Raw genomic sequence first — 71,804 nt, forward strand, 5'->3', positions numbered from 1 at the left:
TCCTGAGCCACGGCTGTCCCACACTTCTGCAAGCACTGAAAACAGCCTTTAAGTCCATCTGTGTAAAACTGAGGGTCATGTGATTTAAACCATGTCAAACCTGTGTTCTTTTTCCACAAACTTTTTAAGATAATGACAGAGACGGATGAGGATGTTCAGAAGTGGGCTAATTTATTATGTTACATACTGTTGATTATTTAGAAAGATTATAATTCCTTGTCTTCTTTTCTTTCAGATCAAGTCCAGGAAGCGTCTAGCCAAGACTGTGTTGGTGTTCGTTGGGTTGTTTGCCATCTGTTGGCTGCCCAGTCATGTGATCTACCTGTACCGCTCATACCACTATGATCAGGTGGACACGTCGCTGGGCCACTTCATCACCAGTGTGTTTGCTCGCATCTTGGCTTTCACCAACTCCTGTGTGAACCCGTTTGCCCTCTACCTGATGAGCAAAAGCTTCAGCAAACACTTCAACCAGCAGCTCCTGTGCTGCCCTTCTCAACCACGGCTGTACAGTCAGAATAGTAATACTACAAACATGACCTCAGTCTGAAAGATTGTCGGTCCTGTAAGAGGGTAACGTCATGTTGATCCTTCTTCATCTTTTCCTGAACTGTCAACTGTAGTGAGAAACAGGGTACTCATTCTCACTGAAGAATAAATCTAATGACAAAACTATAATCACTTAGAATTTAGCTTCAAGTCTTGTGAATATCATTTGTTATTATTGTTATCGCAAATAATTCAAAGAAAATCCAAAAAAAGTTCAATAACAGGTGATGTAAAAAGTTAATTGTTCCCAGTGAAAAATGTTTTTGTGCAAGTTTCAGATGCAAAATAAAAATGGGCCTTTATTAATCATTAAAACTGCTCCAACAAGTACTGCTATCATTTGCCATCAAACTCATTTACAAAGGAAACACATCATGCCTGTTGTATGTTTGTATACATATACAGATTTTCCCTAGGGGGGAATCAGCTCAGCAAAATAAAATAAATAAATAAAAAAACCACTCCCAACAATATGACAATGAACTTGCCTAGTAAAGATTAGATGCAGAGAAAAAATAGTGATCTGAAAGTTGAAAACAGTGACTTTCATTAGTGGTCACAGTAAAAACGCAATTTTCAGTTATAATTTCAGGAAAATAATTAATTCTCAGACCAAGGAAAACTTCGGTTTCTCTAAATCAAACACAACTGACAAAAAAAAATGAAAAACAGAATAGATACAGGAGACACAGAGGTCTGAAACACTGTTCTGGGTCTTTGGGGGTTAAATATTTAAGAATAAGAGACTCAGGGTTAGGTGACTGTGACGCCAAAAAAAAAATGACTGAAAAGGTTTTATTGGCTTGATGAGGATGTGTGTCAAATCTAACGTTGTATAAATTGATGTTCTTATTAAATATTGTGAATTAGTTGATGTGTTTATTGGATGTCTTTTTATACAGTATTGTTCTGGTAACCACAGCTGCCAGTTTTTTTCCTTAAAAACAACAGGATTTTTTTCAGTGAAGTATTATGTTACAAAGTCTCTATAAATTTTCTGTCTGATTTATATCTGTAAACTTCATGTGGTCTAATAGAATATCTATCAGAATATCTTAATCTTGAAAAGGTTTGTCATTTGAGATACCAGTTGATTCCATATCAAACTGACAAATTCATGCATCAAAACCCAATTAACATTCTTCATTTTACAGTAAGGCTTCCTTATGCATGTCATAAATTGTAGTAATAGTTTGGTAAATGGTTCAACATAGTAACTGACAAGATAAATAAAAGCAACTATCAAGATCTGAGTTTTATCAGAACAAATACAGACATATGTGGTGCAGCAGTAACTTGATCTTGTCAACCTAAAGTGATTCATACAAACTTCTTAATGTGTTTAAGTGGTTTTTTTTTTTGTTTGTTTGTTTTAAATTATTTTTTAACAATTAATAACCTAGACTATGCCCACACTTTGGACAAAAAATTGCCATATAGACCATAAACTATATAAACCAGTCAGAAAGCTCCTAGAAGTCTTTTGGTAAAGTGGTACCAAATTAAAGTGTTAATTGTGTTTTGGGATTATAGATTATGGACAGCAATTAAAAACATAAAACTTGCGAAAGTTGTTTTTTTTTTTTATCAGTTATCCTCAAGTGGTTGTTTAGTTCTTGTTGGTCACATTGTATGACTTTTACTTAGATTTCAGTTACAGCACAGTGTTGTAAATTTGTTGCTTGTATCTTTGTGTCATTACCACAACTGAATGAACAAAATCTGATCACAAAACTGTTCAAATTCAATAAATAAAAATAATATGTGTATTTTTTAACAATTTTGATTTCTGTCACAGAGGAAAAGAACAAACCATCTTTGCCGAGTTTCATTCACTCAGGTGATATTTCTTACTTTTTCCCATAATGTAATACACTGGTTAAAGAACAAAGGTGTGCTATACTTTGCTCTCTAACCCACAGTACATGAACAGAAAATACCAACATTTAAATTGCTAAATGTATATCCTGTGGAGATCATTTTGTAAAATGTTGATCAGTTTTGAAACACTTTGTACATTTTGTTGGTGAGTGGTTTTTGTTTCTCTGTGTGTAAAGACTGAATGTAGGCATTCAGAATGACTGCTGGAGGCTGAGGTTCTTTGTTGTCTGAGTAAAGAATAATCACATTAAATCAGTTTTAGGTCTCTGTGGTGTTGACTTTTCATAGTGACATTTCAGAGTAATTCTGCTTGAGCAACCACCAGATACAAACCCAGTCCATTCTTCAGGTCCTCAAACCCTCTTCTCTTATCATTTTTCCCATCTGCAACTTATATTTTAGAACCTATCAAACATACTTTTCATCAACTAATTTCTTTGCTAAATTAGTAGCATATCTTTATTGATCATTATACAGCCTTATATATTCTGCAGGACCTTTAACTAAGAGGTCTTAGACATCACTTTAGAACCAATGACATATTCTTCAGCTCAGAGTACATTTACAGTATTTTTAGATGGTATTGAAATTTGTAGCCATGAACAGATCATATTTATCATGTGCTGTTAATGCAAAAGGTCCATATATAAGGTCCATGCAGAGCAAATAATCTTAAGATCATAAGTCATGTACATCACATATCAGTTAACATTAATTAGGAATTTACTGAAGAAAAACAGTTGGAAATGGAAGGTCAGAGAAAATCATACACTTTTTAGGGGTTTATATGGCATCTCCAAAAATGTAACTCTCTGTTACTAATCTCAAGACTTCATAGTAAGAATTATGACAATATGGATGGTAAAAAAAAAAAAAGCATATATTTTTCAGGTGTTTCTGGTAATAAATAAATAAATAAACTGACCTTATATATTGACCGTGGTATCAAAACCGTCCTCCATTTTGTGGCAGCATGAGGCTGGTGATATCCAACTATTATGAAATTTGTCTTGAATATGTTTTTAATTTATTGTACTATTATTGTACTGTAATAATATACCAACAGTGGTCAGGCATACCAAAGTTCAACTTGAACATTCCTATTTTACTGGGCGGCTCAGACCTGATTCTTCACCCCACTTCAATCAACCCTGATTTAATTTTGCTTGATTGGTCCCTTTCAACAGAGCTGAAGCCCACTTCCTGCACTGATTCACCTAGACCCCTTCTAAATAATGTCTGTGAGAGCTGAGAGCTCTTTTTTTTTTTTAACCTCATTTTAAAAAATAAAAGGTGATACTATGAGGCGATAGCGTTATATTATGTGTTCCTCATCAGCACGTGACAAAAAAAAAGGCATTTTTTAACTTAAATAAACCAGAAAATGATGTGATATTATAAATAGAGTAGAAAATGGCAATTGTGTCTTATGGTTTTCTTGCTATTTGACCACATACATTTGATATTTGTTTTTTGAGACATCCTGTGTAATGATATATATATATATATGTGCCCTTTATATGTCTGTAGAATATGGACTTTAATATGAAGAGCCTTTTCGTTTTTCCAACAGTTTTTACTTATTCTCCATGTTTCTTCTGCAGTACAACCTGCTTTATTTTACATTTACAGAAGTATTATTTTCATCAGAAAACAGAGAATAAAACAGAGTACAGTATAAAACTATACATGTTATATATATGTATTAATGCTATTGTGTGATATGAGAGAGATGTGTGTCATTTATAAAACATTTGGAAATGTTCTGCAAAGTAGTGAATGTAAAGGTAATGGAAATGAACATAAAGTGACCAGTGGACAGCCACACAGATGAGGAACAGACGTCTCACTGGTACAAAATGAAGGCTGTGATACTGTGAGGGAGGAAGAGGCTGGAAGCTCTGTGGAGACGATTCCTCCCCAGACTCCGACGAATACAGAGGCGACACAGCTGAGACAGTGAACAAGGACCTGCACAGATGGGAAAGATCAACAACTGAAGCTTTTTATCTTCCTCAAATAAACCAAAAAAATTTGCACGTCATGTCTATATTTGCTGCAATACCTTTTTTCTGGAGTGTGGTTCTCACCACACTGTTTGGCAATGCAAGGTCTAGAGGAGTCTTTCCCTCTGCATTTCTACAACTCCCATCAGCCCCAAAGTCCAGCAGAAGGTCCACTATGGCGGATCCTCCACCTCGAACAGCAGCGTGTAGAGGAGTGTCCTGCTCACATCCTAGGCCAACATCTGCTCCTACATGTCAAGACAAAATGAAATACTTAGATACTATATTTCAATGAAACAGGCTACTTAAATACTCACTTTACACCTAGGAGAATACAAATTTCTCAATTTTTCATGAAAAAATTATCTAGACTGAAAACAGCATGACACTGATGCATTTTTTCCAGATACATTTTCTTTTTTTCTCTGAATCTCCTTTGCAATGGTGTTTTTTTTTTTTTTTACTTTTTGTTTTGCTCTGTTTTTTTAAGACAAAGCTGTGGAACTCTTATCCACAAATATGGACAAAAAACATAGCTGGGTCTCAGGAGGTTAATGAAACACTTCAATACTGATTCATACACAAATAAGCATGCTTCAATAATTGTAGCAGTAATATGGATCCAAAAAAACATCATATATAATTGTAAAACATTGATAGCACCATCTTTCTACACAATGACTACTCTTACTTTCAGTGTAGGTACACTTTTCTGATAATACTTACATAATATTGCTTACACAGGGTTTTGAATGGAGAACTTTTACCACTGATAGAGCATTGCCACATTGTGCTATTTGTACTTTGACTCAAATAAAGAGTCTGAATACTTTTTCGACCATTCTATATTACCTGAATGCAGCAGCAGCTCTACACAGGATGCAGCCTGGGCCGTGCAGGCAGAATACAGGGGCGTTCCCAAAAGAGGCAACTCCATGTCAATATGAGCCCCATTTAACAGAAGCAACTGTAGACAGTCTTTGTGATCTGAGAAAGAAACAGTATCACACCAGAATCAGTGTTCAGGGTTATGGTGATGTAATGTTTCGAAGCATACCATCATAGAAACATTGAACTGAAGGTTATTTCAACTTTTGATTAACCTACTGATTATTTTGTCAGTTAATTGATCTGATGTTTCATTAACAAAATATCATAAAATTCTAAAAAAAACAAAAAAAAAAACAAAAAAAAAAAAACAAAGTCAGTCAGTGTTTCAGATATTCTGTTTACTGTCATACAGGACGAAAGAAACCAGATTAAATTTAACAGGGTGGAATCAGAGAATTTTGTTAAGGTTCAGGGTCAAACATAAGATTAAATGTTGATATTTATTTAAAGTTACAACCAAATACCCCGTTCCTTCACCTGTAGCAGCTGGCAAGAATGTGCAAGTCCCTCATTAGAGCCAGTGTTTGTTTTGTCTGCTCCAGGCTTTTTATTTAAGAGGGCGCTAACTCTGGTCCACCCACACATAGAGGTGACAATAAAACAGTTGGAGCAGGATTCAACCCTCTGTAAAATGGAAAAAAGCAGTGGAAGTTCATCCAAAGCAGCTGTGGAAACACAAATCAAGAGCGGACATATTCTAGTTATGAACATTATATTCCTCTTTTATTTATTTATTTATTTATTTAGTTAGTTAGTTAGTTAGTTAGTTAGTTATTATTTAGTTTGAATATGGACATGGTACAAGCTTCCTGATTGCTGCTAAACGACTTCTTTGCACAACATAACATAGAAATGAAAATTCAAGGAATTCATTAAAAATTTGTATTTAGAAAAATTCATTTTAAGAATTGTTGTAATTATTTAATGGCTGCAGCTCTTTTTCCCACACACTGCCAAGGCTGTGCAATATGTTGAATTAATTCAATCAACTGAGATTTTGTTTTCTGAGAATCAAGACTAATGTCAACATTGTAAGATTGAGATCATTCCTCTGGAACCTTTTCTTGATCAATAAAAATGGCAAAAAACAAAAACAAAAACAAAAAAAACCCCCAATCTGTTCACTTCTGGTACTACTTTACGATATTTATGGTGAATGTGTTTCACCAGTTTGTTCAATCATTGCGCATGCAGCTTTGGTATTTATTTTCAAAATAGAGACTTTTTCCACATATTTCACCCCAAATGCTTTGATTCTGATAAAAGTGGTATTTTCTCAGATGGTTATCACAGGGTTGCAGCTCCTGTCAGATTACTTCTATACTCATGTACACACCTTTCTTTGAAGCCTCATGAATGGCTGATGCAAGCTGGCATGTGGTGTGGATGGAGGAACTGTACTGCAAGACCAACTCCACACAAGCCACACTCCCACTGCTGCAGGAGTTAAACAGAGGTGTGGCGCCATCTGTTGACATCATGTCCACCTAAGGAGAAAAGCATGAAACATTTAATAAAGTAAAAACTCCTGTGAAGAAAATTCCTGCTTTTAAAAATGATGACTTACAATCAAGTTTTACATCAGAATAAAGGGAAAACAATCCCATGAATGAAGCACTATTTTAATTAATTAATAGATTCACTGCTCCAAAATGTAATGCAATTTATTTCACTGCAACATTTGACTTTGAAATCCACTTCTCTGAATGTATGTTATCTGAATTATATGAAAACTTTACTGCAGACATTCTGTATTGGAGCTTATCCACACACCTGTTGAGTCTTACCATTTGTACTTCATCTTATGCTCTATCTACATACATACCGGGTGTCTTCAGATCCTTAAAAAAGTCTCATAAATCAAGGTCTTAATTATCCTTAAAATTGATCATTAATCCTTAAATCTGTCACTCAAAGGTCTTTAAACTTCCAGAAACACAACAAATGACATTGTTATATTTGTTTTGGACATCTTTGTAAAGAATTTGTAATTATGAGTAATTAGTGTTTTGTGTTTTATCATAACAGAGATCCGAATGAGTGGGGTCTCCATTATTCATTCATGGGTGGAGGGGTTCAGGAGCATTAGCAGGAGAAATGAAATGTACTGTTAGCTGGACCGGAACAGGGTTAAGACTCATTCAAGGAAATAACTATGAGGCCTTTTACTGTACTGTTATTATTGTGAATGTAAGGTCTTAAACTTGTCCAAAAACACTTTGAAAAATGTCTTTAAATAATCATAAATCTGACTTTTTCAACCTGCAGATACCCTGTAATATTGCTGATACTTCATGTTTGTCAGTTGTAAAGTGACAGTGCCTGAAACCAGCCTTAAAAAACATTTTCCCATAGATTTCTACCATCTACCAGGTGACTCATTTTGATCCCGAATAATTTCACCAAAAGGTTATCACAAAGTACGATGCATGACTTTTCCAAAGGTTTTGGTGATATACTTGCTTTCATTTCTTTTGTAGGTATTTCATGAAGATAGAAGGTATAATGATACAAATTAATTGTAACTTTAGTATGTAATTTTTTTGCCCGGATCACATTAATCTCAGAACCAAAAATAGTTCTGTGATTAATGGATTTAATACACTGCAAAAAAAAAAATATAAAAAAAAAAGGAAAAAAAAAACAAAAAAAACAAACAGTAATATTCCGGCAGCAGGGGTGCTGAAAAAATATTGTAAAATAACGGAAAATAAACATCTCACAAAAATATGGTAATTTTCCATAATCAAAATACAGTTTTTTGCCCTAATTTTACATGAGATTTTGCTTTTTTTTTTTTTTTTAACTTTTTAATGTTTAATAAAGAATATTTACATATATCAAAACAATCAAATTATCTATAAATATATACATATAAATAATTTTCAATGAGACTAAGTTGTACAATCCATTGATTAAAAACTGTATTTTGACAGTTTATCAGTGCTTATACATGTTATACATTCACAAAAATAAATTTATTCAACATTTTTGTTGTAATTACACAGGATATTTGTCAATTAACAAACAAGTCTTTTTAAACTTACAGAACAAATACTTCTTTTGTGGTTAACTGTCAGTAATTTTATCTTGTTTTATTATTTTTTTACAGTATTAAACTTTAAATTAACAGTTTAATCTCATGAACAGAAAAGAAATATTTGTGAAATTACGATACATTTGCAAATATATTTTAACTGTATTTTTCTGTGAAAGAAGAAAAAAATTCTTTTAAACAATGGAAATTTTATGGTTATTCAGTTACAGTTTTTTCATATTATTTTATATTTGACATGTAAAATCAAAGTCTATTTTTGTCATTTCAATGATATTTTCCTGTATCTTAAAAATAAAGGAAAAATCTGTAAAATAAAAAGTGAAAATTTAGTTAAATTACAGATTTTTTTTTACAGTGTAGTGGAATGAATAATAGGACAAAATAAATCAACAATTTGCTGATTGTCGCTTCTTAATGTATTTATTCATGGGGTCTTCATATTTTCAGATCAAGTGGTGTTCTTACATTTGCTCCTTTCTCCAGCAGGAACTTGGCACAAGCATAGTGACCCCCCAGGCAGGCCTCATGGAGAGGGGAGACGCTATCCAGGGTGAGGATGTCTACATGGAAACCCTGCAGGTTGAATTGCAGATATTACTATCAGGCTCATATAAACATCATCAGGTTTTTGTACATGAATGAACCCAAAACCATCTTAATTTTACCTGATTGATGAGGGTCCTGAGGTGGAGTAGTCTGCCCTGGTAGGCTGCATCATGGAGAGGGGATCTGTCTGACCATGAGTCTGGGCAAAACGTAATAAATGCTTAAATATTATATAGATTTTTTTCATAATTTTGACATTTTAATGAGGTTCCCATTTTATTGTAAGTTACCTTATTCATATTTATTGTGTGACATCTGCCTATGTTACTATGCAGCCCCCATAACTGCCCCTAATGGATAATGTTTTTACAGTTTATGACTGAGGGGCCTTGACAATAAACACACAGCACATGAGTATTAACCTCTACCCAACTTCATGTTAAAACAATCCCATGTGTGTGCACATTTATCTGGTTTCAGATTCACTTAAAATGTAAACAGCAAACTTTCTGTACAATAACGAACCAGCCACCAAGGGACACATCTTAATCTTTTTGCAAACAAACTCAAAGAATTAAATCTGAAGAAACAAAACACACTACGCTAAAACAGATTTGTTGCTTGAAACATGTAAAACCAAGCCACCCTCAGTGGAAAATGTATGCTTTGTCCTTGTATGTAGCAAAGGTTTTTTTGTTTGTTTGTTTTTTTTCCCCTGTTTTGTTAAAATTCCTTCCTGGTTTGTGCATTCTCTTTCTTTTCTTTAATCTTTCTACTTAATTCCTTACTTACTTAAAAGTTTTACTTACTAATTACTATGAATTTTGCTAACTAATATGATGCAGTTGTGTGACTCTTGAACAAAACCCCACATAAATGAGTTGCATTATCACAAAAAGAAACTTACCAGCCATCAGTGCATTACATGCCAGGCCCCTGTAGATGTGTAAGGGTCGCTGTGTGTCGTGGGATAACTCTGTGTAAACGTCACCCATGATGAAAATTCCACAACAAACGTCTACACAACTGTCCTGGACTTTCGGCAGATACACAGACATGAAGTCAGCTTTCCTCTTCATCTTATCTGGGTCCTTGGCCACCTCCTCCCCCACACCAGCACCTCCCACATTCTCTCATCCCAGTACATAAAAATGCTCCATGTGCATGACAAAGGTTGTTAGGATGGGCCTGAACACCAGGAATTGAAACAGTCACTGAAATGCATGCATACAGGTAAAAGAAGAGGGATACATGCTGACGTGGAGAACTACAGCTAAAATAACAAGGTGTTCATGTTTATGTAGAAAAGCAAACAATTAAATGGGGATCCTCTGATAAAATATTTTCAGCTACAGTACAGATTATATTACTCAGCATACAAATGTGGAATGGATTCCGTAAAACAGTATTTTTCAGCCTTGGGGTCGGAACCCCACGTGGGGTCGCCTGAAATTTCTAGTAACTGATAAAAATTTTAAAAAGAACGTACTAATAAAAAATATATGGTGAGTTGAGAGAGACAATCACAATATGTAAAAGACATGACAAACTGTAGAAGTACTGTTTATCTGTCAAATGTTCATTGTGGTCAGTTTCAGATGCTGCAGCTCTTTCATAATTCATAGTTTGAGTTATTGTTTGTTCAGTATTAATTGTCAGCCTTGTAAATCCAAGCTGGACTGACTGTACATATCCTGACCAAGGAAAATCAAATTCTCACTTTGTGCAGTAATCTACATCTGGCTTTTCTGCCTCTGTCCATAATAATATGCATTATATAGACTAAATGTCATCTAAAATCAACATTTATTTCCAAAATAGTATAGCAAACTATTACATGATCAAAAACAAATTAATTTTAGCAAAAAAAAAAAAAAAAAAGTCTCTGTTTTGAATGTCTGGGGTCACCAGAAATCTGTGATGTTAAAATGGGGTCAGGAGCCAAAACAGGTTGGGAACCACTGCACTAAAGAATCAGATCCATACATATATACTACTATTGCAGGACACAGAGCTACACATCTACATTTATAGGACATCTAAATACACTTCTGCATTCATATTATTGGCCGTGTCTACATAAATAAGTTTCTCTCACAGATTTGCAAGGTTTTCTCACAGACATGAAAATACTGAGCCTCCAACACTATTTGACTCCCCACTGTTAGCCTTGAAAAGCCATGCACCTCCTCGCTATCACCTTTTGTTTCACAGTGACTCTGTGTTTTGTCTGACGCTCTTCATTCCACACAGCCACCGTCTTTGTTAAACCAGCTCTACAAGACGAGCCATTAAGTGCTTGTCCAATTGGTAACCACTTTATAACAGTGGAGGATCATGACAAAGTAACTGTACTTTTTATTCTACTGCATTTGTCTCAGTTTTAGTGACTTTTCAGGTTAAGTTTTCAGCCTTTTCCTGTCCTTTGAAAACCATGCATTAAATATTTATGATAAAGTAATCAGTCAAGTGTTCCTTTATGGGAAACATTACAAATTTTCCTCCTTCTTAAAGTAAATAAACTCTTTAAAAACCCTCTTGAATTAGCTGAAAAATGCACTGTCACAAAGATGAAAAAATCTGCTTTTCTGAGCTCATCAAAAGTTAACCTTTTATGGATATAAGTTTCTCATGGGGCAATGTTCCAATAAACATAGTGTGATCGTATAGAAAATGATGCAATATTGTAGGTTAAACCACTTATCAGAGCATTAAGTAGATAAAATTAACCCATTTTAACCCATAAAAACCCAGCGCTACTTCTGTGTCAGTTCCCAAATGAAATGTTCTCTATATCTAACCTTTCTTATGTGATTTATCACCATTTATTATAATGTTATCCTTTGTATTTTGCATTTTATCAACAAAAATTAGGTATTTTCCTATATTTAATTTACTGATCATAAAGACATTCACAAAAGCTCAGATTAAAGTTAAGGGTTATTGTATAAAAAACAGAGAAAACTGAAAGAAAAAGTGACTTTTTCAGGTAAATATATCTTTAACTAAACATAAACCCAGTGTGTCCATCCACTGCCATTGATCCAACTCCATGGGTTTTACTGGTGAATCAATGCTGTAGAAGATGATGATGTTTCTACGGTAACTACAGAGCCTCTGAACATCCAAATGAGTCATATCTGATGACCATGAAAAGATGAAAAACTGCATTTTACACCAATTATTTTCATGTATTGATAGATTTAGCCAATCAACAGGTATTAAACAGTTTAGATTCGTAGATGCTTTTAGGCGGTGTTGGATGTTTGGGTCTTTATGGGTTAAAGCATCTAAATGATGGCTGATGATAATTAACACTGGCTAGTGTCTTACCTTACAACGAAAAGTTGTTCATCAACTTAGCTTTCTTAATTCTTTCACTCCTTTCTGTGTGCTTCTCTGTGCTATTTCATCTTAACTATTAATAGACACAAAACTACATTGACAGTGCTTACTATTTATATATTTGTATATATCCATGTACACCAGAAGCCAATAAAGTCGATCATGACTTTTACTTCGAATGCAGGAGTGAACAAACTATTGGCATGAGTTTGAGTTAGGGTGACGAATAGTATAGAACATCAGAACCATCGTAAGAAATGTAGTCAGTATAATCCATACAGGAATAGTTTAGTTAACCAAACATACACATTAGTTATCAGCTCCTGAAAATTAGTATTTTCTTTTTTTTCCCACTGATTGTAAGTTCAGTCTTTGTTGTATGTGTTTTTGAGGAGTTTTACCACACCATACCATACCAACTTTATTTATAAAGCACTTTAAGAACTTTACAGCTGGCCAAAGTGCCAGTTTTAAGGTGAAGTTTTTTCCCTATATTTTAACATCAATATTTTGAGAGCCAAGCACTGATGCTGTTAAATTCTTGTTTAATTTTTTGCATTTTTCAGAAAATCTGCACACCGTATCAGTCTGTCCATATTGGCTAAAATAGAACAAAATTCAGCAAGAGAGGAAGAATGTGAGCTCCTCCAATACTATTTTATTGGATTCATGATCATCAAACAGAACTTTTAGACAATATGAATAAAGCGACATGAAAGTATTAGAAAATACATGTCATTTGCCAACATTTGTCCTTGTCAGGAAATTCCACAATCATTTACAGACACTCCAAAGACTTAGTAGAAACATTTAACATTTCAGAAAATATTTTTAAATCATAAAATATAGGAGTGGTGTCAAAGCTTTAAAAGGAAACATTTTACATTAATGCACAGATTCACAATAGCAGAACTCAGAAAACATAAATAACATGCAAATACATGAACATAGGTTCCTGCTGTGTTGTTTTCCAGTGTAGGGCAACTGTTAAATGTAGCGCTAAAACTGCCCTTTATTCTCTCCCATGTGCAACATAGAGCTGAAAGCAATGGTAGATTATGTCACTGTCAAAAATGACAGGCAAAAACAACATTCAAGTACTTTATAAAGCCTGATTAGTGAGGTCCCTTACTCCAAAATAAATTAAATATTTCTAGGGGATATTTGTTGACAAAAGAAGTCCCACAGGATGAGTCTGTGTAGCATTTTCTGTTGTATAATTCAGAATACTGGAAAATGACTTAAAAATGTAGGTTATCGTTTCCTTTGGCCCTTGTACAAATCATACTGCATGTTACAAATAAAAAGTGCTTTTCAAAGCTCCAATGAGTTGCATAATTTACATTTTTTTCATTTCCTCAAGGTCCCTTTTGGTCAGCAATGTAAACAATATTTGTGAATTCTATGAACACATTGACTTTAATCAAAATGTTGTCAGTTTGCACTATCAAAAATAAATATACCATGTGAGCAGCTGAAAATGAAACAGACCCATGGGGTGTTCATTATAAAGAGCTTTGTGTTCCAGATGATCCCCTCATGGCACTTGCAGCATGTATTTCTTCTTTACTGTTAGGTGTCTGTGTCCACAATCCACAAGGACCTGTGGCATCAACAGCAACATCCATGACCTGATCTGGTACCAGCCACTGCAGCAGCAGCAGGAAGAGGAAGTCTAAAACAGCTACAAATGCAAAAATGGAGCCTGCCACAGGCCCACAGTGGGCCCTCAGCCTCCGTAGCCGTCTGTCCAGGGGAAGCACCTCCTCTCCGGCAACCCTTTCGTAGACCTGAAAGAGACAACGCCCAGTTAACTGAACCATCAGTACATTCACAGGAACAAAACAGAATAGGGCAGAGTCAGGGGACTATCAACATGTTGGGTGGAAAAAAAACTTTAAGATAGACTTATTTTGTAATTTGTAGCTGACACATAACTGTTTGGAAGTCCTAACATTACTGTTTCTAAATGATGTCTACAAAAAAAAAAAAAAAAAAAAAAAAAAAAAGACAATTGAATTTCATTGTTTTAAAAGACTATGTTTGATGTCCACATTTACAGTTTTTGTCTAATACTTAACTTGTCCAAGAGAGTACTGGTTTATATCTCAACCTTAATGATTATAGGTTTTAAACATTATTTATACTTACTCACTCCAAGAATGATATTGAGATAATATTAAATCATTTGTACTTGGCAGATCATTTTGATTACCAGCCTAGAGGACTTGAGAATTCACTCTACGTAACCAGACTTCCATTCTTATTGATATCCCCCAGTTCTAGGCCGATTAATTTTTTTTTTTCACCAAATTGCAGGGTTTGCAGTCAACAATATACCTGACACTATGGTAATGCTAATTTTGGCAACTTCAGCTGAAAACAGAAACTTCTGATATGCTGAAAAATGTGCCAACTTTTGATGTAGTTTTTTTACCCTACATAACCGAGATGATTTTCACAAAGACTTCAGTGAAAATGGCTGAAATTGACAAATGTCTTTGCATGGCCTCAAAGTACTAGAAATACCCTTTCCATCCATGTATTACACTTATATGACAGGTAAATGTAGGCCGACTCATTAACATCTGAACAATTTTTTTTATCCTATGTAACCACTTGACCATGCCCAATATCAGAAAGCAGGACTGAAGAAACTGTCATAGCTCAGTCCAATTAAACCAAGTTCACACACTGGAACGCTGCACTGATGCATTATTAATGCGTCTTTATACACTTATCTCTGTTAGCCTTGCATAGGCAGACCTATTTCCACACATGTGTCAGTGCCCTAGATACATATGTGCCCCCTGACTATCATCCTGGAATAGGGGTAAATGTTGTTGTCATTCTTTGTATTTTAGATTTGTGGACCAATCAATATTTATGTGACTAGAGAAGCCAGTGGGTTTACTTTTTGTTTTTGTATGCAGGTGGTTATTGAATACTTTTCCGTTGCCATATGATTGACGTCTTTTATAATGGTGGGAAAACCTGAGGGCTGTTTGTCTTTTTTTACAGATTAGAACAATAAGGCAAACTAGCACTAATAACTAATTCACACACATCAGTGTCATCAATAACGCATCCTCTTTCAGGTGAAAAGCTACAAATGTGAGGTCTTGGATTATCTTGACCACTGCAGGTCACAGAGCAGCTCGTCGCATATAAACACATGTTCGAGGCCCCTTAGAATCAGTTTCCAATGCAGTGGAAACTCTTATGACATCATTTTTCCATGTGAAGGTGTAGCTGTGCTGGTGTAGAAAGACCGCAGGCTGCAACACATCCTCCAGGTGAAGTGAGAGTTTGGGAAGTCACACATTTACAGTGTTTTGCTAATATCTCATCACATCAGAGAGGAGGGATGTTCACCAACTTCAAACCTCATCTGACATGATGCTGGTTATTACATTTTCCACGGTGGCAAAAGAGCAACTTCACTGTCACAAGTGACACAGAGTCGTGTATCAGTTCAACTTTACTTTCCATTTTCTAAACCTTTTAAGTATTTCCTTGAGTATTAATATTTTGAACACAGTATATTTGAAAATGAAATTATGTCATATCACTAAGAGAAGCCTCAAATATTAACCCTTTCATGCATATTGGTCACTGCAGTGGATAGCTATTCTACATCTGTTCTCTAATATAATCATGGGTTTTGTTGTTTTAGTTCGATATGAGTTAACACAGTGGACACTTTTGCACCATCTCATACACTGACATTCATACCATTACTATAACTTTGCTGTTCTTGATAAACCTGATCTGCAGTAACATGTTTGAGTGTAAATCATTTGCTAATAAAAATTGCGCATATGATAAAATGTGAGAAAACATCAGATTAGCTGCATTAAAAATGTTTTGATTTTGTATATCACTTTCTGATATTCAAAAATTAAACACATGGTGTCCAGTGGAGTGGACATTTTTAGAACTCCACAAAAAATTATGATGGTAGATTTGTTTCTTTATTGCTTTAACCAAAAAAATATTTTCATTAAAAAAAAAAAAATCAATTAAAAAAAAAAAATCACTTCAATCAAAGAAAAAAAGTGTTCAAATGCAATTTTTTGGATTGTAATTTTTTTTTTTTTTTTGCATTCACTTTTTTAATTGATTTTTTTGTTGTTGTTGAAGCAATAAAGAAACAACTCTACCTTCATAAAAAAACAGGTTTATTAAAAAATAAATAAATAAATTGCATTGTTTTTTCATGCCTAAAGAGGAATAAAAACACAGGAAAAAAATCTCAACTAAGGTTCTCATAATTCATGCATGAAAGGGTTAATAAAGATATGTGCAAAAAACCAAAACAAAACAACAAAATCCACGAATATACAAAAGAACAGCTCTGAATAGCTGTCCACTGGAGTGACCAGTATGCATGAAAGAGTTAAATAATCCTCATAGTGTACAATACATGTAGAACATACCTTTTCTGTCCGCTCTGCAACATTTCTCCAGGTGTAAAGGTTTCGTACACGTGCATGAATGGAAGCAGGTGAAGGAACAGAACCTGAACGCTGCCGGACGATAACTGCTTCCAGACCAGCACATAACGACCGCACAGTGGGCTCACATAGAGTGATCAGGTCTTCAGGTAACACCTCAGGAATGCCTCCTACACGAGTACTGACCACCTTAGAAACAAAAGAAATTACACACAGAATTCAAATATGTTTCAGTATAAATCAGCCTGGATACTGTGTAGCTAGTTTCCCACAGTCTAAAATAAAATTAAATTAAAACTTAGTTCCACAAATAAGGACTTCTCAGCTCTCATCAAATATAAAAAAAATAAATGTCCAAATAAGAAAGTGCAACAAGCTGATCTGAGAAACATGCTGTTCATCTAAACTTGCTGATGTAGGTTCATCTTGACAGAAATGTGTGTAAATATGTGAGCAACTGGACCTCTGACCACCTTCCCTGCATTTGAATAGTGAATGAAGGTTTCTAAATGTGTGAAATGACCCCAAAGTATCTGAGTGTGAGACATAATAAGAGCCCAAATTCTCTAAATGACAAAGAAAGAAGCGTCAATGATTAATTTAGGATATGACACACAGGACCATACTTCATGAAATGAGGAGAGATTGTCATCCAAGAATTCACTGTAATAGTAATAACAACCGACAAGCTTACTGACAAAAACAAACTATCAATGCAACAAGATGCACATTTTCATCTTATGCCACAAGTGTCTAATATAATGAAATGTTTGAACTTTAAAGACTAGGTGAATATGGACATGACTGCTGGTGAAAAATGTAAAGTTAATGAACCTGTTTTTAGTTTGCATGAGTTAGATGTTCACTCCGTCATCACTGATAAATTTTTCGTCTCCTTCAGTCACTCAATAAAACTAAACTGTAAATGGTGATCTAGAAACTGGAAACTTGTTCTTCAGCAGGAAGAGAATTACAGTTGAATTGGGCTATATACTACTACTACTACTACTACTACTACTACTACTACTACTAATAATAATAATTATAATAATGTTAAGTCTAGAAGAATAAGTAGAGATGGACAGTCAGCCTCTGCCGCCATCAAAAGATTATTTGTGACCCTGACTGGAGCTTTTTCCATGATGCAGGCAGGGTGAAAACCTGAGTACAATATTTCAAACAGATTGTGCTGTTGTAAATAGTTCTGATGTTGAAACTTTGCATAGTCCATTGTTATGATATTGTAATTCACCACAGTGGGGTTACACAACATCTGTGTGGTGTGGGTGCAGTCGCATTCTCTCGGCACCACAGTGTCTTTTCCTAAGTTAAGAATTCTCCTCTTCTTTCTCCTTGACGTCGATGGAAAACATCATGAGATCAAGGAAAAGTGGTGAAGAAAAGAGAATAGGAGCTCATTTTTTTGTACTTTTCAGGTGTACCTGATAAGAATATGAATAGAAACAAACCTGCAGTCCACAGCTGGCCCCCTCTACAATGGCCATGCAGAAAGCTTCAGTCAGAGATGTGTTGAGGAATATGTGACCCTGCACCAGAACTCCACGTACATCTTTGTGCTCGAGAGCTCCCAGTAGACGAACCCTGCAAGGACCCAATTTAATACAGTTAACAAAGTTTAAATGACACACTGAACATGGTTTTAATCTGAATGTCACTGTTCATATCAAATTGCTGACAAATGTGATTATGACTTGGTTATTTAAAGGCCCTTTATGTACACCTGCCTCGTGTGGGAAGAAATAGTTTCATCTTCCCATCATTTAAACATTAGACATGCTGTCATCTTATTATTAATATTATTCCATGTTATCCTTGTGTATGAAAACTTCTATTTTACCCAATTAATGTAATGCGCAATGACTGACCAAGAAAAAAAAACTTGAAAGGTCTTGTAAATATGTCAATAAAAATATCTTGTGTCCTCAAATGAAAATATTTAACACTTAGTCTGAACTGGCCTGAACAATCACTCAGAGATGAGCATAAACCCCTTAACTCTAAATTAAATCCTGTCATAAGCCACAGTCACGTATCCATTCTCATATATTTTCTCTACATTCCTACAGGTATCAGAGTTAGATTTCAACTAATCTGTCCTTCAGATTGATTTTGTAATGACACAATAATTTTTTTAGCAAATGTTTTTTAATAAATTATGTATTTTAGCCAAGGCCACCTGAAGAACAAGAGGAGTTTTGAAAATCATATAACCTTATTAGTAGTCATGCAAAAAAACATATTATTGTACTTTAAAGATCACAGCATTTATATGTTGTTCTGTTAAATTTCTCATCAAGTGCTGTAATCTCATAAACATAACGTGCTGCGCAATTTTAGTACCCCTCGACCAAATATAGTGTACGATTCTTTTGAAAGTTACTGCCCTGTAATTTAGATTAGACTGTCCTTGTGTAAAACTTATTACATACATATCTATATGTAAAAGTACTCAGATATTATAACTGCACAAGGCCATTTGACCTTGAAAAAGTAGATCAAGGTCACCCATTTTCAATAAACTTCTGCTCCATGCTAAGATGCATCCACAGTATAAATTCAGTGCAGATATGTCAATGCGTTCTTCAGATAATGTGATTATGTCGTTGAATGGACAGACAGACGATAAAACAATTACAATACCCCTTTGACCGAGGGGTAGAAACCATAAGCTCACATTTGTATACATGTGACTGTTCAAACCTCCGATGGAAAAAAGTTTGTGTCCTTTGTTTCAAACCACATTTTAGAAATGCATTTGAACTATATTTAGAAATATTCATTAGTACCTGTCATGTAGCTGATATTTCTCTCTCACTTCCTCTAAAACAATTCTCTTTGGTCCTTCACCCCCAATGAGGAAATGTAAATCTGGATGTTTGAGACATAGTTCTGGGATTATTCCACCAAGAAGATCAATTCCTAAGTAGAAAAGAGAATCAACAGTTAAGACTTGCAATAAATATAAATGTAACGATGTACTTTATTGACTTTATTGACTCAAGAAAGAAAGAAAGTGGAATTAAAATGCTTGCATATGGTTATATCCAGTGGTGAAATGCAAATAAGTACTTTACCCGAAATTGCGATACACTGAATGATGAAGTGTTTCTTCATAAAGTGACATTTTTTTTCCTTTCTGAAGTCTAAGTGTATGAGGATTGTAAAGACAATTACGAATCACTGTGGATTAAAAGTAGTTCAACATGCACAGTGGTAAAATAGAAACTACAAAATCAATGCAGCAGTAAAATTAATCCATAAACTTATCTATTTGACATAGATTGTCAAGGACCCTGTTACTGCATGACTTTTACTGTTATTCCTTAAGTACAGTGCTCACAAACACATAATCAAGTACAGCATCGGAATGAAGAACTTGTAGTTCTGTAGTGGAGCATTTACTGTGCTATTAATACTCTAAAGTAAAAAATATTAACATGTCTTCCACCACTGGACAGAAGTGTTAAAAAGTCTTATAAGCTAATGTTAATATAATCTAGGGGGATACTTTTTAAACACTGATGCACATATTGTATATAGTATGTTGTACAATACTGTTACTTTTACCTTTGCGATAGACAAGGCGACTGATTACAACAATAGTGATCCTGTCATCTTGGCGTTGGGAGGGGTCAGGGGTGAAGTCTGTTGGGTCAACAGCATTGGGGATAACAGACACTATCTCTGGGTTGAGTGTTGCACGGAGGACAGTGTTCTCCTTGCTGGTGTATGAGACACATACAATGTGGTTGGTATCACACAGCGACACAGTCAGAAGTTTGTTGGTCAGCACAGAGCTGACATCAGCAAAGCCGAAGAGTGAGTGGTCAGTGAACACCTGTAAATAATAATCTGTTTTAGATTCATGTAATATGATAAGTGCAACACAATGGGCCTCATGTAGAAAACAATGTATAAACAAACATCATGTTATTTGAGTTCATATCTGTAATTTTCTTTATTTATTAGTTCCCATTGATTTCTGAGATTTAGGAATACGGTATTTTCTTGCTTTGGCTTTGCACTTAAGCAAGAAAAAAATATTACTGGTTGGAAGCAGAAAAAACATGAAATGTTTCACCATGAAGCACAATGATATGTTATGAGATTTTAATATGTGATTCACTGTGAGTTCCATACCGTATTAAGGCCCATGGTCTTAGCGTGGAACAGTGCATCATGGGCCATGGCAGAGAACGAGCTGTGTGCATGCACCACAGTGATGCGTTCCCTAATGAACACACAGCGTAGAAGTGGGAGACTGTGGAAGCAGGTGGTAGCTGTGGACTGATTATACATCACCTGCAGGGGCAGGTAGTACACCTTCAGTCCATTTGTTAGGTACCTGATACCTTTCCTCCTGCCATAGGCGTGGGTGATGATTATCACCTTGTGTCCTTTTTCAATCAGGCACTGGGACAGCTGATAAATGTGGCTTTCTACTCCTCCCATATTGGGATAGAAGAAGTCAGAGACCATACAAATGTTGTGCTTTCGGCCGGAAACCTCAGCAGGAGTTCCACATTTAGTTTGTGATGACGCATTTAAAGCTGCCCCTCTCCTTCGTTGGCCCATTGTGGATTTCCTGTGGGACTGTGTACGTCAGTAGAACTGAAATAAAACATTTAAATAAAATTAGGTAATGGTAACATTTTACACTGCAATATAAACATGACCAGGTATTAATAAATCAGAACTGTGTATGAATTGTAAACAGTTTCTATCTAAATGTTCTGTCAGGGATACCGCAGGTTGCAACAACTCTTGACTTCTCAGGCAACTCTAATGCCTCTATATACAAAGACCCTAAAGTGTGCTTTTCCTTCCATTCGAATAACAGCTGCAAATGTATTTGGTTAATAATTGGGTTGCAAACTATGAAACTATTTTGGTGATAAATTCATTCAAATGATTTCAGTCATTTTTGCTTTTTGGTTGTTGTTTTTTTTTTTTTGCAGGACTGCATAATTTGTTAAGAAGTCATTTTGTGATTATTGTGGGCAATTTTATCAGAGTTTGAGTTTGACTGCTTTCTTGGTTATGAGGGAAAATTGACAGATTACTCATTATAATCTTATGTCAAACATTAAAACTACAACAAAACACTAAAAACTTTAATTTTGCATGTTTGACTGCATTTTTTCTGCTGTCACACCACCTTAAACCCACCGACATCCTGATCTTTAAAATACAGTGATTTAAAACTGCTATTTTTTTTTTTTTTTTTTTTTTTTACCATTCTTTGATATTTCATTGACCAAATAACTAACTGTTTAATTGTCAGAATAATTAACAATGAAAATAACTGGTAGTTGTTTGCACTGTTCAAAAGACTCCTTTTCAACAGGTTTCAACCAAGCACGAAAAAACTACAACTAATAATAATCAACTTTTGTCGTGTTAAACCTACATTCAAGACATTTAAAAGGTCCCCTACTCAGATTATGGATTTGAGACTTTTTAAGGACCTGCAGAAACATACATTACATTTAAATTCATCTTCTGTTTATCTGTGGCACTTACTTCGCTTTAGCAGTGCCATTAGTCATTAGTAACGATGTCATAATACATTAATTCCATTAAAACAGTCTCGATTTGCCACTGACGTTATACTGCACTGTACTTACTGTGTTGACGACAGCAAAAATGGCTTTAGTTCGACTGATTTTCGAAGCCAAACTTCAAACTACAACATTCAATGCTTCCTTGTTTTCTTCCGTTTATTCATCATTAGCATCATGCTAACCTGACGAGTTTAATCACGCAGCCGCTTGACTTGGATACGTTGAAAAAAAAAATCGTGTATTTGTTAAATGTAACGTTAAATTCAATTCTGCTCATTTTGGCAAGTTAGCCGCCTGTATCACTTCCTGGTTTTCTTCTTCGTCGTTTTGAGGTTGTAAACGAAGTTGGTAATCAGTCTGTGAGGCGCAATACCGCCATCTTCTGCTCCGGAGTATGAACCGGAGCTTCAATGCCATGTTGACGTCCAGTGAAGAAATTTACAGTACCTCCAGGATTTCGCGGGATTTTTTGTTTTTGATTGTTGTGGCCTAAAATGCCTGATTTTGTGGAAGCTTTCCCAAAAAATTGCGGTGAAAGTTACGATGATTTGAGGCTTCTATTATTAAAGTCACAGGAATATGGGCCGTTACAAATGACCTACAACAGTCTTTTTTGAGTTTTTAGCCTTAAAAAGCACCAGGAAGCAATGATTTTAAACAAAACATGCTTTTTTTCATTCATTCATTTATTTGTTTTGAGCAGCTAATGAGAGCGGAGCGTCACAGAACATCAACCAATCAGAGCGCAGCGTCACAGTACGTCAGCCAATGAGACTGGAGCGTCACAGAACATTAGCCAATGAGAGCGTAGCGTCACAGAACGCCAGCCAATCAGAGTGGAGCGTCACAGAACGTCAGCCAGTGAGAGCGCAGCATCTAAAAACGTCAACCAATGAGATCGCAGCGTCATGGAATGCAAGCCAATGAGAGCGCAGCGTCACAGAACGCCAGCCAATTAGAGTGGAGCATCACAGAACATCAGCCAATGAAAGCGGAGGGTCACAGAACATCAACCAATCAGAGCACAGCGTCACAGAACGCCAGCCAACGAGAGCATGGGGTCACACAACCTGAGAGCCTGATCCTTAGTGTTTCTCTTTCCTGTTGTGCTGTTACACAGTTATAGCAAACATTTTTTGTAATAAATAACTTATATATACAAATGCAATGTAGAACCACATCACTTTCCTCCAAATACATGCAGTATGTTATTAATCAGTTTCTCCAGGATTTCGCTAGATTTTTTTTTGATTATTGCAGCCTAAAATTCCTGATTTCGCAGCAGCTTTTCAAAAAATTGCGGTGAAAGTTGTGATGATTTGAGGCTCCTTTTATTAAAGTCACAGGAACATGGGCATTTGCAAACTACCTAGAACAGTCTTTTTTGAGTTTTAACCCTTAAAAAGCACCAGGAAATAATGATTTTAAACAAAACAGGCTTTTTTTTTTCATTCATTCATTTATTTGTTTTGAGCAGAAGAAAAATTGTAACATTTTTTGTGTACAAGGAACTAATATCAGAGCAAATACAATAATAAAAATGATCAAGACAAAATAACAAGTGCCATGTACACTAGTAATAACACAATAAATTCAATACGTACTGCTCAAAAAGGAGTGGGAAGAAGAAAACGTATTAAATCCCACCCCCATCTCACATTTATACAACACAACACATGACTTCTCTTCCTTAACGATATAGTAGTACATTTAGGGTTAGATGGGTTACATACACACACAGGCACACACAGACACACGTACACATACACACACACACACACACACACACACACACACACACACACACACACACACAGGCACACAGTGCAGCCAAACTTGGGTTGCTTTCTATCTAACACATAAGAGTAAACATTAATATTAACACCAAAGTTAATGACTATTTTCATTTGTGAACTCGTTTTTTAACTCCACACACAGACTTATGCTGGCACTCCCTCACACACACACACACACACACACACACGCACACACACACGCACACACACACACACACACACACACGCACACACACGCAATACACAAAAAGGAAAGCATGCCTCCACAGGTTCTTTCTTCTTCTCTTCTATTTCCTTATAGAGTATATCTGCGCTAACCTTGACCCTTTCAGCTCCTGCTATTGTTCTGGATCCAACAGCCTCCGTCACTGGGACTTGTCTCATCTTTCCTCTTCCAGTTTCAGTCGTTCTCCTGCATGTTTTGCAGTTGAAAAGTGTCTGTGGAGCAGTCGCTTTTGTTCGTGTTCCACCACAATATTGCAGGCATTGCAGAACAGTATACTTCCGCTTTTGTGGAACACATCTGGAAACTGACTTGCACGAACTTTGGCAGTGATATTTGTCTGTAAATATGAATGTTTTGAATCGCACATGTCTTCATCTTCTCAACCATCAACAAAGAAGTGAACGTGATGACGTACATGTCATGTAGACAGGGGTGGGCAAAAGGGGGCTAAGGTGATTAATCAAATTTGCGGTGATTGGACAAAATTGCAGCGCCGCGCAGAATTTGCGGTGATTGGTTGAATTTGCGTTAATAGCTGCGATCGCAACATCGCAAATTCCTGGAGGGACTGGTTTGTTAACACTCTAGCAGCTAAACTATTGGTTGAATTCACACCAGATTAGGTGTATAGATTGCTAGTGACCCAGAATAGATCTGATTACAATTTGGAAACAGTATTGGTCAAAGTTTAAATTTTTTTATGAATTTTTTGAATAGTTCCCCCCCCCCCATTTTCTTTTAATGGGCAAAATTTCATCCGGTGCTGCTGTGTTTATTGGGCGGCAAGCAACAAATACAATGGGCAGGTCTCGAGTACAAGCCGTCTGCTGAAATTTTATATGCCCGTTTAAACCTTTCAGATGTCCCTTCCTTTCTGGCATTTTACATTGACTTCTTTAAAATCCTCTCATTCTAACATGATTTCCGATGGAAGATGGACACAGTAATATAGTGGTACATAATGCACAAGGCCACAACAGTGCACACATGTAGCAGACACTGTAATACAGCAGTACTACAGGCTACAGTAATGCACAGCAACCACCCTTATTTTATACTAACTTCTAAGTTTAACACTTTCATGCATTAATTATGTGAACCTTAGTCAAGATTTTATTTTTCCTGAGTGTTTTTATTCCTCTTTAGACATGAAAAAAAAACAAAAAACAATGTGATTGAAATTTTTGAAGTGAACTTATAATGGAGTTACAAAAATGTCCTTTTAGCTGGACACCATGTGTTTAACTTTTGAAGCAAAGAAACATTTTAAAATGCTATATCAGAAAGCGATATACTGTGTGAAAACTAATACATTTTTTAAAAAAAATGAAACTAATTTGTTTTCTCACATTTTAACATACTCTAATACTAGTTATTACTCACTTCATGGAGATAAAATGCAAAAAAAACCCCAACAACTTTTTAATTAAGAAAACTGTTAATTACAGTCTAGTAACAATTAACTTACACTAAAACATGTTACTGCAGATCAGGTTTATCTAGAACAGCATAGATAATAATTGAATGGATTTTAGTGTATGGGATGATGCATAAGCGTTCACTGTTTTAAGTGAAATTTAACTAAAACAACAAGACCCATGAATATACTGTAATGGGACTAGTACAAAGGCCGAACCCAAATGCAAGACCAGAACGCAGATGACCAATTGAGAGTCTTTATTAAACACAATCACAGTAGGAAAAACACAGCACAGAATAGTTAACACGTCTGTGAAGGCGTGTGCTTCTGGACTCTTCGTCCGGGCTGTGAGCGGGGAATGCGGGTGGACAGCACGGCCGAGCCGGAGGAATCCCGACAGCACCCCGACTAGGGTAAAACAGAGGATAGTCAAAAAACAAGCCAGGTCATACACAGGAGGGCAATTCAGGAGGCAACGGGACATGAGGGATAGGCTACTCACGGTCAAAGTCCAGGCGAGGGTCGAAACACAAGGTAACACGTTGGAGGCTGAGGTAAACAGGGAACAGGCAGAATCAGAAGTCCATGTACGAACCAGGTCAGAACCAGACGAGCAGGCAGACGAGGAACAGGCAGAATCGGTGGTCGGAAGGCAAAACGGGCAGACAGACTGACAAGTATCCAAAACCGCTGGTAAGTGAGCACACAAAGGTAGAACACAAACTGGCAACTAGACAGGGGAAGACACAGGGTTTAAATACACAAGAGGACGGGAAGACAATTGGACACAGGTGGAGATAATCAGGGAGGAGTCAGGTAATTAGGAGCAGGTGAAACAATCAAGGAGGGGAAGTAAAGACACCAGACATGACACATGAGGGAAACTTAACAAAATAAAACAGGAAATGACAGCCAAAACAGAAAAGAGACAAATCCAGACACTGTCTGGGAGCATACATGACATATACAAGAGAACAGCTGGAGAATAGCTGTCCACTGGAGCGACCACTGTGCATGAAAGAGTTAAATGTTGCTTTCATGCTCATTACTGCTTTAAAAATATGTAACAAACACATGTAATAAGTAATGTGAAGTATAACAAACATGATACCAGCCTACACTAATCATGGTGAAATTAATCTCCATACCTCCTACACACCCGATTCAAACGATAAGCCTATCATCAAGCTCTGCAGAAGCCTGATAACGACAGTCAGGTGTGCTGGAAGAAGGAAATTTCTAAAACATGCAGGATAGTGGCTCTCCAGGACCAGAGTTGGCCACCCCTGCTCTAGAGTGAATTGAGAGCTTTGTCATTGATCTCTTACGCTCGTGCGTTGATGTTCTTCATGCTGTTTAACCCATAAAAACCTAGTGATAGTTTGTGTCAGTTCCCAAATGGATTTATATATATATATATATATATATATATATATATATATATATATATATATATATATATGTACTAATCCTATATATATATATATATATATATATATATATATATATATATATATGTACTAATCCTATATATATATATATATATATATATATATATATATATATATATATATATATAACATTTCTTAAGTGATTTATCACCATTTATTGTAATATCATCCACTTTATTTGAAGTTTTTTCAGTGTAAATCCTGTATTTTCCTATATTTAATTCAATGATCCTGCAGATGTTCATTCAAACACAGAGTAAATTCAAAGTTTATTGTATCAAATCAGAAAAAAATTGGGGAAAAGTTATGTTTTCATCAAAAATATCATTGCTAAACATAAAACCAAGTTTGTCCATCCTGTCATGTCTGCTCCCAGACTGTGTCTGGATTTGTCTGTCTTTTCTGTGTTGTCTGTCATTTCCTGTTTTATTTTGTTAAGTTTCCCTCATGTGTCATGTCTGGTGTCTTTACTTCCTCTCCCTGATTGTGTTCACCTTTTCCCTGATTACCTGGCTCCACCCTGATGTGTTCCACCTGTGTCCAATTGTCTTCCCGCCCTCTTGTGTATTTAAACCCTGTGTCTTCCCCTGTCTAGTTGCCAGTTTGTGTTCTACAACTTGTTGTGCTCACTCACCAGCGTTTTTGGATGCTGTTCGTTTGTCTGCCTGTTTTTGACCCGTTTTCGTCCCTCGACCACCGAGTCTGCCTGTTCCTATCCTGCCTGCTCGTCTACGACCTGGTCCGTGTACCCGACTCTGTCTCTGCCTTCTCCCTTTGATACCTCAGCCTCCACCGTGTACCTGTGCTTCGACCATTCGCCTGGATTACTGACCGTGAGTTCTGCCTGTCCCCCATGTACCGTTGTCTTGTTTGCTCCCCTGTGTATGACCTGGCATGTTTTTTGACCTCCCTCTGTTTGCCCCTAGTTGGAATTCCGTTGGGGTTTTCCCGGCTCGGCCTTGATGGTCGTCAGCCATTTCCACCCGCAGTCCAGACGTCTATCCCCGGACTCAGTGGCTTCACAGAAATGATATTCTCTGTGTTGTATTTTTTTTTCACTTGTTAGTGTTTAATAAAAACACTCAACTTTACTTGTACTCTGTGGTCTTGCTTTTGGGTTCAGCCTTTGTACTTAGCTCGTTACACATCCACTGTCATTTATCAAACTCCATGGGTTTTACTGGTGAATCAATATGGTAGAAGATGAAGGTATTTCCATGGTAACTACGGAGCCTCTGAATGTACAAATGGATCATATCTGATGACCATGAAAAGACAATGAACTGCATTTTACACAAATTATTTACATGTATTGATAGGATTAGTGGATCAATAGGGATTTAACATTTTAGATCAGTATATGGTTTTGGTCGATGGTGTGTGTGTTTGGGTCTTTATGGGTTAAAATTAACTAGTTGGTGATTCACAGCTTTATTCTCATATCCAATGTTATCTAATGGCATCTCTCCTGCCAGGACCTGCCAGGCTGAGATGGGGGTTGACCTGGTTTCACATTAACAGAAGTTAAATCCTTATGTTTTATTTGTCACGCACAGGTGGGACTTTCTTGTTGTTTAAAAAAAAAAAAAAAAAAACTGACGGGCTACACTACCAAATGTAACTTCAGTTTGGCTGTATTAAACACACCTTTTTACATCAGTAAAATGTACAAAGGATACATGAAAATATCATCTATTGAAAAACTAACTGAATCTCTCATTGAATTACAAATAAGAAAGCAATTAAACCATTCAACCTTAAAATAAAAAACAAAGTGGAAATTTACATTGACTTCACTCTAATGTGTAGCTCACTTTTCAATGACAGCAGCTGAACTCACAGCATGATATTGCCTTTTCTCTGCTGTACTCTTTCTCTTTCCTGTCTGTTTTTATGTATTTGTATGTCTGTTCAGATGAAATGAGCCATCATGGTGGGATGTCACACAAGTGATGCAAAAATCAAAATGATCATTCATTCTTTAGATTTATTCAACTTAAAGTAAAACACCTGACAATGTACGGGGTCAGAAGCACAGATAAATGTGTGAAAATGTAGGAAGTAAAAGTAAAAAAGATGACAGAAAAATCAAGAGATGAACTTGAAATCTCCTGGTGTAATGTTTAAGTGTCGAGATAGTTCCTCAACTAGTTAGCAGTAGAGACATGCAAGGATGATTTATTAGTTCATTAGTCACAACTATAACCATAGTCAACTTTGTTTTCTTTTAACCCATAAAGACCCAGTGCTACTTCTGTGGCAGTTCCCAAATGATTTTTCTCTCTGTATAACCTTTCTTAAATGTTTTTTCAACAATTATTGTAACATCATTGTCTTTATTTTGCATTTTTTCAGTGAAAATTGGGTATTTTCCCATATTTAATTCACACTTCTTTTACTGGTGAATCAGTGTTGTAGAAAATTATGTTTCCTTGGTAACTACGGAGCCTCTGAATGTCCAAATGGGTCATATCTGATGACCATGAAAAGACAACGAACTGCATTTTACACCAACTATTTACATGTATTGATAGGATTAGTGGATCAATAGGGATTTAACATTTTAGATCAGTATATGGTTTTGGTCGATGGTGTGTGTTTGGGTCTTTATGGGTTAAAGTTAACTAGTTGGTGATTCACAGCTTTATTCTCATATCCAATGTTATCTAATGGCATCTCTCCTGCCAGGACCTGCCAGGCTGAGATGGGGGTTGACCTAGTTTCACATTAACAGAAGTCAAATCCTTATGTTTTATTTGTCACGCACAGGTGGGACTTTCTTGTTCTTAAAAAAAAAAAATCTGACAGGCTACACTACCAGATGTAACTTCAGTTTGGCTGTATTAAACACACCTTTTTACATCAGTAGAAATGTAAAATGTACAAAGGATACATAAAAATATCATCATTGAAAAACTAACTGAATCTCTCATTGAATTACAAATAATAAGAAAGCAGTTAAACCATTCAACCTTAAAATAAAATGAAAAACAAAGTGGAAATAATTTACATTGACTTCACTCTAATGTGTAGCTCACTTTTCAATGACAGCAGCTGAACTCACAGCATGATATTGCCTTTTCTCTGCTGTACTTTCTCTTTCCTGTCTCTGTTTTTATGTATTTGTATGTCTGTTCAGATGAAATGAGCCATCATGGTGGGATGTCACACAAGTGATGCAAAAATCAAAATGATCATTCATTCTTTACAGATTTATTCAACTTAAAGTAAAACACCTGAAAATGTAAGGGGTCAGAAGCACAGATAAATGTGTGAAAATGTAGGAAGTAAAAGTAAAAAAGATGACAGAAAAATTAAGAAGAGATGAACTTGAAATCTCCTGGTGTAATGTTTAAGTGTCGAGATAGTTCCTCAACTAGTTAGCAGTAGAGACATGCAAGGATGATTTATTAGTTCATTAGTCACAACTATAACCATAGTCAACTTTGTTTTCTTTTAACCCATAAAGACCCAGTGCTACTTCTGTGGCAGTTCCCAAATGATTTTTCTCTCTGTATAACCTTTCTTAAATGTTTTTTCAACAATTATTGTAACATCATTGTCTTTATTTTGCATTTTTTCAGTGAAAATTGGGTATTTTCCCATATTTAATTCACACTTCTTTTACTGGTGAATCAGTGTTGTAGAAAATTATAATGTTTCCTTGGTAACTACGGAGCCTCTGAATGTACAAATGGGTCATATCTGATGAACATGAAAAGACAACGAACTGCATTTTACACAAGTTATTTATTTTATTTATCAGTTATATTGATTTATTATTTATTTATCAATTATATGATAGGATTAGTGGATCAACAATTATTAAACAGTTTAGATCAGTAGATGATTTTAGATGACGGTGTTTGAGTCTTTATGGGTTAAGAGTCAACTAATTTTTTATCTGGGGTAAGTGTAGATTAATGTTTTTAATTCATACACACGGAACAAATGTTTACTTTTGGTACTGTTAGTGCCTGAGTGCTTTATATGTTATACAACATCTGAAAAAATGTAGTGTTTTAAAATGTTAAAGTGGTATACTTGTGGTTCACCTATTCACCTTGTTATTTTGGTTTTGGTGGAGGACACTGGCATTAATGATGATGTCATGACTAATAAATTCAAATTGGGTTCATTAGTTGACTCCAAAAAGTGACCAAAATTCGTAGATCATTATTCTTCCCAAAAAAAACTCCAAAATATAACAGTTGCCCATATAGTTTGAATAACTTTGTTTTCAAACTCTTTCATTCTTTTTATTCCTATTAATACACATCAATAATCACCTTTGATCTCATGGAATAACCCAGTTACACTTTATTTATCAAAAACAAATCACATTTTCACAATCATTTCATTGGAAAAGGTAAAAATATTTTATTCCAATTTTATGGGTAACAGTATATGACAGTTGTTGTCTTTCAACACATACAAGGTGCACAGTTAATGCACTCCCACATTAGCCATTAGCAGCCTTGCATATAATTTTCAAATAGGGGGTTAACCAGATCACAAAATATGACTAAATGTACCCTGGTAAAAGGATTTGATCATTTCTGTTACATGTATGATGTTCTGTCTCTTGGCCTCTGTTGCTTTTTGTTACATATTTTGCATCTTCACTGTCCTGAATTACTTCTCCCCCCCCCGGTGAAACAAAATAGAAGATTCTTTGGAAATCCGTTGTTGTTTTCATGGTCCATTATCACACCCATGCCAATGTACACCATAGGTTGCAATCACATTTCTTCATATCCTTCTTCATCTAGTCTCAACATGTTCACAATCTATTCAAAGGCTGCGATGTTCTGTTGCCAAATATGTGGTTATATAAAAGGCAGGACAGATGAATGAAATGATTGTTACATTACTCATGAACTGACATTAAAAGTTAGAATAACAAAAAAATCAGATCGAGCCAAGATTAGGACATCATAACTTCAGGACAGAGGGAAACAATAACTGCAGAGAGTTTTGCTTTCGACCTAGGGAACAGTCACCTATATGTCTGTATTACGCAATTAGGATAATTTTGTTCTCAGATAAACATAGCCGATAAATAAAGATTTCCTTTTCTTTTTTGCCAGACAGATGGAAAAAAGTTGATTTTTTACCTTGACATGGCAAAGAAAAGGAAATCTCTATAATTTTAGGTGACAGTATGAACCTAATTGGACTATAGCCAATAAATATCATAAAATTTGTATATACATAAACCCATATATCTTGATCAAGTGGCCTGGTGGTTTGTGGAATAATATTGAGTTTTCAATGTGCTATTACCATGGATGTAAAAATAACAAAGAATACAAAAATTGCATCACAAATGTACAAAAGTAGACATACCAAACAGAAAGAACACTTTATATTTCAAGAATTGCATATATCAAAAATATCAAAAAAACTTCACAGAGAGACACACATTCACTAAATGTCATCAAGATCTACAATAATGACAGCGCATATAAAAGCCATGTCCATTTTGCGTTAGATGACAACATTCACTCACTGGTGTCCATAAAGTAAAAAACATAAATCACTGAGAGGGAGTATCTACATGTAGAAATATTCATCTTACAACAACAAAAAATTAAACATGTGTCATTTAAGTAAGTAAATACTGGGCCACTGTAATGCACATTTTATACAGTAAAATGACAATTATGATGATCCACCAAATTCTGTTTCACATTCTGAAGGCAAATCTTATTAAAGCCTGATTTAAAAAGTATTAAAGCTTCAGTGCACAATAGTTGTCATGAAAAAAAATACATGGTTAGTTCTTAGAATATTGTAATTCAAGTGGTCTGACAGCAAGCAAAACTTCATCATCTACTCCTTGGCTCTTTTTACAGGCTGCAGAAGACATTCCCTGCGACGGAGGATATGGGCTGTTCAGGATACTTTATCGAGAGTTAGGGGGTTTATATACATGACTGAATGCTGCACTTACAGATGGCTGTTCTCCACGACTCCAGTCAGAAGCAAGATGGCAGCTCTCTTAACCATTATATATTAGCTTCCGTTTCCATAGTCGTGTAAAATGGGGTTTGGGCGTCTGTTTTCATATTCAGTCTTTTGATTTGGACCAAGGACAGACATGCAGAGGGAAGGTGTGTATTTCCAAATATTGTTTTTCCTCCTTTGATTTGTAACTCCTGCAGTTGTAATTCCAACAAAATCCAATGTCACAAATAACTCACAGACGAGTGACATGAGGACAGGATTTAACCTGCCTGTACACAGTTTCGTTACTGACATGATTCATGGTTAACCACTCTTCATGACACTCTGCTTTCACATTGTTGCATTGGACGTGATCTTGTAGGTCTTTGGTAATATAGTCTTCATTCCTCTGTCTTCCCTCTTTTTTTTTTTTTTTTTGATTAACCCCTGAGACAAAGACATAGGACATAGATAAGCAAATTCGTCTGAGAGATCAACTAATATCTACACCTATACAGTACTTATATACACATATACACAGCACACATATATGCACATATTGCACACTCCTTTCTAATTTCCAGAGCCAGATTTACAAGCACAAACACTTATTTGGCATTAAAGAACTGTCAGTACAGAGGCACAGTGCAAACTTAATTATAATTGTATTTGTAGAATTTTCCTCCCCTTTCCTTGAGAGTATTTAAGATGAGGCGTGCAATGTGAGTTACTGACATAAGATGTTCATTTACTGCTAAAAAAACAATATTAGACACTAAAAGAAATTTACACCTGGTATTGTGTGTATATAATAAGTGGATGTAGGAAGTGTGACGTCACCCACTGGGTTCTGAACACCTGTCTTGAATCCATTAGTTTGTGATTTGGCTGCAGCCATGATAGGTTTTTGGAGCCAGAAGTGACCACATTTGAACTTATGACAACTCCGAGGGTCAGGGGTGAGTTATTGCTAATCGCTTGACTACAGACTCATGACTAAACTTGGCCCTAAACTTCATGAAGCAATGTGTAACAAAATCATTTTACATACAGTCTTGTTGGTGGAACCTATTAACCACAACAACAACAACTGTAGAGCTGTCTGTCAGGAAAAAAAATTATTAAATCGTTAAAGGCGTCATATTTTGCTAAACACACTTTTATTAGTCTTTGGTACATTTATTTGTGTATTTGGACCCTAACAGTTCAAAAACTTTGAATTTAAATCCTCCAGGTGCTGCAAAGCTATCTTTATATTCATTTTGGCAAAAATTGAGTGGATTTCTACAGCCTGTTTTAATTCCTGCTTAATTTGTTATGTCTATAGCTAGTTACGTCACGACATTTGCACAAATAAGGTCAAGACTTCCGATGAACATTTCTCCAAGTACGCCATAATCATTTGTCAGCGGCAGTGGTTGTAGTCCAGACTGAAAATATGTCCAAACTTCGAGCTGATTACCTAAAATGTTCAGTTGTTGGTTGGTTGTTGGGAGGGGGTGTGGAGTGGCTCATGTGCATTTAAAGGGCCAGTGCTAAAAAACAAAACAAAACAAAACAAAACAAAACAGCCTCTCTGATGTCATTACTCAGAAATAGGGTTGAAGATGGACCTGTGGAGTTTAATTAATGAAGAATTTAGACCAAAGCATAGCATTTACAGTTTATGTAGACCGCAGGGAAATATTTTAAAATGCATAATTTAATTTAAAAAAAGAGGCAAAATATCACTCCTTTAATTAAACAAGCTGAAAGTCTGAAAGTCCTACTTGGCACACAAGTGAGCTGTCATATCAAAGTCTGTCATGGCAGACACCAGAGTTTCTATCTGATCTGAGATCTGATTAATGGGAAAAATTTAAAGGTGTGTACATCTTAAGGGCCCAAATAAAACCAGTGAGACCAAAATGACTCCAGGAAAAGCAATATTATTATTTTAAGATACTTCCGCATTAGTTTCATTTTTTTGGAGCCGAGGCCCTTGGCACCTGCAACGGTAGCAGTTAGACATGGCGGTGGCGTTGGTGAGAATAACAAAGGAAGGCGTTACCAGAGTAGATCGATTACAAAACAGTTCACAAAGTTCATATTTTACCTGCATTGTTCCTGGTTCTGAGATCATTATTGTTGAGAGTGAACTGACATAACATTCAAATCAGCAAGAAAATGAAGCAGGGGTTCTACATTCACATAAAGTCATAAGTCTTTGTGCCAAAAAAATGTCTAGTATTTACCTTGATTGCAATGATAACCCTGATATGCCTTTGCAAATATTCTGGAAACAGCGATTTAAAGTATTTCAGCCACTATTTTAGGCTAAATTACATTCATTTCCAGTTCTACTACAGGAAATTCCCTCTTTTGCTGCTTCTCCTTGATCTATATCACTGTTTCCTGAGAGAAAAATGTGCATAAAACTGAAACTTGACTTTGTCACATTACTATAACAAGCTTTATGTGTGTTGTTTGAAGAATCCCTGTTCCCTAATCAGGTGAGTCTATGAGAAATATGGTCGTGTGCTAATTTGTCCAGGTCTTGGTAAAGCAGTGCGGGTTATTCTTGTCTTGACATTGTGTTCCTTTAGTAAATCAGGTCGATAGTCTAAAGCACAAATCCAGAGTAGATCGCTAACATTATGACACTTAAGACTTAAACACTTAAAACTTACTAGGAGAATTTCCTCCAGCGCCACAAGACCACACATAATCCAGCTACCGTCACAAAGGGAATGATTATAATGTTTCTGTCTCTGTTCATGTTTGGTTCCTGGGTTGGTTGGACCACCTGACCAATGCCTGTGTAAAAGAAAAAGACAGAATATCATGAACAATGTGATGCTGGGGTTCACTTATTGTGTCCAGAGGCTTGGGGCAGTGATGTACCTCCGGACAGTAATAGCATTGCACAGCATGTGCGGGCACAGTAACAGAAAGTGTTTTTGGTTACATTAATCTACTCCTAGTGTGTTGCACAGACAGAATTCTGAGTAAAGCACAGACCTGTCAACCTGGCACCTGTCTAAAACCAACCTGTTTACAACATATTCAACAGACAGAAGCAAGTGTGTGTTTATGTAGTCCATTTACAACATTTTCATAATTTTCCAAACATTTCCAAAGGTGTTAGGGATTTGCTTTGTAAAGTCTATTAACAAAAGAGATCTGTTACATATTTGAACTTAAAGCACAGAATTGTTCAGAGTTACGAAGTTTGATTTTTACAGTTAGTTAGACGTTAACATCAGCAGTCACATGACTTATGCTGAAGGCAGTGAGAGAAAGGAGTCCTCCCTCTATTCCTGAAGTTGATCAGGCACAAACCAGCCCATAGTATCTGTTGGATGGATGTTGTAATTTGTTTTCTCTTGTTTCTATTTCCTGTCATCAGCCAGGTGTGTATGTCCTAGTAAGTTTGAGTTTATCTTTATTCCAGTAATGCATGCAATTAATATGACATTGTTATACCTTCAGACCTAATATTATTAATGTACTATAAGTAAATAAATACATACATACATTTATTTTAAGTTTACATTAAGTTTGCATTACCTTTGTATAACATCGTCTGCTTTTCATTTATGGGTCCTCACCATTATGTACGACACATTTTTTGGTTATAACTTGTCACTGATAAAGAAAAATCAAGTCATAAATGTTGGTTTTCTCTAGTTTCTAAGATAAAGCCTTGGCTCAAAATGAAAAATTCTGAGAATTAATGACTGAATGGGTTTCACTCAAAAATATTTTTCTCAGAGTCACCAGATCTACTTCAAAACACTGTCTGCACATTACAATACATTGACTTTTCAGGTTCTTTCTCGTCAAAGATGTATCAATCTATTGTATAAGTGTACATAAAATAATATATGTGTAATAACACTTTATGTATACATTGAAAACATCAGCTAACCAGTACCTGCCGTTTGTTTTCCAATTCATCCTATTAAAGTATGTAAGATTTATGTGCATTTAATTTCTGAGGCAGATCATTTCTAATGAAAAAATCAGAAACCATTTTTTGGATTTTACATTATAGTTTAGTTTTATTTAGTTTTGACTTTTTTTTCTCTCTAATTCAGTTAGTTTTACTTAGTTTTTAGAGCAGGTTTGCTAGTTTTTATTAGTTTTCATTTTAGTGTTAGGTTTTTTTTCATATCTTTTATCTTCCTTGCCACTGTATTCATAGAAATCCCATACAGGACTCTGCTGCTTTCTCCCAACTTTAGTCTCCATGTAGCCAGGTAGAATGGGGACAAGAAGCCGACGCTAAACGACAAGTGACGAGAAGTGATGGACTGTGAAGTGCTGTATGGTCCCGCCAGCTAAAAATGCTCAAGCAAAATAAATCGATTTCATATCAATCCGACATTGACAAAGATGAAAATGAAGGGAATTTTATCCATAATTTTTAAACGTTTTAGTTAGTTTTGTAAGCACACAATACAGTTTCAGTTAGTTATCATTTTTTTCTTTTAATTATCGTCTTTATTTATTTCAGTTAACGAAAATGTTTTTTCAATTCTAGTTTTCGTCAGTTTCATTAACGATAATAACCTTGTAAACTAGTGAGAACATTTGGTCCTTCAAGATGACTAAGACCCTTACATGAAGATGACCAACTTTTGACCCCTGTTACTGTTACTGTTGTGTGATGGGTCTTTAACATTATGTTACAGAAGGAGGCAGCATCGTTAAAACCTCAGTCACTGTATTGAGTTGCTGCCTCTCTCGTTCACCTTGGAGCTCGGCCCAGTCAGAGGATGTCATCCCACTTTAAAGATTTTGAGGTTGGTTTTGTCAAAAAAAACATACAGAGGTTTGCAATGTCAACACTCACAAATGATTGATATTTCCGAGGCCTGCTATGTCTCAACTTGCACTCAAAGGTCTATTCAGGATTTTATTAAAATTCCTCAATACTGCACATCTGGTTGCCTTGGAAAAACAACAACCTAGATGAACACAACAGCAGGAAGAGCAGGAGGCCAAGAAATATTACCCAACACTTGATGAACAATCCAGTAAAACAATATGAAGCTGTCTGACCCTCATTATTTACACTTCATCTGCCTCTTCATGTGTCAGTCCCCATCATTTCCTACACATTGTTTAGGATGTTACTGCCTGTAAACACAACACAAATGTTAATAGAGATACTTACTACCACTGCAGGTCTCTGTAATGGTAGTTTGTACGTCTTCACTCTTGACATCACATTTGGGCTTCAGTGTGTTGAGATGAGTCACCAGTTTGCTGCTGAAAATGTTGAGGCCATTCACTGTGTTCAGGTTATATGTGTGAGTTATGGTAGTTTCAGAAGAATTTAGAAGCTGCTGTCCATCCAGTGAACCATTGTACCACTGAATCTTGGCTTCCTTGTCATGTCCACTTACAGCACAATGAAAAACCTTTTCATTTTCGCCCTCTGGACTGATGACCGTTTCAGACCTCTGGCAAACGTTGAAGTGAGCTGCAAGAGAAGTCTCAAGTTAAAACAATGGCAAGTTATTACAATGGCAATCAACTGGCACACATTGTGAAATATCTGACTCACCAACTACAGTCAGATGTACAGGGAAATCCTTGTATCTTTCATTAATGTGACAAATGCATTGGTATTTTCCCCGATCCTCCTTTTTGATTCTGGTTAGAACAAGAGAACAGTTGCTCTCCAGTAACACTCTGGCTCGACCCTCGTAGGTTTCATTGAATTCTGACACATTGTTCACATTCTTGAACACACGAAATTGTTCGTTCATCTGCCATTTCATTGGCTGAGTTGTATCTCGGCCTGAACAGGAGCATGGAAGAAGCACACTGTCTCCCAAGATGCCTTCCACCTGGTCATCACCTAGAGGAGAAAACAAATCAGTAAAGCTTTTAGACTACTACAGTCTCTGTGACACATGTGAAAACCAATCTTTCTTTGTACTATTTCTGTGGATGTTTTAATTTTTCTTTTTTGTTTTGCAGAAAATACTCTTGTTATTAATCAATAACCTCTGAACTGTTGATGTTCACATAAATTATACTGTTTTTTATTTTTATGAATAACTTTCAACTTTATTTATCCTTAGAAAGGAAATTCAGCGTCATAGCAGAATATGTCATAACTGCCTCAACTATTCTATATTCTCCATTTATGTCTTTCTGAAAGTTATAATGCAGGTGCTAAAACCATTAACCATTAATGAAAAACAGCTACAGAGCCACTATGTCAATGTGTCAGTATTTCTCAAGTTTAAACAGCAATGATAACCTTTGACCCAAATATACTCACTTACAGTCACTTACAATATTGATATACTTACATGTAGGTTTTTAATATAATACAGTGTAATTCTCTAATATACAGATAATACACTGTTGCCCATAAATAGGAATAATTTTGTTTTCAGATACATTTCTCTTTTGATTCCTATCAGTAATCACATCAGTAATCACCTTTGACCTAGTACAATGATTACATACTGAGGCCAAGTTACACTTCATCTACCAAGAATAAATTACCTAGTCACAATCATTTTATGAGAAAAGGTACAAATATCTTATGCCAACTTTATAGACAGCAGTGTAAATAAAGGGTCACATTTTTCACACACTTAAATTTTGACTGAAACCTTAATAGAAGTCTGACATGAGTGTACAAATATAAACAAGAAAATAAAGTAAAATGAATAACACTAAGCATTTAAAGGTTTAAAACGGACAATCTATGGAAGTGTATGGACTCATCACAGTCCGATATTAGGAAGAAAAACACACCAAAACAATAAGATGTTAAATGTTTTTAGGTGTTCAGTTTTGTATGAACTCAGATATTTACAAAAAAAAAGGAACAATTGTGTTGATTCTCTGAATAAAAGTGTTTTATCATGTGATCTCTTCAGGCAGACATTTCCACTTACAAATTAACAGGAAATGAAATAAGAAATGGTGTTATGTGCTTCTTTAATATGAGTCATGTCTCAATAATCTCCACACACAGCCTGACATGAGATTAATGATCAAACAGACAGGAATGCAATCATACAGCTACACCTATACTATCATAGTGAGAGTAAAAAAACAGTCTAAACATTTACACTACTTAACAGGAGAGGACAGCAGGTGTTTGGAGCCTTACCTGAGACAGACACCACCAATAAAACGCCCACTAATGCAATCATGTTGCACTCGGACAGCGGAAGAAGATTAATAGATCTGCGCTCCTGGACTCATCTGTATAAACATTTACTGCGGAATAATGATCATAATCTGTTAATGCGCCGATTAAATAAACCCCTTGTCAACGGGTGGTTTAAATCTCCAGCCGCAGCCTCAGAGGAACCTCCTCACATGTCTGTTCCCAGAGTGTAAAAGCGAAACTTGTGGTTCTACACTCCAGGCTGTTTGGTTTGTCCGAGTGCGTATTTCCGCTTCTATCTCATAGGCTAATGTAAAATCAGTGACTCAGACAGACAAAAAAAAAGCAGATTCAAAAGCGATATGAGTTCACGTCTGCTACTTTTACCATCACAGGAAACATGCGGAGGCGTTTTGAGCATGGATCAAGGTGAAGGAGTTTCCTGGAGCCATTTGGCCAATTTACGCACATGATGTAATTAATGAACATATGTCTGTGTGTATGCACTGTAAGACCGGAGAAGTTGAGTTTACTTAAAAAAAAATTTGAGTAAACCGGTTACATTAAGAAATTTAAGTAATGAGTAGTGAAAACTTAAGTGTATTAAACTTAAATGCTTGACTTGAATGGAATTGCTATTTTAAGTACAACACACTAAATGCCAAGTTAATTTAACTTAAAATTGGTTGCAACGTCAATTGCTTTGTATAATCATTAGACTCAATATCTTCAGTTCGTTGGACTCAATTCCCTGTTATTTTAATTTAGAATTTTTCAATATAAAGTAATTACTTACTATAATAATTCTACTGAACATATTGCAGTGGATAATTATTAGGCAGGATTTTACATCAGTGTAATTTGTCTATTTATAACTTTTTTGATTTTGATTAGAGTTAAAGATTTATATAAGATAGGACAGATGTTGATGAACAGTAAAGCCATTGTTCAGCCTATGGCTCTCAGTCATGGTGCAGCTCTACAACAATACAAAAACAAACACAAAAAGGCCAATAAACATTGCCATACACACATTACGTCTAAATTAACACGAACACCACAACCCCGCTGAGCCCCTGCACATAAAATAACACATTTTCAACAAAATGCCAAATACCCACAATGCAACGCAGACATAAAAAGATGTGGTCATGACTAAAACTTAGTGATTTAAATCCATTCAACTTAAGTTTTTCGTACTTTCAACTATGTCTACAAATTAGTAGAATATACTTAACATTTTATAATAATGTAATAAAACTTAAATCATTTAAGTACATTGTAATTAAAGCATTTTAGTAAACACAAAGTCCGGGCTTACAGTGTGTATATGTATATGTATCGTGTACTTGTACATGTACGTGTGTGTATGTGTAACTGTATATGTATATGTATGTGTTTGTGTATCTATATATGCATATGTATGCCTGCGTGTACATGTACATGTGTGTGTGTGTGCATGTGTGTGTGTGTGGGGGGGTGATTGCTAGACAATAACATGTAGGGCAGAGGTGTCAAACTCATTTTAGTTTGGAGCCATATACAACCCAATTTTTCTCTGTCTTAGAATGAAAAAAGTAAAATTACATGAAGAAAAGGTTTACATTTACAAACTACCCTAAAATTTGAATAACATGAACAACCACAAACAACCTGAAAAATTCTCAAGAAAAATGCGTGGATTTTTAACAATATCATGCTTCAGCTTATCATTTCCACATGTGCATTACAACTAGGCCTAACAGATGACAGTGGAACAGTGGAAAATATTGTATAAATTGGACACATTTTTCTTAAAATGTTTCAGCTTGTCTGAACAGATCTGTTCAGGTTATTCAGTTTTTTGTGAAAGGATAGTTTGTAAATAAAAACATTTTCATACTGTAATTTTAGTTTTTTACACTAAAAGAAAGAAAAATTTGGAGTGGTCATTATTCATTGATTATTATGATAGTATTTTACTGGTCTGACTCACTTGAGCTCTATGTGGCCCCTGAACTAAAATGAGTTTGACACCTGTGATTGTAAAAATTTTCAGAGTAATTTTTTACAGTTTACAAATTCATCCCACCAGCTGGTTTTGGTCTGCGGGCCGTACATTTAAGACCCCTGATTCTATAGCAGTGGTGTCAAACTCATGTTGGTTCAGGGGCCATATTTAGCCCAATTTGATCTCAAGCGGGCCAGACCAGTAAAATAATGACTTAAAAACCTATAAATAATGGCAAATCCAAGTTTTTCATTTTGTTTTAGGACAAAAAAACCCCAATTAAATAATGAAACTATTTACATTTTAGAAAAAAGATGTGAATAACCTGAAAAAAATAGAAATTTCATTAGAAAAATTAGTGCTATTTTAACAATATTATGCCTCGACATTATTTATACATGTACATTACACACAATGTTCCATAAACATTTGGTAACAGGTATAATATTGTTAAAATTTTGGAGTTTGGAACTAAAATTTGAACAATTTCTACAATATTACATCTCTTATTATTAACACAACTACAGATCACAGTGGATCTATAAATACACAAAACACTTAGTAACAGGCAGAATATTGTTAAAATTACACATTTTGGGTTGTTCATCTTTGTTTTTATTTATGTATTTATTTACATTTTATTATGAAAGAATAGTTTTGTAAATGTAAATATTTTTTACAGTGTAATGTTATTTTTTTCACTTAAATTTTTTCCACATAATTTTTCACAAAGAAAATTTGTAGTTGTCATTATTTATGTCAATGTCTCCCACCCCCTACATGAGACTGTAAGAGCCCTGGAAAGCTCCATCAGTGACCAGCTTCTTCACCCACACTGTACGAAGGAGAGACACCGCAGATCCTTCCTTCCCTCTGCTGTCGGACTCCACAATCAGTCCTGCTCCCAGTAGATCACCACATATGCGGTCTACATATGTGGTGTAATAACAACCCTCCTTCCATTCCATTTATGTTGTCCATCACTGTCTATAGGCACCATATTTATGTATCTAAAACCGCACTTGTCCAAATCTGTATATATTCAAATCCGTATTTATATATATATATATATTTTTTATATTTATAACCATTTGCACTACATTCATATCAAACCGTATTTGCACTCTCCTTTTAAACACTTTTTTAATTCAAATTTGTATGACTGTTTTACGCATGTGTGTACAGGGTGGGGAAGCAAAATTTACAATGAACATTTAGTTGTTTTTTCTCAGCAGGCACTACATCAATTGTTTTGAAACCAAACATATACTGATGTCATAATCATACCTAACACTATTATCCATACCTTTTCAGAAACTTTTGCCCATATGAGTAATCAGGAAAGCAAACGTCAAAGAGTGTGTGATTTGCTGAATGCACTCGTCACACCAAAGGAGATTTCAAAAATAGTTGGAGTGTCCATAAAAACTGTTTGTAATGGAAAGAAGAGAATGACTATGAGCAAAACTATTACGAGAAAGTCTGGAAGATATTATTAAAGAAGAATGGGAGAAGTTGTCACCCAAATATTTGAGGTACACTTGCGCAAGTTTCAGGAAGCGTGTGAAGGCAGTTATTGAGAAAGAAGGACACATAGAATAAAAACATTTTCTATTATGTAAATTTTCTTGTGGTAAATAAATTCTCATGACTTTCAATAAACTAATTGGTCATACACTGTCTTTCAATCCCTGCCTCAAAATATTGTAAATTTTACTTCCCCACCCTGTATGTTTATGTGTATGTTTGCTGCTGATAACACTGTGAATTTCACCATTGTGGGATCAATAAAGGAATATCTTATCTTATCTTATCTTATCTTATCTTATGGGTTATGTTGTTATTTTTACGTGAGATCACATTGGTCTGTATGTGGAACCTGAACTAAAACGATTTTGACAACCTTGACTGTTCAGGGTAATTTTTGGACTTTCATCCTGCGGGCCGGAATGGAACCTTTGGCGGGCCAGATTTGGCCCCCGGGCCGCATGTTTGACACCTGTGTTCTATAGGAAAGCGCATTGTAGAATAAAATGTCCAGTAGGGAACATTAAAATCTAATGTACCCAAACCCTCCTTATTCTAAAAACGTTTCTGAATACTTAAAATACCATTTAAAGAGACAAAACGTCCTCAAAATGCCAAGCTGTCCTCCTACATCTACATAAACCTTACATTTTTGTCCACACAACTTGACTAAGACGCGGACACACACGGTCCGCTCCCCCGCCCCCATCCGATCCAAACATCCAGCCTCACACCGCCATCCGACTGGAGCTAACAGGGAGGGATCAGCGGGATCGAGTTAGGAGCGCTTTAGCCCGTCGTGTCGACACATTCCCGCATCATTTAACGTTTCTTTTCCAGCGGACAAAAATCGTGATCATAACGGGGGATCTGATCTGGACACCCGGAGGACGGAATGGGGGAGCACACGGCGTTTCTGCTGTTACTGGCGGCGACCTTGACGCTTTCATCCGAGGTTAGTACAACGGAGAAATCTCAGCCCCGGGGAGCGTGTTGGAGAGCCGTCCTCCGGTGGGGGTTCATCCGCACGGACTTCAACCTCCGACAGGCATCATAGTGACTCACTGACACACCACCGTGTCAATAAGCACCGCGTTGAAACGTCAATTAGCTAAACTGTAAATATAAATAATAATAGCAATTAAGCTAACGTCCATCTCCAGACATAACGGCCATGTAACAATCTAGCACAACTACCAAAGATAACTCTATTGTTGGGCTTCCCTGCAACTCACGCTTTGTTAATTTGTTATTTCTTTATTGTTTTTAGCATAATGTTGTACCTTAGTGTCCAAAAATAAACATAGACTCAGGTGTACACATGTAAAATTAGCAGACCACTGATGTCAGTAATGCTACCGGGGCCTACCGTTAGATGTCAGTGATTGACAGCTTGCCATATTGGACGTGTTTTTGTTTGTCTCGTGACTTTGCTCATTTTTAGTACATGTTTACGTACGGCACCCTGTTATAAAAGTAATAAGCTGTTTTTCTTATTTATCTTGATATTACCTTTAAGTTTATTTCCCCAAAGCTAACGGTCACCAGTGCATTGAATCGGGCCTGGACAGCTAACGTCAGCTACGTGTTATAGAAAATTAAGCTAAACGCGTTAACATGGCAAACACTTTGACCGATGTGGGGTAACATAACGTCAAAAAACAAAAAACAAAAAAACCAAACAAACAAACAAAAAAAACCAAACCCAAAACTGTGAGTCTGTCCTGCGTTTAATCTCAAATATGACATTAAAAAAAAACCAAGGGATGTCTGACACAACATAAGCAGCTGAACATGGATGTGGCTAACGCAGAATGTTAGGTCGGTGCTGCTGCGTAGACCTGGCCCAGTTGGTCCAGTGTTGCAGGCAGCTGCAGGGTGGTGGTGATAATGCTGAGGAGAATGGAAAAGGATGCAGCCTTTTTTAGTTTGACATAAGCAAGATGGCGCCTACACTTCGCTGCTGCGTTGGACAAGAGAGAAACACACATCACACGAGCAGCAATTGAGGCTTAACGCTGCCATATGAACACTGCATTTATTCTGCGAATGATGCATTCACTGGCAGCTCAGTATAATAACACGCCCACCATCGCTTTGCCCACTTCTGCCCCTGCATGCTATAGAGGAAAACATATCTCCAAATGAAATGCGCAATAGAAATGATTTGACTTAACACTCAGGAGCTCACGCATGGAGCAAATGTATCATATGCTTAAACTAGTGATAGTCATGTGAGACTGTAGTTGTACTGTTTGGAAGGGATTAATCTGTAAATGTTTTAAAAGTGTGGGTTACACATTTGTACCTTTGCTGTACTATTTCATATGGTATATATGGAGATGTTTTAATACTATCCACAGTATTTGATCTCTGATTTGTTACATATCAGTGCTGTACTTCTTGTACTCTGCAGTCATTACAGATAGAGTCACATAAGCCTGGCAGCTTCAATACTTTGTTTTGATCACATTTGTGCACTATTATGTCTTGGTGTCGCACAGTTGTGACAAGTATAACCCTTCTTAACCGTCTGCTCTAATGTAAGATCAAGTCAAACTGGTTACCACAGTTGAATCCCACACTAATTTGCACATAAGTAATTTATAGTGCCACATGTGTCCATAAACTATGGCTTGCAGCTTTTTTTAGGGTGTGAACCATAACAGAGAGAACACACACTGACATAGTTTATCAAATTAGTTACACCAACTTGCACATGAGAAGGCCATATTCTTTTGAAGCAGAACTTGGCAAGTAATTGAGATTTAATGACATCTTATACTCTTGAAAACATGTTTGTTTTTATCCTGGAGCTTGGAACAGCAATACAGTCTGGCACACCACTCCACTGGATGTGTTTTTAACTTGATGTTGGCACATCTCACTGCTGACTACTGCAGTTTGACAGGTTCTGTTTTACTGTTTTGTTCAAAGTGAATGAAAAATGATATCCTACAGCAGAGAAGGTTGTCATGAAATAAGTAGAATTACACATCTAAATAAAGGATAGCATCATGCAGTGGGATGTAATACGGACAGGGGGGTTTTCAAGGAAAGAACAATGGGCTGCTAAATCCTTCCTCACAGGAGATTAATAATGTGCAGAACTTGACAAGCAAACACAGTGAGCCTGAATTAGTCATTTCAAGATTGGCAGCAGATGACTTGGTGGCTAGCATATTCGGTCTTCTCCCATGCTTGCCAGAAAAGAAGAGGGCCCAGAAGGTGTAACACACTGAGACTTCCATCAATTGTTTGCCTGACCGCAAAGGAAGGAAAAGTGTAAGTCCAACTGGACAGTAAAAGGCCAAACTAGGTCAGCTGAAAAAGAAGATTTGCTTTTACTTTACCTTACTCACACCTGGATTTCAGTTTTCCCCCCATTTTGTCTTATTTTCTTTGTGCTTTTCCTTAAGTATAAATCAAATAAAATGATATCGACATACAAAAATGTATACATGTTGTATAATGGGCTGAGGCTGTAAAGCTTAATTCTCTGGCTTAAAGGATGAAAGGGATAAAACACAGTATCTTGCCTGGATTAGGCTGAAATAAAACGTTACTGTATTTATTTATTTACATATACAGTGATATTACACAAGAGTCTAAAAAGGCTGCGATCCTCATAGTTCATTAATGTTAATATAGAGACAGATGTAAGCAGAGGATTACACTAAACAGTAGAGACGAGTAGGATAAATTCAGAGGTACTTCATGTAAATAAGATGAAGATATTTGAGGTTAACGCTACAACAGCTGAAATCATGGGGGGAAAAAAAACAGAAATTGAAAATACACAGCCTCCCTCTGAGGCTCTCTCCTCCTAATCATAAGACTACATATAAGGTAGATGACCTGATGCTGTTTAATGCTGTTATGGAAAGTGAAAGCACTTTTTCAAGCTTCAGTGTTGAAGTAGAGCAGTAGAGTCATGTCTAGGTTGTCTCTGATGGAATCTATGTGATTGGTAATTACAGTCATGTATTTAATTTCACTATGCCAGTGATTAGCATATGCAGAGGGATGAGCACCGATGACTTTCCCTCATTTAAGTCACAAATGATCAAGATTGGCTCATCCAGTGTGTTTTACTGTTTCTTAATCTACCGTCCCCCTGGCCCTGCTGGTGCCTTCTTAAGCGATTTCAGTGATTTCCTTACATCAATAATAAAACTGGAGAAGGTTTTAATTCTTGGGGATTTCAATCTGCACATCGATAACAATTCATCCAGCCCAGCAATGGAACTTTTAGCCATGACTGACACTTTTAACCTCAAACAACATGTATCTGGCCCCACCCACAAGAAAGGACATACCCTGGACCTGGTTTTCTCATTGGGCTTACACGTCACAAATGTGTGTGTTGAGGATGTCCACTTGAGTGATCATTGTGGTGTGTTTTTTGACTTATGTGTGCCTCTTGAGCCCAAGCCTGCACCTAGAAGGGCCAAGAGGAGGATCATTACAGAGTCCACAGCCCAGGATTTCCGTGCCCTGTTTAACCCTAGTCTTCTTAATGAGTGTCCCGATGTTGATGAGTTTATCCAGTGCTTTGCCACACACTGCAGCTCTATTCTTGACCAGGTGGCTCCCGTGAAAACTAATGTCACTCGTAAGTGGTCTTGTCCCTGGATAAATGAAAACATCTTAAACCTAAGGAGAACTTGTCGCAAAACTGAGCGTCTTTGGAAATCAACCCAGTTGGAAGTACACAGGTTACATCTTAAAGATCTCATAACCTCATTAAATAAAATGATTAAGGAGGCAAGATCCAGCTACTTCCACAAACTTATAGCCACAAACAAGAAAAACCCCAAAGTAATCTTTGACACAATCCAGTCCATTGTGTCCCCTGCTGTCCCTGCTGCCCCTGTGCTCTGTAAAGCTGACAGCAATGACTTCCTAAACTTCTTCACAGACAAGATCAGGGATATTAAACACAATATCCCACCACCCTCTGGCCGTCTGACCCTATCTGATCCCCCTCTGCAAACCTGGTCCTCTTTCGACCCTGTGACACTGGAGGACATCTCAGCACTTTTATCCAAAACGAAACCCTCCTCCAACTCTGCAGACATCCTCCCCCATAAGCTCCTTGTCAGTGTCTTTGACACTATTGGACCATGGGTCACAAAGTTTTTTAACCTGTCGCTCACAACTGGTTTGTTTCCCAGCTCCTTCAAACAGGCCATCATAGAACCTAAACTAAAGAAAACCACACTGGACCCCACAGACTTCAAAAGCTACAGGCCCATTTCAAAGCTCCCCCTATTGGCCAAAATCCTTGAGAAAGCAGTGTCTAAACAACTTACAGCTTTTCTGGAGACACACCAGATCTATGACACTTTTCAGTCTGGGTTTAGACAACGCCACTCAACAGAAACCGCACTATTAAAAGTGTCTAGTGACATCCTGATGGCGGTTGACTCCGGGAAATCCACGGTCTTGGTCCTGCTAGATCTCTCCTCGGCCTTTGACACAGTGGACCATACCATAATGATTGAGAGACTGAGGGACCTGGTAGGGATGTCAGGTCATGTGCTAGACTGGTTCTCCTCTTACCTGCCTGGCAGTAGCTTCACTGTGTCAATAAACAACTTCCAATCTGACTCAGCGGATCTACTGTGTGTAGTGCCCCAAGGCTCTGTCCTGGGACCAGTCCTATTCTTACTCTATGTCCTCCCACTTGGCCACATTATCCGACAGTACAGTGATGTCTCCTATCATCTATTCGCGGATGACATCCAGATATACTGCTCCTTTAACTCCTCTGAGCCCCACAAACTGAGTTCCTTAATCAACTGCTTGTCAGAGCTGAAGCAGTGGCTGAATGATAACAGCCTCCAGCTGAACTCCAGCAAAACTGAGACTCTCATCATTGCCCCGGATAGTGCAATCCCAGGGATCAAACATCACCTTGGAGACCTGAGTTCCTCGGTAAAGACAAAACTGAGGAATCTGGGTGTCATCTTTGACCAGGACATGTCTTTAGAATTCTACTCCAAACACCTAGTCAAAAACTGTTTCTTCCACCTACGCAACATCTCCAAACTCAGATCTATGGTGTCCACAAATGAGCTCGAGATGATCGTTCACGCTTTCGTATCTTCTCGCTTAGACTACTGCAACAGCCTGTTTACATGCTTAAACAAGAAGGAGCTGGCCCGTCTACAGTTTGTCCAGAACTCTGCTGCCAGGCTCCTGACCTGCACAAACAGGAGAACCCACATCACTCCCATCCTTAAATCTCTCCACTGGCTCCCTGTTCTATATCGTCTTCATTTCAAAATTCTTGTGCTAACTTTCCGGGCCCTACATGGCCAGGCCCCTACATACATTGCTTCCCTGATCCAGCCCTACAGCTCAACTTGTAGCTTGAGGTCTTCAGGACAGCACCTGCTGATGGTTCCACGGACCTGTTTTAGCACACGCGGTGACAGGTCTTTTAAAGCTGTGGCACCACGTCTATGGAATGACCTGCCTCTACACCTACGGTCCATGGACTCTGTAGAGAGCTTTAAGAAACACCTCAAAACCCTCCTGTTCAAAAAGGCTTTTTAGTCTCCCACCTGACCCAGGACCACCACAGACTGATTACACTCTATGTATTCATCATAACGTACTCCATGTGTCATCCCCCCCCCCAGTCTCTCTATATCTCTATCGCTCTCTCTTTTCTCCTCCTTTACTCTCTCTCTCTCTCTTTAACCCCAACTGGTCAAGGCAGACAGCCATCCTTCAGGAGTCTGGGTCTGCTCGAGGTTTCTGCCCGTTAAAGGGAAGTTTTTCCTCGCCACTGTCACCAATCACAAGTGTTTGCTCCTGAAGGATTCTGTTGGGTCTCTGTAAACTTAATTTGATTCTGATTTGAATTGATAAAGCACTTTGTGACTCTGTCTGTGAAAAGTGCTCTATAAATAAAATTTACTTTACTTACTTTACTTTACTTAGCCAAAAACCTGAATCACAAAGTGAAATTTCTGCAACCTGGAAACATAAGCAAGAAGTAGATGTGAAAGTCTTGTATTTTCTTAGACTACTTAAATTCCTATATACTGAAAGGCTATTAATGATGTTTTTCCCCAGAAATGCTAAACAAATTATAAAGCACTGCATCTTTAAGTTATACTTGAAATTGTTTGATCCAAAAACTTAATTATTGTCCTCTCATGCTCCTTGTCTATCCAGGTGCCTGCCGATGACTCTGTAGGTTTGCTCACTGAGCCTCAGGTGGCCATGTTTTGTGGGAAGCTCAACATGCACATCAATGTGCAGAGTGGTAAATGGGAGTCTGACCCCTCTGGCACCAAGAGCTGCATCGGCACCAAGGAGGGCATCTTGCAATACTGCCAAGAGGTATGTTTTTTTTAACCATTATTTACTGAAAAAGATTTTGAAAATATTTTTATGACAAACACTAATTACATTTATAATGAAAGGGAAGGTCAGGAGAGAAAGAAAATGAAGATAAGTAAAATAAAGGGGCACAGAAGCAAAACAAACAAAGAAGAGGTACTTCAAGGGGGGGTGGGATTGTGGAAACAGGGAAACTGAAAAGGAGGGGAAACAACAAGCAAACAATGCTCCAGTTAAATGAGTATGAGAGCAATCAAAATGTCTCTCGTCCATGTCCAGGTGTATCCAGAGCTGCAGATCACAAATGTTGTGGAGGCCAACCAGCCCACCAGCATCCAGAACTGGTGCAAGAAAGGCCGCAAGCAGTGTCGCAGTCACACACACATTGTTGTCCCATACCGCTGCCTGGGTAAGAGATTGCATTCATACTGGTGTCTGTTAGCGAGGAAATGGTATTTGTTTGGTTTGTGAATGCTATCTACATGCGCGAAATAATATTATTTTAATGCTACAGTTGGGGAGTTTGTGAGTGACGCCCTGCTTGTTCCTGACAAGTGTAAATTCCTGCACCAAGAGCGTATGGATCAGTGTGAGAGCCACTTGCACTGGCACACTGTGGCCAAAGAGGTGAGACGAGCCCACGAGGCAGCATTCCATCTCACACTTTGACCAACGTAGAATCTTATTCCATTGTTACATCTCTGCTGCATGACTCAGCAGTTTATTTTTAATGCTCCCCACTCTATTTGTCAGCCTTCATGACCAGTTTGATATAATTTGTATGTTTTGATCATCATTTATCTGCACTGTTTGTTAAATATGCAGCCATATTTGTCTTATATCACAGCACCATATTGATTTTTACTTTATTACAATAGTTAACTGTTCATCAGGGTTACGATGTCAGTGCAGAGCTATAGTCCATACCCAGATTTATCACAAAGCTCCGATGATTTGGTTAAATGTTGTGTGTTTTCAATTGGGGTGCTGTTTGTTTGGTGTGTTGCATGGCACTGGCTGAATTAGTCTCAACAGTTTAGGAAATACTGTTCATCAGGTCATCATCAAGACCATTCAGGTTCTCCAGGTATAGTGATGGTTCTCTTCCACTAATCAGTAAACCGCAGCTTTAAGTTTCATAATCTGTTATCACTCAAGTCAGTACAACATAAAAATAAATCTACATGTGTTCTAAATAATAAACACATGTGTAGTACAGGCAATAACATTTGTAAGATTTACTCTATAGGTCTTGAAATTTGGTATCAAATAACTTATTTTTCAGTAGTTATATCTAAATAGCTAGAGCCATAATAGGACAGAAACTCAGTATGTCACTCTAGAAGTGAAATTAGTCCTGGGTCCCAAAATTTTGCCTGATGGTAAGTCAAGTCAGTGCTATACAGTCAACAAGCATCATATTTGTGAGTGTCAAAAGACATAAAAAAGGCTGTAGGAAGTTTTGATTAATCGCTGTTTTGTAAAATTAGTCCTGTGGAGACCGCTCCATGAATCTCCACGACTACGGGATGCTGCTGCCATGTGGTATTGACCGTTTCCGAGGAGTGGAGTTTGTCTGCTGTCCAGCTGAGGCTGAGCGTCAGGCTGATAGTGCAGAGCTGGATGGGGAGGAGTCAGACGTCTGGTGGGGCGGAGCTGAAACCGAGTACTCTGACAACGGGTATCATCAGGCGCATTAATCAGCATCGATCCAGTTTTACGATACTCACACCTGTTACTCGGTTATCTGAGCTGACCTCTGTCTCTCCGCAGCATGTCTCGTCAGGCGGACACAGAGCCTGCCGTCGCCGAGGATGATGAAGATGAGGATGAGGAGGTCGAGACTTTTGAGAGGGATGAGAACATGGATGGTGATGAGGAAGAAGAGGAAGAAGATGAGGATGACGATATTACCGATGATCGTTATAGTGATGAGCGTAATACTAACATCGCCATGACAACCACAACAACCACCACCACTGAATCAGTTGAGGAAGTTGTTCGCGGTAAGAAATCAAGATGCACACTTTACTTATCTTTTTTTTATCTTTTTCCATTGTCTCCCTGGAAAGAAATAATGATTTGTCATTTATTGTGATAATTGTCTATACAGATCATTTGGTCATGTCATTCATTCCTAATGTGTTTTAATATTGGTTTCATTGTTACAACTCTTATGGTTTATTTAAAATTAACCATTTTTGCTGCCAATTTCATTTCATACATTTTCTGTGTTGTTGCTTTTCTGTACGTGTCTCAGCCGTTTGTTGGGCACGTGCTGACTCAGGCCCATGTGATGCCATGCTGGAGCGTTGGTATTTCGTGCCTAAGAAGGGCCGATGTGCTCCCTTCTTGTTTGGGGGCTGTGGGGGCAACAGGAATAACTTTGATTCAGAAGAGTACTGCCTAGCTGTCTGCAGCAGCTCGTGTAAGTCCGAGACCTGGAGATGTCCGTCAAGTACCCAGGCCTGAATACTGTCCTCAGGCTGCTGAAGAATGTCTCTGTTTTATTCACTCTTTCTCCTTTTCATGAATGACTAATGGCTCTTAACCACAGAAAGCACTTACACATGGATTCAGATGATCTTATAGTTTTGTGTTGAGTATTAAGGTTCTCCATTCTCCTCTGTGTGCCTTCTGTAGAAAGCAAATGTTTTTCAAATTTGTGGGGAAGTTGAGGCAAAGATAAGGCTTGTGCTATTCTGTAGTTTTCTTAACGTCACACAAAGTTAATGTTCTTCAGAAGTACACTTCCCACTGATGATAGAAAATTTTAAGTGTCTAACCTGTAATTCCACTGTACAACACTATCTTAAAGAGGCAGTCATTGGTGTCATGTGGTGCACAAGTTAAATATTTGTGGTCTCTATTATCATGATCAGTGTTGTGCAATTCCAAGTTAAATGTGATGGTGTTACCTATTGCACAATATTACAAATAGACGCTGAGCATTTAGCCCTTGAAGTTGGTGTGTTAGAAACAGCAAAATGGACAAGAGACACAGGGATCTGAGCAGTAGTTTAGCAAAGGAAGAAACTGTGACGGTTAGATCACTAGGTCAGTGCATCTCCAGATCTTGTTCATTCTCAATTTAAAATGTTTAGTATCTACCAAAAGTGGTCTAAAGAACAACAACCAGATCACACCCAATTGAACATTTACGGGTGCAAAACATTAGTCCCACCTGTCTAATATTGTGTAGGTTTCCCTTTTTCCACAAAAACAGCTCTGACCCTAGACCTAGACTCCACTAGACCGTTAAATGTGTGCTGTGGTATCTGGACCAAGACATTGGCAGCAAACTGTATTGAAAACATTAAAGCTGCAGCAGCTGAAATCAGAGAAAACAACAGAATTTAAAAACACACACCTTCCTTCCTTCTAGAGCTCTCTCTTCTCTATTCAAATCAAAAGACTAAATATAAACATAGATGCACCTGATCTGATGACCTGCAACTTTAAGTGACAGTAATCAGCTCTGAGGACTGCTCTAAGGAATATATTGATTGATTTGAATATGTAGTTTTAGGAGTCAGCCTTATATTGCCCAGTTCAAAACATTTGAAGAGGGTATTTAGTAATCTGTACTCTTTGCATTTTAAAAGTAAGCTTCCAAACACTGATTTGATTGGTTTTTTTTAGTGAAAAATCTAAAGAAAAGTGTATGTAAATAGGATCTGTCCTCAAACAGAAACTTGTCATACAAATCCAAATCATTTAATATCATTCCACCATTTTCTCACTAGTAATACTAACTCATCCTTGTTACAGCATGTGAGCAAGGCAGCGTCAGTGTGCGCCTGCATGCATTTCTATGTGTGTTTGCTTGCCTTGTACATAGTTGTAAAGTTCTCTCTGTGTTGCAGCTCTGACCTGGCAGTAACAATGTCATCAACATGTCTTAACCTGCTGAGTGTCACACTGTGTTGATGACCGTATTGTGTATGTCTGTGTGAAAAGGGGAGGGCCTTGTCAGAGGTTAATGGGTTCATTTGCTGTGCTTTGCACCCAGTGAAGCACCACCCTGATCTTGACTCTGCACTTTTCCTGTTATCTCCAGGCTCCCACATGAAACCAAGACACAGACGGACAAACATCGCACACACCTTAACTGGGAAACTAATAGCACTTTGTCCCCTAATAACCTTTGTACCTTTTGTGCCATTACGTCTGTGTGTTTGAACACTTAACCTAACTTACTAGATGTGCCATCTTTTTAATGTTGCAGTTGCTGTCTGTTGGTTTTATGACTAAAACTTTATTGAATGCTTCCTTTGCGTATTTTAGTCACACAGGAACCAGTGTTTCTTAGCATGTGCCATGTTTCCTCTGTTTAATATTATGCCATGTTTTTTCTTCTCATTCTTTCTCCTTTTACTCTCTACATTTGATTTGTCGGTGTTCTACCCCAGTACCAACTATGGCTCCCAGCCCTCCAGATGCCGTGGACCAGTACCTCGAATCTCCTGGAGATGACAATGAACACGCTGACTTTCAGAAGGCCAAGGAAAGCTTGGAGGCCAAACACAGGGAGAAGATGTCCCAGGTGTGTATATGTGTGCCAGAATTTCCAAATGACCTGTGCAACATTTCATGAATTGTTTTGTTATTGAACCCCTTGGGGCACCGGACTTGTCATGCCTGTGACTACTTCTATATGGAAACATCTCAAAAACTGCCTCATGAGAGTGTAAAACTTTTTTGTGATCTTTCACAGTTTTTGTGACATTTGTGTGTTTCCATTACCAGTTTTCTATTGTGCAATTTACATTTTTGCATTTTTGAGGGTAATGGAAACCCAGCTTGTGATACATGACATGTTGCCTTTCCAGGTGATGAGAGAGTGGGAAGAAGCTGAGAGACAGGCCAAAAACCTTCCTCGTGCTGATAAGAAAGCTGTCATACAGGTAGGACACAACACTGTGTGTGTGTGTGTGTGTGTGTGTGTGTGTATATATATATATATATATATATATATATATATATATATATATATATATATATATATTTTTTTTTTTTTTTTTTTTTTTTTTTTTTAGACAGAGTTTAAGAAGATCATAGACATGTGACAATTGTAAGGTTTTAATATTATCACATAATTTTTATCCAACAGTGTGTGGTGAAGAATATTTGTAACTAAAACTGTAATGTAGTCATTTTCACAATGTGGAAAGTGGCTCCTGATGGGCCTTGAAAGGTTATTTACAACTGATAAATGAAACGTGTTTAGTTTTCATTTTCAGTTTTTGTTAGGTTGAAATATCCAGAAAACATTTGTGATTAAAAGTCTCACATCATTTAAAAGCATTTGCTTTTAAAACAGCAATCAGAAATAATATAAGAAAACCATTAGATTGAAATTGAATGGCTTTTCTTTATTATTATTATTATTATTATTATTATTATTATTTACTTATGAATAAATAGAAATAAATAATAACAAAGTGCACTCAATATAAAAATTATAAAACATGAAATACTGTCTATGTCTATCAACTACATTTATTATTTATAACCTACATAAGAAAATATAGGTGTGTGATGGGGAGAAGATGGACATTTTAGTGCTGTATGGAGAAGAGTGAAGTGAGGGACTTGGAATCTTGAAATAGTTGTTTCTAAAAAAAAAAAAATCAAAAAAAAATTCTGAAAATGCAGTATGACTCCACTAACATCTACAAAGAACGAGGCAGAAAATACATTTCTACAGCATGTCAGATGTCTAGTAATAATTTCCATATTGCTTCTGTATATATCTGTAATGTATAGGGAAATACTCCATTGTAAACTCATTTGCTGTTGAGCGTTGTGATTCAGTTCAGTTTGGGAGTGGTAGCTGTGGTACAATATAAAATAATAAAATGTTCATTTAAATCTTGGTCTGTCATATTTCTAGCGTGCTTTAGGGGAGATCATTTGTTCTTATGTTTTGTTGCTTTTCTTTACTAACATCCATTTGTGTTTGTTTAAATGTTCGTGTGATGCAGCATTTCCAGGAGAAGGTGGAGGCTCTGGAGCAGGAGGCAGCCGGAGAGAGGCAGCAGCTAGTGGAGACACACATGGCTCGGGTGGAGGCTTTACTCAACAGCCGCCGACGCCTTGCCCTGGAAAATTACCTGAATGCACTACAGGCAAACCCCCCACGGGTAAATACACACACACACGCACACACATAAAAACACACCTCTGCAGTTTTCAGTAAAAGCAGAAACTGTTTTGTGAAGTTAAGGGTATGTGCTGAGTCATAGAAAGAAACTTTTTCCAGTGAATGTTCCTTTGTGCTGATGTTGTAGGTGACAAGAAATACAATGAAATATGTGGAGGATATGAACAGTACATAACACATTTATATAATACTTGTTCTACTAACTAACTTAAATCGCTGCCCCCACCAGCCACGTCAAGTTTTGAGCCTGCTGAAGAAGTATGTCCGTGCAGAGCAGAAAGACAGGCAACATACACTGAAACACTATGAGCACGTGCGCACTGTTGATCCCAAGAAGGCTGCCCAGATCCGACCTCAGGTACTGTACCCATCACTCCCAAAGAGAACCGCAGCTACAGTCCAGTTTAATATAATGCTAGGAACTGCAATGCTTAATATACTCTATATTGAAATGACACAGATGCCTTTATTCTGAATTAATCATAATATGGGAAATGGTCCATGAATCAGTGAGGTCATTTGGAATTCAGTCAACTTTCCTTTTATCTCAAGGTTTTGACTCACCTACGTGTGATTGATGAGAGGATGAACCAGTCAATGGGGCTGCTCTACAAAGTCCCCAGTGTGGCTAATGAGATCCAAAACCAAGTCGGTAAGTGCTGGCTTTAAACTTTATACTACAATACGTAGATGTCTGTGGTCATTATAAGATGTATTGATGTAAATTACAATGACAGTATTACTGTTTGTTTTAATTTACTGTTATTACCTGTCTGTAAAACCTGTTTTCTTTCATGGCGTGTGCTGCTGACCTCTTGGCCTGGTCGTCCTTATAAAAGAGAACTCTATCTCAATGGGACGCTATTTGGTTAAATAAAGGTCTAATAAAAAAAAATTTTGAAATTATTTCATAAAACATTTTGTTTCAACTCAGACCCTTGCAAAGAAAACAAAGTTGTAACAGAAGTCTTTACTTAAAAAAAAAAAAACAATTCTACCTTTCTATATTCTGTATATCTTTTCTGATGGACACGTGTTTTATCTCGGGTCAAATGTACACTTAAATTGGTCATGAGAAATAGGTTAGTTCAGCAATAACATGATTTTAGAAGGAAGTTATGAAATATAACATAACATGGCTTTCCCAAGTTTTCAGATTTAGGTGCTGTGTGGTGTGCAATGTTTTTCTTAAGATGCAGAGTTGGGAAATATGCATAGGTACCTCTGCTAGAAATTTTTATATTGTTCAATAAAAAAATAAATAACCATATATTATTTTAGAGGACTATATGTGTACAATTTCAAAAGGCTACAGTAGATACTCAACACTATTCAAGAAACTTAAAAACAAAACTTGCTAAAGTCCACTGGGGATCACCTTGAACCTTTAGCTATGGAAGAGTAGTTCACTTTGATGCTCTCCACATACTATGTAAATGAAATATTACATTAGTTTGACTTACATGGGGCTCAAAGTGGCCTGGGTGCCACACCTAAACTTGTAACTTTGTATTAAAGTGATGTGTGTTCCGCAATAATGACAAATTGGCTATTGTCAGTCCTAGATTAATTGCAGTGGTTATTGTGGAGATTATGAAGCAGTAAGAAAGATGGTGCAGACAAACAAAAAGAAATGCAATGTTGAATATTTACATATTTGCGTATATATATATATATATATATATATATATATACACACACACACACACACATATACAGTATACATATATGTGTGTGTGTGTGGGTGTATTAATGCACAGACTCTTTTTAAGTTTTACATCTTGCGTGCAAATGCAGTCAGGCTGGAAATGACTCTCATAGCTGGTGTGAATTGCCTTCACAAATGGTGTGTTGAGCATCAGGATCTCTACAGTAATCAGGACACTGTGGACTTGGACTTGGCATGCATTTTTTTTCTCATCACACTCCCACAAATGTCTCCCTCCCGCCGATGACCATGCTGTGGCTCTTTCTCACTCACGCTCACTTCCTCTTTTCCTCCTCTAGCTGTTATAATGCAGAGAGTTCAGTCGGAGCTGTCTCAGCAAGTCTCTTCCCTGCAGAGCGATGGGCGGGTGAGTCAAGTTGCACCCACTCACATGTGCATGCAGTCTGTCCTGCATAAACTGCACTCCCTGGCATATATAAATAGAATCACCTCTCCTTTTCGATGATACAAGATAAAGTCGCACAGAGAAACGATAGTGCAGGTTTAGAACAGTCTAGGAAATACTTACGGGACGTAGACTCGACTGACATCATTCAGCTGAACAGGGCCAGTGTATGTTCATGTAAAATGGCTCCAGTGACTAATGTATCCAGATGTTCATTCTAGTGCCAAGCTGCCGTGTTTTAGAACAGCTGTTTAACTCAGTTGTTAAACATAAGAGGGGCTTATAGCAATCACCTTTACTTGAATAATCCATATTTTTTAAGTTGTGTTCTTTTTGCCTTTTAACACTTTGCCAATCAGTTACAAACAATAGCAACTGTGATTTGACGGAGTGAATGAACTGAGGCTCAAACGGATTCTTCAGGAAATTTTTTTTTCCACACAGTCATTGCGTATGTGAAGGGCAAAAAAGAGTTAGATCACAGACATAATTAATTGTTGGATTTACTCATACAAATCAATACATCTAGGAAACAGTTCAAGCACATTCCATGAAGACTTCATATCCTGTGGGCAATGGCAGGCACTGTTTAGCGGATAATCATCCGGAGTGGAGTGGATTACATGTTTAAAGAAAGCCACTGTATCCGTCCCACACTGACGTAGTTCTCATTCAGATTATTGTCCTCTTCCTTCCAGGTGGATGGCAGGGTGAGTTATGGAAATGATGCTCTGATGCCGGATCAGGCCTACAGTTCTGCTCCCATGGATGCTGGTCTGGACGGACTGGGCTTCATCCACCCTGAGAGCTTCAACCAGCCCAACACAGAAAACCACGGTAACTTCCACACAGGTTTTACAGTCACATAGCTATCAATATTCCTGAGCACAAGTTTTATGTGATGTGAGTTTGTCAGTTGTCATTTAAACCGAGTAAAAGGAATGATATTAAGATGTAACTAGTTGATGTCACTTTTTTTCTTGTATTTTTGCTGCAGTTGAGCCTGTTGATGCCCGTCCTGTTCCAGACAGAGGACTCCCCACACGACCTGGTACGTGTCAGAATAACCTCACATTTTGGATGCCTGCTTATATTTGAGCATATTGTTTAAAAAAAATTCAAGAATTTTGTTTTAACATAACAATAAAAATTAATAATGGATAATTGTGTGATTTTATTAAATAAATCATATTAATGGTGCCATATTTATGTCACAGTAAAGTTATGATCATTATTGCAGTGATATTTATGACATTACTCTATTACACCACCGAGTTTCAGGGTACTTTATATGTACTAGTGATTAAAACTGGTTGAAATTGAAGACCCTGGTGCTAAAAGTATTGAAGTCACAGTTTTGGACAATTCAAGTTGAGCATATAAACATGTTGTATTTGTTTAGCTAAGTCCACCCTATAAGTATTTTTAACAGACGTGTGACTTCAGTACTTTTAGCCCCAGGGTCTTCAATGAAGAAAAAGGCATCCACAATGACACGTCATACAAAACACACACAGTAGACAACCATACAAACAGTGTACAGGGTGTTTCACAAATATAAGTCAAGTCTATGTACACGATTTACTTTAAAATACCAGTGTGTGCATGTCATTTTCCTCAATAGCTCAGTGTTTTCATGGTGCATCAGTACTTCTCTGATTGTGTTTTGTTTCATGGGGTGTTTTTGTAATGCCCTTTCTATCCGCATGTTCCTTTGGTTTCAGTATCTGCCCTGAAGCCTGAAGAGATGCCAGAAGTGCGAATGGACACCGAAGAAAGGCAAAGTGCTGGCTACGAAGTTCACCATCAAAAACTGGTACGAAAATCCTTCCATCACTTTATTTTGGTCCTGCCCTAGTTTGTTCTGCGTACTGAGTGCTTTTGTTATTTTTAATCGCAGGTGTTTTTCGCAGAGGATGTGGGATCCAATAAAGGTGCCATTATCGGGCTAATGGTTGGAGGGGTTGTCATAGCAACCATCATTGTCATCACTTTGGTGATGCTGAGAAAGAAGCAATATACTTCAATTCATCACGGTGTAATTGAGGTAAAGAGAGGCTGTCATGACCTTCATTAGAAATAAATCTTAGACCACAGGAAATTCTGTATAATAGCCCTTCAAATGACCTGTTGATATTTTGGTTTTGGAATCTACATTGTTTTTCCGATTAATTTAAATACAGCTTATTTCTACATTGAATGTGTACAGCAACCATTTCATGTGTGGTTTGCTATATGTTTGAGTCATGCTCACACACAAGAAAACATGGTTCATGGCTTTACAAGTTACTTTTTATAGAAAAGTTGAGTCTGTCAGTGGTCCAATAATTGTTTCCAAAGCCGTTTGTGGTAAAGATACATTTATTATAGTTTTAATCTCCTGTGTTTCCAGGTGGATGCAGCTGTGACACCTGAAGAACGTCATCTGGCTAAGATGCAGCAAAATGGCTATGAGAATCCTACCTACAAATTCTTTGAACAGATGCAGAACTAAAGAAACTACTCATGACCATTTTCTTCAGGCTTATCCAAAACCCACACTCTCACCTGTAGGGTCTGTTCCATTCTTTGCCCTTAGCCCTGACATCTTCAGTCGCTCGCTCAATTAAGGAGAAAGGGAGGGTGCAAAAAGTTCTGCAGATGCTGATTTTTGTCTTTAGATAAGTTAGAGGAAATAGCTGAATCGTTTTTACTATTATATGTCTAATCAGGAGTTTGGGCCAAAGGAAACAGACATGGAACAAAGCCCTCTTCATCCCTGATCCCTGTTGTAAAAGAGCAAAACATGAGCATGCATTACCTGCAGTTGGTCAGACAAGGGTCTTCTGTTTAACCTGCACATTTCAACCAATCATAACAAAACCTTCACAGTGTTTGTCCTGAAAGCCAAACACCATGTTAATTATTTATATGAAGTCATTTGTCCGACCTTCATTGCAGTTTTGAGCTCACTGCTGAGACCAGAATCATACCCGGCCTGGCAGTTTAATTCCCACTCAGTCCCTCATCGCTTCAACTCTTTGCTCCTTTTTCCACAGTCTGTCCTGCACAATCCAGTTTGCCTGCTCTCAGAGGACAGCTGTGCTGTGTTTGATGACATACCAGCTCCTAGAGCTCGCAAAATGTTGGAGGGGCTCTCAGAGCGCCTCTCCTCACAATTAAAGCCCAAGAGTTTCAGGTTTGTTTTTCAAAAAATGTCAAAAAATACAGAAAAATATATGTAATCAAACTATGTAAGTTTAAAAATACTGAATGTTTGGTTTCTGATTTTTTTATGTGTAATATATTAAGACAGAGATTAGCTGTAAGTATATGTAGTGCATGGCAATATTGATGACAGATAAAGTATACTGTATGTTGAGGACCTCAGGAGTGGTCCTCTTACTAGATATTTTAGCAGGATTGTACATTTCCAGTGTCTTCTTTGTGATCTGTGATATGAAGAAGAAAAGAGTATTCAGAATCTGGTCTGCTTTGTTGTCACACAGACTTGCTTTAACTGATTCTTGGCTCTTTATGCTCATCTCCATGCTTCACCATTGTGTTAGCTGCATGGGCAAATGCTCCATATGTAATATATGAAGTGTAATAGTATCCGAAAGGAAGATGATTATGTTACTGTTTGCGTTCTATGCACTCTGTCATTTTGGAAGTCTGATCATTATCACCAAATATTATTACTGTGAAGTCGCTGATGTCGATTCACTTGGGTTTTTATTAGAATGAGGACCGATAACGTCAGAGAGCTGATCATTCCAGACTTATCATTCCACACTCCCTCTGGACGGTAAATATTTGGATGATGGAGATCCGCCTCCAAATGGCCCAGTTTCAGTATCAAGCTTCACCTTTCAGCCTTTTCCCTTTGTTCTTGTGTGTGTATTTCATAACCCTCATTTTTCATGTTTATCCTTCCTTTTAAAGCTGTGTCAGCAATATTGTACAGTGCAACACTTGAGAATCAGTGTGTGAGTATTTGATATATAGACATGTTTTGTTGAACCCGACAAGGATCAGAGCAGTTTCACAATGGTTTTCTCTTACACACATACTGGTGCAGATTCCTTCACTGAATCTCACATGCACATTTCTATTTTTCTACATTTCCTGTGTATACATGTACAGTGCGTCTGTTTGTCCTGTGGTGGATGCCTAAGCCTCAATATCTGTTAGGCTTCGTGAATACACAAAGCTTTACTGTCAGTTGAGTGACTCCTGTCGACACTGGGAGAATGACCACTTATCACATCAGCATAAACACACTTTCCCTCGCCCCGAATTAAGTTATTAAGGCCACCTCCATTAAACATGAATGTGACATGCATACTGCATTTAAACCATAGATATACAACACATATCACCTCTACACACCTTATTTAGACATGTACAGACACTAAATGAAGTTCGTAATCAGGTGAATGTTTAAAATTTGTACTGATGCTCACTCTAGGTGTCTTTGGAAGCTAGTGCTAAAAAAAGATGCTTTTTTTTCTCACTAATTCATCAACATTCCTGTGTGTAGGTAATGAACCATTTGCTTAAAGTAAGACAAAGCTTTCTACACTCACTATACCATGAATAAAATTTTGAATGTACATAATTGTGTCTCATTTTGAGTCTGTATAAATGTCCACAATATGAACATCTACACCATTATAATTATGTTGAACAGGTCTTTAATTTGAAAACAGGAATCTTTACTCTAGCCCTTTAAGTTGGCAGATTTATAAGCAGTGGACAATAAGAGAAGCTGATAATTAGTATGTTTTACATTGTTACGGTAACTTATGTTGGTACTTGAGCTCTGGTTTTCTTTACTGATTAATGGTGTCTTGTAGGAATAACAGAGTATAAGATCATTCAGCAAGTCAAGACTTTAAAGATCCTTATGAATATAGTTTAACCCTCAGATACCCAAACAGCCACTGGTTATTAAAATAATCTACTGACCTAAAATGTTAAATAACTTCTTAACCACTAAACCTATCAATACATGGAAATAATTCAGGTAAAATGCAGTTTGTCATCTTTTCATGGTCATCAGATATGACCCATTTGGATGTTCAGCGGCTCCGTAGTGAACGTGGAAACACCGTCAAATTCTACGACATTGATTCACCAGTAAAACCCATACAGTTTGATAAATGACAGTGGTTGGACATACTGGTTTTATGTTCAGTTATTGACAGGGTTCCCACTCTTTCTCTGAAATTATTTTCCAGGACATTTTCAGCTGCTACAGAGACAAGTTATAACATACACTAATATATTCCCCTGTTCCTCTCATTCTTTGGAAGTGTTCTTTTCTACAGTTGCAACTTGCGTTTACCCAGACTGTTTCTATGTTTATAACTCAAACATTTGATGTGTAGTCTATGGCTAAAATTTATCTATGGAAGATAATTATGACAAATGTATCAGAATAATACAAACACACCCAGATTACAGCGTAGCACTTCATTAACATGACAAACTGGAGTTACAATGTTCAACTGGGAAATTCCCAACTCAACTTTCTGTTCTCTTACTTTCTCTCCTGCACTTCCTCTAAAAACATTCAAATATTTTCAATGAATCACTGAAAAACAATTTCCTTTGTTTTATCTCAGTTTAGGCACACAAGGTCACAAGACGGGGAGGATAAATAATTTTCCAGGATAACTTAACCATTTCCAGGACATTTGACCTTTTTTTTCCTCATTTTCCATGTGTTTTCCATGACTGGAAAATTGGTCAATCATTTTCCAGGTTTTCCAGGACACGTGGGAACCCTGACTGGTATCTGAAAACGTCCCTTTTTGTGGTTCTAGTAATAACCCTCAACTTTAATCTGAGCTTTTATGAACATCTTCATGATCAGAAAATTGAATATAGGAAAATACCTGATCACTGAAAAAATGCAAATTATAAAGGATAAGATTATAAAAAATGGTGATAAATCATGTAAGAAAGGTTAAATAGAGAGAAAAATTCATTTGGGAACTGCAGCAAAAGTAGCACTGGGTGTTTATGGGTTAAAACCTATTTTATGTTCAGTCACATTGATGATGCTCCAGATGTGAATACAGAATATCAGATGATGGCAGCGTTATTGGCTTCATTTGTTCTAACCTCCAATTCAACTCACACTACTTTATACCCAGAATTCCTCCTGAGTGTTTCCCTCTACCTGGTGCAATAGGCCTCAAATGTGTTACTTTAGACAGGCTTATACCAAGTTCTGAATACAAAAACTGTCCCTCAAAATCATTTGTAAAATATTTTAAGACCAGATATTCTGATTATTTATTGTTAGATCTTTTAAGAACCTGCTAAACTCTGAAGGTTGAAAAGATCAAGTGTCAAACATTAAGAAAAATGCTTACCACTTTATTCCCCCTAGTGGACAAAAAAGGCCCAACAATTTAGGGAACAAACACTAAATAAAATACAAAACAGGTCCTCTATAAATGGAAAATATGAAAATACACTTGCCCTTGTGGCTATCAAAAACATGAAGTACCAGTATATACAGTTGGGACACTCCTAAACTACAGACGGTGAATACATTACACAAAGCTGGGTTTCACTCATACGTCCAGGCACTCAGTCACATGCACACAGCACTTCAATAGTTCACCTCTCATCCTGCTCACCATTCTCCTTTCAGTTAAAGAAAAGCTAAAAAAAAAGACGTTTTACCTGCTGCAGTCTAACTTGATTCAAACTGTAAATACAATGACAAAAGTTAACCCACACTGACCAAGGATCAGCCTTGCATTTCTGTGGTTAACACAGTTTTGTCAAAAAGACAGTTGATTTCATTTGCAGTCACTGGTGGAGGACACTGTAATGTGTCCTCCTTCAACTGTCCTTGTCCAGTGTGGTTGTGGCCAGGGTCACTGTAGTGATGGGCTGAGCCATCCCGTGCATCTGCATCCGAGCAAGTTTCTTCTGTTCACATTCAGTCACCAGGTTGTTGAGCTCCGCGGCACTGTAGCCAATCAGAGTCCTCAGGTCGCACACAAACTTATAAACAAAGCGCTTTCCCTGCACCTTGCTGATCATGTCCCCGTCGTAGTAATACCTGAAAGAAAATAAGTGAGTCAATATTGGTTTTTGGAACAATTTCATGTCAGTATCAGCTGATGGTTTACATCAAGGTTCACAACTGAAATGTTGAGTTTGGTTGTTCTGTGGATTACTGATTAATTACTTGACCTTGATGTTCACATCCACAAGTATTTATTGCTTTGACCTAAATGTTCAATAACACTAATCTGATTCCTAATTAGGCCAAAGATGGCGAATTCCCGACAGTATCTGATTTTTTCTGTCCTAATCCAAACTCATGTTGTATCTGCCTTTGAAAAAGTGTCCTCTAATTTGAACAATGTACATAATATTGTCAAACTAATGTCAGGTTTCCAGTATCACCAATCACAACACACACTGGGTGACTAACACATATAGGGCTATCACAATAACCAACCTTTTTCTGTTTACTGTAAAATAATATGGGCAGTACAAAAGTATTTAAACACATACAGTACACTTAATGAAGACGAAGAGTCCCTTATTGGTATTAAACACTTTATGGCTATAAACTATAAAACTATATTTCAGTTAACTTTTAGCATCTGTTAACCAACAATACACAGGGCCAATTTGACACAAGGAATAAGTTAATACAAGGGGATTATATTGTTATTGTGACAGGTTTATACATACACTATTAAACATGTACACACACAGAACAACCAACCTGAGTGCTCTGCTGAGTTTCTCGTAGTTCATTGTAGGCTTGTTCTTGCGCTGGCCCCATTTCTGGGCCACAAGTTCAGGCTGGTTGAGTTTGAATTCCCCTTCCTCACCCACCCAGGAGATACAGTCTCTTGCATCTTTGTCAGTCAACAGCTCCAGTAGAAACTGCCACAACTGGATCTGACCATTGTTGCCTGGCATCAGAGGAACATTCACATTCACTTAAGTGGTCATAGAAATTAGAATAATTGATTTTTTTTTTTTTTACATTAATAATGAACTAGTTAACTAAACTAAATGAGAACAATCTAAATTTCCAAACCTGTGGAAAGTGATAATGAAGAATATGGATGATCACAAGTTGTCAATCAAAACTGAGCTGCTTACATTTTTGCAGCAGACATAACATCATTCAACTGCACACTCTTTTAACACTATATTTATACTGTTGTATTGTTTAAAATGCTAATGAATTTGTTGTCTTTGCATTGCATCTAAAAAATACTGCATTTTACACATTGACCAGCTGTCATTTTCAACAAAAGAAAATTATTCTAAATAATAACTTACTAATGGAATTTGGAAGAAAAGTTAACATAAACCAATATTTAAATTTTATTCAAATGCATACTCATAAATTGTGAAACAAGTGGTCTCATTTTATCTATAGCTGTAGCTGCCTTTGGATTTTATTAATAATATTAATAAAATAAAGCTAATCTGCTATCATTAGCAATGTTAGCGGAAAATTTTGCTGCGTTTCCGCTATGTGGAACGGGCTCGACTGGAGTACCAGGTACTAGTCCTGGAGACCATTTCCATCACAGGATACTACTGACTTTAGAGTACCTGGACATCATAGCGATGCTGTGCGAAACTTCCGTGATGTCTACTCAGAGAGTTATTGATAAACTCACTCGTTGTGTGTTGCCCCATCAAGCTCACCCTGAATCTTTTCATCGGCCACTAAGGACAGAAATGTATGAACCTCCTTGACCAACCATGGTGTGGTTTTGCAGTTTGTCATCATGGATTAGCCTACTGGTATATTTACTGTAAACTTCCTAATCTATTTTTTTTTTTTTTTTTAAATGGCGTGTCGCGCATTGATGACGCAATGAAAAATCTCTGACCAATCAGTGGTCTGCAGTGTTTACATGTCACATTTTAGTATCTCTTCACACGTTTTGGAACGTCAGCCGAGCCTGTACTAAAAAAGTAGTACCGTAGTAGTCAAGCACTGTTTATCACACATCTGGTACAACTGGGCTCAAATTGCATACCATGTGACAGTTTGATTAAGTAAACTAGAAGCACTCGGAGAGCGCAGACCTCCGCCAAGGCTGATCAGTGCCCCCCCCCCGATCACCACCAAAATTTAATCCTTTCTTCCTTATCCCATTTCCAACAAACCCTGAAAATTTCATCAAAATCTGTCCATAACTTTTTGAGTTATGTTGCACACTAACGGACAGACAAACAAACAAACAAACCCTGGCAAAAACATAACCTCCTTGGCGGAGGTAAAAATTCCTGAATGAACACCCTCTCCCATAATGCCTTCCATCACTCCAGACATACAGAGTTGGAATATGCATTACCTGTGCGGTTGCCAGGCGAGCTGCGTTCCTCTCCCCCTGAAATGCGGGGTGCTCTGGGGCCTCGGTTCTGCTTGAGTACCTTTATGGTGGTGGGTGTGCTCACTTGAGCCGGGATGATCTGCACAGCTAAAGAAACAATCAGGAAGGTTTATCGAGATCAAAGCCTTAAATGCCAGTAAAATGTGTCTCCTTTGTTTTAATAAGAACTATTGCATTTATATGATGTAATGGAAGACTTACGCTGATCGATGGTGACAGTGGCGTCGCCTCCAGACTGGTCCTGACTGGCCAGCACATCTGAGATAAAATACAGAACACAAAGTAAACATCTGTATCAAGCTTTCTGTAGGTTAAAGACTTTTTAAGATAATCAGGGGTGCAATCTAAGACCTATTTCATGGCCATTCTAAAGAAGAAAAAAAAAAAAAAAACAACAGGAAAGAAAATCAGTCTGAATTTCCAGTTGCTGCTTAATGCATATCTGACTTCTGCTATGGCTTTACACAAAAAGCAGTCTATTTTACAAACTATGATCATCAGCAAAACTTGCTGTCAATAGTGGCCAACAGTCAGTATTAATCTTATCTAAAATAACTGACTTTCAGGGAAAATATTAACTTCAACATTAAACCGTCTCCTTACATATTTTAGTATTTTAGTTTGGTATTCAGTTCCACATTTATTGATTCATATTTATTATTCAGACTGAATAGTTTGCCTTAGTGGTTACTGAGTCCATGTTGGTTTGTTACACTGTGATCAATACACATTTTCCAATGAAGACAATTAAAAATAAGACTAAACTTAGTGCAATTTTGTATAAGAAACCGTACCATAATCCAATATCCCCATAATCCAATATCTAAGACCTGTAAACATTATATTTAGAACATTTCAAAGCCTAAAATTGAAATTAAATTTTAGACATTTTTAAATCAATACCACTTTGTGCCAAATGTCTGGCTTAAAACTCCAGATTCCAAAAACACAACCATCACCAGTTTGTACGTACTGCTTCTCACTTGAACTTACATTTTCGTAGAAGCTCCAGGTGACTCCACAATATCTCTCCATTGGGGACCTTCTGAAGGAACTCCTCCTGGTTGAAAGCACAGAGCTCTCGACCTGGGATGTGGATGCTGCCTATTTCCATCTCATCAATGTTAAACTCCTTCATTACCCACACAGCCCAATGGATCACCTGGTCAGCTGTCCACAGCACAGGATCTGAAGAAAGGAATGGACTTAAAACATTATCAACCGCAAACTTTTTAATGTTTTAACAGATGTTTTTTTGCATACTAAAAAGGGTTTCTCACCATATGGTATCCCGAGGCGAACCTGCTCTTTACGGTAGCCTTCAAGGGCTGCAGCCCAGCGGGTAACCTGTTCTGAGGTCTCATCTGACAGAGCAGATCGCTCCACAGCAATAAGCTGACCCTCCTCCACCAAAGCACCCTCCTCCCCTGCTGCATCTGGATCAATCACCACCTCCACTGTTTCTACTGGTTTTACAATTTCCAAAATGTTCAACTTCTCCTCGCCTGAAAAATGAAACAAACACGTGAGCTGTACTGAAGTGCAATTTAACACTGAAAGCAAACCATTACTGCACATTCTCTTTTTGAAGCAAGTGCTTAATGCTCTGTATGTGTGGTGTCATAACCTGTTATTAAAGCAGTACCTGGTTTAGTTATAATCTGCAAACTGAGCTGCACTGTGCCATCAGTCTTGACTCCTTGATCAAAGAGGCTGTGATCAGGGTGCAGCTATAAATTGAAAAGAAATATTATACACCTTTGCTTTGTTTTATGTCAACAACAAAACGCTAACATCATGAAGACTTCACAGTATCCTATATTTTATCTGTTACCTGAATATCCTGTAAGCAGATGTCATATGCATCCAATGACATCTGGATACGTGGCTCCAAAAGCTTCTTCAAATTACCGATTGGCTCATTGATGTCGATGTCTTGCTGAATTAAATCTGATGCTGTGATAGTGTGCTCCTCAACACTGCAGAGGTAAAAGATACAATGGGAATCTTTTTTAATTATTATTATTTTTAGAACGTGTAGATGCAAGTCACATTTAGATTTTATTTACCTTTCTTCTAGGCATGCCTGTTTCTCCCGCTCATCAATCTCGATCTCTATCATCTCTTCTGGTTCACTTTTGGACATTTTGGTTTTTTTTAAACAGAGAGCACCAAGCTGTGGGAGCAGACAAAGTGAAAGCTACATTTTAATTTTCCTGACACATGAAGTTAAACTAACTAAAAATGATCAGAAACAATAAATAAGACTACCACATTAAATGAATGCCACTATGATAAACAACTGCCTCATCAGTTATGACAACATTGAATAATTGCATTTTCACAATAACATGATTACTTTATCAACAAGATAGCTTAATTACTTGGACTGATCAGCATTTTTATTGTTTTGCGCAAAATTACAGAAATATGTCCTGCTCTAGATACACAAACTTACTGCACATTACTTAACAAAACATACTTTCCCTATATGTAGACATTTCCTTGCCCAACACTAATGGCAAGTAAGAGCTTTATCTGCTCTACTGATTTAAAAATCTTTAATTGTCAGTATATGTTTTTACATGTGGACATGAAACATACACTTAAATTGACCCTCTTCATTTAACCCATCACTAGATGAACCTGTAGAAACACACCACACACTGCACATTGAGAGCAGTGGGCAGCCATGTCAGACACCTGGACAGCAAATGGGGGGTGGGGTGGGGGGTGGTTGAGTGTCATGCTCAAGGGCATATCAGTCAACACTTTCTCTGCCAGTCTGGGGAATCGAGCTGGCAACCCTTTGGTCTCCAGCAAATTCTTCAAATTTCTAGGCTATGTTATCGTCCTAACAATTAATGTATTAATAAATGAAAAATCTCCATATATGTGAAAATCTGTGTTGGTGGGATTTGCACATTTTTTAAATTAATTATAACTATTGTAAACGTTTAGTATGTGTTCTTAGGCCAT

At 37.1% G+C, this 71,804-nt stretch overlaps 6 protein-coding genes across 9 annotated transcripts in view; 2 read left to right on the plus strand and 4 right to left on the minus strand.

The window, feature by feature from the left end:
• The window catches only part of LOC115413017 (gastrin-releasing peptide receptor), a 5,112-nt gene extending 4,314 nt beyond the window's left edge, over positions 1-798 (plus strand). The window contains exon 3 of the mRNA XM_030125735.1: positions 236-798. Coding sequence (XP_029981595.1) covers positions 236-550 — 315 coding nt within the window. The 3' untranslated portion in view covers positions 551-798. The remainder of the gene's footprint in view (positions 1-235) is intronic.
• Positions 799-4,268: 3,470 nt separating this feature from the next.
• asb11 (ankyrin repeat and SOCS box containing 11) lies at positions 4,269-10,010 on the minus strand. The gene is made up of 7 exons (XM_030124300.1): positions 9,839-10,010; positions 9,051-9,130; positions 8,851-8,958; positions 6,664-6,814; positions 5,289-5,423; positions 4,496-4,684; positions 4,269-4,401 (listed from the first exon to the last, which is right to left on the minus strand). The coding sequence occupies exons 1-7, from the start codon at positions 10,008-10,010 to the stop codon at positions 4,277-4,279; spliced, it is 960 nt and encodes a 319-aa protein (XP_029980160.1). The 3' UTR covers positions 4,269-4,276.
• A 2,902-nt stretch (positions 10,011-12,912) lies between these two features.
• piga (phosphatidylinositol glycan anchor biosynthesis, class A) lies at positions 12,913-22,622 on the minus strand. Of its 2 annotated transcripts, none has more exons than XM_030125583.1 (7): positions 22,382-22,622; positions 20,895-21,365; positions 20,322-20,592; positions 19,541-19,673; positions 18,203-18,335; positions 16,716-16,922; positions 12,913-14,066 (listed from the first exon to the last, which is right to left on the minus strand). In XM_030125583.1, exons 2-7 carry the CDS (start codon positions 21,327-21,329, stop codon positions 13,782-13,784), a joined length of 1,464 nt encoding a protein of 487 aa, XP_029981443.1. In that variant the 5' UTR covers positions 21,330-21,365; positions 22,382-22,622; the 3' UTR covers positions 12,913-13,781. The 2 variants fall into 2 exon arrangements, with proteins under 2 accessions (XP_029981443.1, XP_029981444.1); XM_030125584.1 differs by lacking the exon at positions 22,382-22,622 and adding an exon at positions 22,165-22,222.
• An 8,894-nt stretch (positions 22,623-31,516) lies between these two features.
• Positions 31,517-40,564, minus strand: LOC115411811 (uncharacterized). The gene is made up of 5 exons (XM_030124014.1): positions 40,287-40,564; positions 38,715-39,011; positions 38,322-38,630; positions 35,830-35,956; positions 31,517-33,607 (listed from the first exon to the last, which is right to left on the minus strand). Coding segments are annotated over exons 1-5 (777 nt in total). The 5' UTR covers positions 40,330-40,564; the 3' UTR covers positions 31,517-33,606.
• A 3,955-nt stretch (positions 40,565-44,519) lies between these two features.
• Positions 44,520-64,042, plus strand: LOC115411954 (amyloid-beta A4 protein-like). Of its 2 annotated transcripts, XM_030124260.1 has the most exons (18): positions 44,520-44,758; positions 50,995-51,162; positions 51,442-51,571; positions 51,677-51,789; positions 52,653-52,843; positions 52,936-53,168; positions 53,423-53,590; positions 55,575-55,708; positions 55,995-56,069; positions 57,150-57,308; positions 57,558-57,686; positions 57,881-57,980; positions 59,336-59,403; positions 60,141-60,279; positions 60,440-60,493; positions 61,167-61,258; positions 61,343-61,489; positions 61,835-64,042. In XM_030124260.1, the coding sequence occupies exons 1-18, from the start codon at positions 44,699-44,701 to the stop codon at positions 61,934-61,936; spliced, it is 2,262 nt and encodes a 753-aa protein (XP_029980120.1). In that variant the 5' UTR covers positions 44,520-44,698; the 3' UTR covers positions 61,937-64,042. The 2 variants fall into 2 exon arrangements, with proteins under 2 accessions (XP_029980120.1, XP_029980122.1); XM_030124262.1 differs by lacking the exon at positions 53,423-53,590 and having other exon boundaries at positions 44,522-44,758.
• Positions 64,043-65,790: 1,748 nt separating this feature from the next.
• The window catches only part of gabpa (GA binding protein transcription factor subunit alpha), a 7,893-nt gene continuing 1,879 nt past the window's right edge, over positions 65,791-71,804 (minus strand). For both annotated transcript variants that reach the window (XM_030125346.1, XM_030125345.1), the window contains exons 2-10: positions 70,895-71,001; positions 70,660-70,804; positions 70,471-70,555; positions 70,106-70,330; positions 69,819-70,013; positions 69,027-69,083; positions 68,787-68,912; positions 67,187-67,379; positions 65,791-66,508 (exon numbers count right to left, since the gene is read on the minus strand). In XM_030125346.1, the coding sequence (XP_029981206.1) occupies positions 66,286-66,508; positions 67,187-67,379; positions 68,787-68,912; positions 69,027-69,083; positions 69,819-70,013; positions 70,106-70,330; positions 70,471-70,555; positions 70,660-70,804; positions 70,895-70,971 (1,326 nt within the window). In that variant the 5' untranslated portion in view covers positions 70,972-71,001 and the 3' untranslated portion in view covers positions 65,791-66,285. The remainder of the gene's footprint in view (positions 66,509-67,186; positions 67,380-68,786; positions 68,913-69,026; positions 69,084-69,818; positions 70,014-70,105; positions 70,331-70,470; positions 70,556-70,659; positions 70,805-70,894; positions 71,002-71,804) is intronic.

The sequence above is a fragment of the Sphaeramia orbicularis genome, chromosome 21 (genome assembly GCF_902148855.1).
Source record: "Sphaeramia orbicularis chromosome 21, fSphaOr1.1, whole genome shotgun sequence".
In the NCBI taxonomy this organism is placed as follows: domain Eukaryota; kingdom Metazoa; phylum Chordata; class Actinopteri; order Kurtiformes; family Apogonidae; genus Sphaeramia; species Sphaeramia orbicularis.

Bases quoted from the DNA above. Each gene is read 5' to 3' on its own strand.
- asb11 (XM_030124300.1), bottom strand. From the start codon at position 10,010: ATGAAGAGGAAAGCTGACTTCATGTCTGTGTATCTGCCGAAAGTCCAG. The intron at 9,131-9,838 runs GTAAGTTTCTTT...CGTTTTGCCCAG, and splicing joins ATGTAATGCACTGATGGCTG to ACTCATGGTCAGACAGATCC. The intron at 4,685-5,288 runs GTAATATAGAAT...CTTGACATGTAG, and splicing joins AGAGCTGCTGCTGCATTCAG to GAGCAGATGTTGGCCTAGGA.
- piga (XM_030125583.1), bottom strand. From the start codon at position 21,329: ATGGGCCAACGAAGGAGAGGGGCAGCTTTAAATGCGTCATCACAAACT. The intron at 20,593-20,894 runs GTATGGAACTCA...TATTATTTACAG, and splicing joins AGACCATGGGCCTTAATACG to GTGTTCACTGACCACTCACT. The intron at 19,674-20,321 runs GTAAAAGTAACA...TTTTCTACTTAG, and splicing joins TCGCCTTGTCTATCGCAAAG to GAATTGATCTTCTTGGTGGA.
- LOC115411811 (XM_030124014.1), bottom strand. From the start codon at position 40,329: ATGATTGCATTAGTGGGCGTTTTATTGGTGGTGTCTGTCTCAG. The intron at 39,012-40,286 runs GTAAGGCTCCAA...TTTCTCCTCTAG, and splicing joins ATTGGTGGTGTCTGTCTCAG to GTGATGACCAGGTGGAAGGC. The intron at 38,631-38,714 runs GTGAGTCAGATA...CTTCTCTTGCAG, and splicing joins TGTACATCTGACTGTAGTTG to CTCACTTCAACGTTTGCCAG.
- LOC115411954 (XM_030124260.1), top strand. From the start codon at position 44,699: ATGGGGGAGCACACGGCGTTTCTGCTGTTACTGGCGGCGACCTTGACG. The intron at 51,790-52,652 runs GTGAGACGAGCC...TTGTAAAATTAG, and splicing joins GGCACACTGTGGCCAAAGAG to TCCTGTGGAGACCGCTCCAT. The intron at 57,981-59,335 runs GTAAGTGCTGGC...TTCCTCCTCTAG, and splicing joins TGAGATCCAAAACCAAGTCG to CTGTTATAATGCAGAGAGTT.